Source organism: Triticum urartu, chromosome 1A, assembly GCF_056163025.1.
Source record: "Triticum urartu cultivar PI428250 chromosome 1A, HENAU_Tu73, whole genome shotgun sequence".
NCBI classification, from domain to species: Eukaryota; Viridiplantae; Streptophyta; class Magnoliopsida; order Poales; family Poaceae; genus Triticum; species Triticum urartu.
This window is the reverse complement of record NC_141873.1, coordinates 114376727-114448815: the sequence shown is the minus strand read 5'-3', so window position 1 is coordinate 114448815 and position 72089 is coordinate 114376727. Positions and strand designations below refer to the sequence as shown.

General features: G+C 44.6%; 3 protein-coding genes and 1 pseudogene across 4 annotated transcripts; 2 read left to right on the top strand and 2 right to left on the bottom strand.

The window, feature by feature from the left end:
* Positions 1-30305: 30305 nt before the first annotated feature.
* On the top strand, positions 30306-35861 carry LOC125550989 (GDSL esterase/lipase At1g09390). Its single transcript, XM_048714132.2, has 5 exons — positions 30306-30895; positions 34374-34559; positions 34657-34811; positions 34914-35184; positions 35293-35861. The coding sequence occupies exons 1-5, from the start codon at positions 30442-30444 to the stop codon at positions 35541-35543; spliced, it is 1317 nt and encodes a 438-aa protein (XP_048570089.1). The 5' UTR covers positions 30306-30441; the 3' UTR covers positions 35544-35861.
* Positions 35862-37442: 1581 nt separating this feature from the next.
* Positions 37443-41504, top strand: LOC125550996 (GDSL esterase/lipase LIP-4). Its single transcript, XM_048714136.2, has 5 exons — positions 37443-37976; positions 39970-40155; positions 40247-40401; positions 40495-40759; positions 40847-41504. Exons 1-5 carry the CDS (start codon positions 37538-37540, stop codon positions 41095-41097), a joined length of 1296 nt encoding a protein of 431 aa, XP_048570093.1. The 5' UTR covers positions 37443-37537; the 3' UTR covers positions 41098-41504.
* Positions 41505-42645: 1141 nt separating this feature from the next.
* Positions 42646-45901, bottom strand: LOC125550997 (golgi apparatus membrane protein-like protein ECHIDNA protein). Of its 2 annotated transcripts, XM_048714138.2 has the most exons (6): positions 45689-45901; positions 45191-45247; positions 44890-45093; positions 44755-44814; positions 43540-43666; positions 42646-43043 (listed from the first exon to the last, which is right to left on the bottom strand). In XM_048714138.2, the coding sequence occupies exons 1-6, from the start codon at positions 45701-45703 to the stop codon at positions 42946-42948; spliced, it is 561 nt and encodes a 186-aa protein (XP_048570095.1). In that variant the 5' UTR covers positions 45704-45901; the 3' UTR covers positions 42646-42945. The 2 variants fall into 2 exon arrangements, with proteins under 2 accessions (XP_048570095.1, XP_087371196.1); XM_087515070.1 differs by lacking the exon at positions 42646-43043 and having other exon boundaries at positions 43415-43666.
* Positions 45902-48323: 2422 nt separating this feature from the next.
* LOC125532760 (monooxygenase 2-like) lies at positions 48324-49167 on the bottom strand (annotated as a pseudogene).
* Positions 49168-72089: the final 22922 nt, after the last annotated feature.

Sequence of the window (72089 nt, the reverse complement as noted above, 5' to 3'; positions counted from 1 at the left end):
ATATTAGATTTCAATTTCCATTAAAAAAGGGCATGGAACACTTTCCAAGAAATAAAATAAAATTACCATATGAAACTATCATGAGAGTCACTTATGGATTGCCTACCAAAGATAGCAATACCTAGATCTATCCTCGCTTTTATGCCTAGCTAGGGGCGTTAAACGATAGCGCTTGTTGGGAGGCAACCCAATTTTATTTTTATTCCTTGCTTTTTGCTCCTGCTTAGTAATAAATAAATTATTTAGCCTCTGTTTTGTTTGTGTTTTTTTGTGTTTAATTAGTGTTTGTGCCAAGTAGAACCGTTGGGAAGACTTGGGGAAAGTCTTGTTGAACTTGCTGTAAAAAACAGAAACTTTAGCGCTCACGAGAACTGCTGTCATTTTTATTTGAAGAGTGATATTTAGTTAATTCTTTTTTCAGATGATTAATAGATAAATTACTCGCGACCAGAAATTTATTTTAGAATTTTTGGAGTTCCAGATCTTGCGCTAGCTACAGATTACTATAGACTGTTCTGTTTTTGACAGATTCTGTTTTTCGTGTGTTGTTTGCTTATTTTGATGAATCTATGGTTAGTAAAATAGTTTATAATCCATAGAGAAGTTGGAATACAGTAAGTTTAACACCAATATAAATAAATAATTAGTTCATTACAGTACCTTGAAGTGGTCTTTTGTTTTCTTTCGCTAACGGAGCTCACGAGTTTTCTACTTTAAGTTTTGTGTTGTGAAGTTTTCAAGTTTTGGGTGAATTCTTTTGATGGATTATGGAACAAGGAGTGGCAAGAGCCTAATCTTGGGGGTGCCCATGGAACCCCCAAGATAATACAAGGACACAAAAAAGTCAAAGCTTGGGGATGCGCCGGAAGGCATCCCCTCTTTCGTCCACTTCCATCGGTAATTTACTTGGAGCTATATTTTTATTCACCAACATGATATGTGTTTTGCTTGGAGCGTCTTGTATTCTTTGTGTCTTTGTGTCTTAGTATGCCACAATCATCCTTGCTGTACACACATTTTGAGAGAGCCATGCATTAATTAAAATTTGATAGAATACTCTATGTGCTTCACTTATATCTTTTGAGCTAAGTAGTTTTCCTCTGTGTGCTTCACTTATATCTTTTGAGCGTTATAATTTTGCTCTATGTGCTTCACTTAGATCTTTTACAGCACGGTGGTGGATTTGTTTTAAAGAAACTATTGATCTCTCATGCTTCACTTAAATTATTTTGAGAGTCCCTTAATAGCATGGTAATTTGCTTAATAATAATATGCTTGGTATTCCAGATTTGTGAAACTTTCTTTTGAGTGTGTTGAATACTAAGAAAAGATTGAAACATGATAATTGTTTTGAGATATGGAGGTGATAATATTAAAGTCATGCTAGTTGAGTAGTTGTGAATTTAAAGAATACTTGTGTTAAAGTTTGTGATTCCCGTAGCATGCACGTATGGTGAACCGTTATGTGATGAAGTCGGAGCATGATTTATTTATTGATTGTCTTCCTTATGAATGGCGGTCGGGGACGAGCGATGGTCTTTTCCTACCAATCTATCCCCCTAGGAGCATGCACGTAATACTTTGCTTTGATAACTTCTAGATTTTTTCAATAGTATATGAGTTCTTTATGACTAATGTTGAGGCCATGGATTATACGCACTCTCACCCTTCCACCTTTGCTAGCCTCTCTAATACCGCGCACTTTTCGCCGGTATCATACACCCACCATATACCTTCCTCAAAAAAGCCACCATACCTACCTATTATGGCATTTCCATAGCCATTCCAAGATATATTGTCATGCAACTTTCCACCGTTCCGTTTATCATGACACATTCATCATTGTCATATTGCATATCCCGGTACACCGCCGGAAGCATTCATATAGAGTCATATTTTGTTCTAAGTATTGAGTTGTAAGAAAAATAAAAGTGTGATGATCATCATTATTAGAGCATTGTCCCAAGTGAGGAAAGAATGATGGAGACTATGATTCCCCCATAAGTCAGGATGAGACTCCGGACGAAAAATAAAACAATAAATAAAAGAGGCCAAAGAAGCCCAAATAAAAAAAGAGGCCATAAAAAAGAGAAAAGGCCCAAATAAAAAAATGAGAGAAAAAGAGAGAAGGGACAATGTTACTATCCTTTTACCACACTTATGCTTCAAAGTAGCACCATGATCTTCATAGTAGAGAGTCTCTCATGTTATCACTTTCATATACTAGTGGGAATTTTTCATTATAGAACTTGGCTTGTATATTCCAATGATGGGCTTCCTAAAATTGCCCTAGGTCTTCATGAGCAAGCAAGTTGGATGCACACCCACTTAGTTTCTTTTTGAGCTTTCTTACACTTATAGCTCTAGTGCATCCGTTGCATGGCAATCCCTACTCACTCACATTGATATCTATTGATGGGCATCTCCATAGCCCGTTGATACGCCTAGTTAATGTGAGACTATCTTCTCCTTTTTGTCTTCTCCACAACCACAATTCTATTCCACCTATAGTGCTATATCCATGGCTCACGCTCATGTATTGCGTGAAGATTGAAAAAGTTTTGAAAAAGTTAGAGTATGAAACAATTGCTTGGCTTGTCATCGGGGTTGTGCATGATTTAAATAATTTGTGTGGTGAAGATAGAGCATAGCCAGACTATATGATTTTGTAGGGATAACTTTCTTTGGCCATGTTATTTTGAGAAGACATAATTGCTTTGTTAGTATGCTTGAAGTATTATTATTTTTATGTCAATATAAACTTTTGTCTTGAATATTTCGAATCTGAATATTCATATCACAATTAAGAAGATTTGCATTGAAATTATGCCAAGTAGCACTCCGCATCAAAAATTCTCTTTTTATCATTTACCTACTCGAGGACGAGCAGGAATTAAGCTTGGGCATGCCTGATACGTCTCCAACGTATCTATAATTTTTGATTGCTTCATGCTATATTATCTATTGTTTTGGACTATATTGGGCTTTATTTTCCACTTCTATATTATTTTTGGGACTAACCTATTAACCGGAGGCCCAGCCCAGAATTGATGTTTTTTGCCTATTTCAGTGTTTCGAAGAAACGGAATATCATACGGAGTCCAAATGGAATAAAACCTTCGGGAACGTGATTTTCTCACCGAACGTGATCCAGGAGACTTGGACCCTACGCCAAGGCATCAGAGAGGCGGTCACGAGGGTGGGCCCCCCTAGGGCGCGCCCCCCTACCTCGTGGGCCCCTCGATGCTCCACCGACGTACTTCTTCCTCCTATATATACATACGTACCCCAAACGACCAGATACGGAGCCAAAAACCTAATTCTATCGCCGCAACTTTCTGTATCCACGAGATCCCATCTTGGGGCCTATCCCGGAGCTCCGCCGGAAGAGGGCCGTCATCACGGAGGGCTTCTACATCACCATAGCCTCTCCGATGAAGTGTCAGTAGTTTACCTTAGACCTTCGAGTCCATAGTTAGTAGCTAGATGGCTTCTTCTCTCTTTTTGGATCTCAATACAAAGTTCTCCCCCTCTCTTGTGGAGATCTATTCGATGTAATCTTCTTTTTGCGGTGTGTTTGTTGAGACCGATGAATTGTTGGTTTATGATCAAGTCTATCTATGAATAATATTTGAATCTTCTCTGAATTCTTTTATGTATGATTGGTTATCTTTGCAAGTCTCTTTGAATTATCCGTTTGGTTTGGCCAACTAGATTGGTAGTTCTTGCCATGGGAGAAGTGCTTAGCTTTGGGTTCGATCTTGCGGTGTCCTTTCCCAGTGACAGAAGGGGCAGCAAGGCACGTATTGCATCGTTGCCATCGAGGATAACAAGATAGGGTTTATTTCATATTGCATGAATTTATCTCTCTACATCATGTCATCTTGCTTAAGGCGTTACTCTGTTTCTAACTTAATACTCTAGATGCATGCTGGATAGCGGTCGATGAGTGGAGTAATAGTAGTAGATGCAGAATCGTTTCGGTCTACTTGTCTCGGACGTGATGCCTATATACATGATCATGCCTAGATATTCTCATAATTATGCTCAATTATGTCAATTGCTCAACAGTAATTTGTTCACCCACCGTAGAATACTTATGCTCTTGAGATGGCCCCGGGTCTATTCTCATCATATCAATCTCCATCACTTTAATCTTTCTTTGCTTTTTACTTTGCCTTTACTTTTTACTTTCCATCTTTATACCAAAAATATTATATCTATCAGATCTCACTCTCGTAAGTGACCGTGAAGGTATTGACAACCCCTAATCGCGTTGGTTGCGAGTAGCTATCGTTTTGTGCAGATACGAGGGACTTGAGCGTGGCCCCCTACTGGATTGATACCTTGGTTCTCAAAAACTGAGGGAAATACTTACGCTACTCTGCTGCATCATCCCTTCCTCTTCGGGGAAAACCAACGCAAGCTCAAGACGTAGCACTTCGCCAGGGGCTTGGCCCTGAGCAACCACTCGTCTTCGCCTTCGGCGGCGGTGCTAGAGTAGTCCGGAAGGAGAGTCCTTCCCTTCTTGGACCTTTTGGCCCCCTCCGTTGGGGCGGCCTTCCTTTTCTTGTCTCCCCCGACTAGAGGGGGAGCATCTTCATCTTCCTCGTCTTCGGGGGAGGAGTGCGTCGCGGAGTTATCGGATGATGAGTCCGATACCACCTGGCGTCGGGAACTCTTTCGGGTTCCCTTGGCCTTCTTGGTCTTCTCCGGCACCTTGTAAGGAGCCGGAGTCAGCATCTCCGTCAAGAGAGCGTCCGCAGTGTCTCCAGGCAGAGGGGCCGGATAGTTAATCTGCCCCGACGTCTCCACCCAGTCCTGTCAAAGGCATGGAGCTCAGACCCCGCACATGGTTAAGCTAGGATAAATAAATATCCTAGCGGATGTATAGAACTCACCGAATGCGCTAGGCGCTTCGCGCTTAGCCCGCGGTCCTCGGTGAGAGAGGGAGGGACCTCAGCACCCTTGAACAGCACCCTCCAGACGTCCTTGTGCGTCGTGTCAAAGAGCTCGCTCAGAGTATGGTGTTGGGCCGGGTCGAACTCCCACAAGTTGAAATCCCGTTGTTGACACGGGAGGATCCGGCGGAAGAGCATGACCTGGACTATGTTGACAAGCTTGAGCTTCTTGCTTGCCATATTTCGGATACATTTCTAGAGTCCATTCAGCTCCACCAATGAACACCAGGATAGGCCCTTCTCTTTCCAGGAGGTGAGCCGCGTGGGGATTTCGGATCGAAACTCAGGGGCAGCCACCCAGTTGGTGTCGCGCGGCTCGGTGATGTAGAACCACGCCGATTGCCACCCCTTTATGGTCTCCGTGAAGGAGCCTTCAAGCCATATAATATTGGGCATCTTGCCCACCATGGCTCCGCCGCATTCTGCTTGTTGGCCTCCCACCACCTTCGGCTTGATATTGAAGGTCTTCAGCCACAGGCCGAAGTGGGGCCGGATGCGGAGGAAAGCCTCACACACGACGATGAACGCCGAAATGTTGAGGATGAAGTTTGGGTCTAGATCATGAAAGTCCAGCCCGTAGTAGAACATAAGACCACAAAAGAATGGATGGAGGGGAAACCCTAGTCCGCGGAGTAAGTGGTGGAGGAAGACTACCCTCTCGTGAGGTTTCGGGGTGGGGACGATCTGCCCCGCAGCGGGTAGCCGATGCGCGATATTCGCCGCTAAGTATCAGGCTCCGCGCAGCTTCTTGATGTGTCCCTCCGTAACGGAGGAAGCCATCCATTTGCCTCCCGCTCCGGACATGTTTGGACAAGGTTGAGGGGAAGGATGTAGACTTGGGCGTTGGAGCTTGAGTGCGCAAGAATGGATGAGCAAGGAGGAAGAAGGCATGGGTAGAGAAAGGTTAAACCTTATCCCCTTATAAGGGCGGCCAAAACTATGCGCCCCACTAGCCTGGTAAAACTCTCTTATCCCCCAAGTGCCGTAATTGATGGCGCGGTTGGGTTACCCACGCCCGTATTGATGAGAATCCCGTAATAAGGGGGACACGATCTCTGCTTTAACAAGACGTGTCAAGAAACTGCCTCGCGTTATGTGCGGGCTGGTTAAAGGAAACGGTTCGAATAATCACCGGGGCATGGCATAATGTCATATTGCCAAAACGTCTCAGCAGATTAGATTTGTGGAAATATTATTCTCTCTACGGTGGTATGTGGAACTTATTTTGCAGGGTCGGACACTATCCTTGTATTCAAATTTTTCCGTGGTGTATTCGGAGGAGGAACCCGCCTTGCGATGCCGAAGACAACACTGCGCGCCGGACTCATCGTCATTGAAGCCTGGTTTAGGGGCTACTGAGGGAGTCCTGGATTAGGGGGTATCCGGACAGCCGGACTATATCCTTTGGCCGGACTGTTGGACTATGAAGATACAAGATTGAAGACTTCGTCTCGTGTCCGGATAGGACTCTACTTGGCGTGGAAGGCAAGCTAGGCAATACGGATATGTATATCTCCTCCTTTGTAATCGACCTTGTGTAACCCTAGCCCCCTCCGGTGTCTATATAAACCGGAGGGTTTTAGTCCGTAGGACGACATACAATCATACCATAGGCTAGCTTCTAGGGTTTAGCCTCTCCGATATCGTGGTAGATCAACTCTTGTAATACTCATATCATCAAGAATAAATCAAGCAGGACGTAGGGTTTTACCTCCATCAAGAGGGCCCGAACCTGGGTAAAACATCGTGTCCCCTGCCTCCTGTTACCATCCGCCTTAGACGCACAGTTCAGGACCCCCTACCCGAGATCCGCCGGTTTTGACACTGACAGGATGCCTTCCGGGGCATCCCCAAGCTTAGACGCTTGAGTATCCTTGAATATTTACTTGGGGTGCCTTGGGAATACCCAAGCTTGAGCTCTTGCCTCTCCTTGTTCTCCTCATATCGAGACCTCCTCGATCTTTGATCACCTTATCCACACAAAACTCAACAGGAAACTCGGTAAGATCCGTTAGTATAATAAAGCAAATCACTACTCTAAGTACTGTTGCAAACCAATTCATATTTTGTTTTTGCATTGTAGCTACTGTAATATAACCTTTTCATGGCTTATACCACCGATAAAAATTGATGGTTTCATCAAAACGAGCAAAACAATGCATCAAAAACAGAATCGGTCTTAAACAGGACAGTCTGTAGTAATCTGAACATTAACCATACTTCTGGTACTCCAAAAATTCTGAAAAATAAACATTTTGTATAGAAAGATAGTGCAAAAAGTTTCAGAACCGTTTGACGTTCCAGTAAAAATGTAAAATCGCGCACTACAGCCAAAGTTTCTGTTTTGCACCGCACAAACCAACAAGCAAGGTAAACATCCTAAAGGCAAATCTTGGCACATTATTTTTATAATACAATGGAATTGTACAAGGGGATTATTATTATTTTTTAAATTTTCTATAATTAAGATTCGCAAAGTTTCCTTGAGCATGAACAAAGTTCAAGGACGTCCCCCACTTTCACAATGCTCGTCTATCTCACTTTCACTTTTCTTTTTGTGAAGTTTTAAGTTCCCCTCTATATTTTTTTGTCTTTAAACTATATAAAATCACTCAACAGAAATAAATGACTCTCTAAAACTTCCGGGTTGTCTCCCTGGCAACGCTTTCTTTAAAGCCATAAAGCTAGGCATAAAGTGCTCAAGTAATGGATCCACCCGGATCCCAAGGTATATCAAAGCCAATTTGAATTAACAATGATTTGGCATTTAGTAGTGAGCACAAAGCAACATATATCAAGCAATGACGAAGTCTAACTCTCTTCCTATGCATCGGCATGTCATATAGGAACAATTCATGCACATCAAGTAAAGGCCAATACATAGCATAAGCAGTTTCTTGCAACTTTATCGTGTTGGAAACATAGAGAGGTGGAGATATAGTTCCTCTCTCATAATAATTGCAAGTAGGAGAAGAAAGCACATGCATATTATATTCATTAAAATCATCATGTGTAATGGTAGAATGCAACCCATCAATATAATCCTTAACAAGAGCAAACTTATCTGATATAGTGTAGTTGGGAGAATTCAAAAAGATAATAGGACTATCATGTGTGGGCGCAGTAGCAACAATTTCATGTTTAACATAAGGAACAATAGCAAGTTCATCGCCATAAGCATAATTTAAATTGGCATCATGGCCACAAGCATAACAGGCATCATCAAAAAGGGATATTTCAAACGAATCAACGGGATCATAGAAATTATCATGGCATTAATCGTTTGATAAGAACGAAGGAGCATTAAACAATGTATGAGTTGGAGGGTTACTCTCATTAGAAGGCAAGCACGGGTGATCAATCCGGTCTTCCTTCGCTTGTTCTTCTCTCTCCTCATCATCTTTTTCATCCAATGAGCTCACAGTTTCATCAATTCCTTCTTCCATAGACTCCTGCAAAATATTAGTCTCTTCTTGCACAGCGGAGACTTTCTCAATAAATGCATCAATATCGGAATTGTATTTATAATTATCATAGCAATATTTAAGGATAGCAAGATTTTCAGGTCTATAAACTGAATCATCAAAATCTTCAAAAAATTTAAACAAAGATTCAATTTCACATGCACCCTTGAAAGCAACAAATTCTTCTATTCGTTCCACATCATAGTAATCATATATACCATTAGCATAAGAAGCCAAGGTTTCATTATCATTAAATTCACATGAAAAGGGAAGATGTGGAGCATTCATCCTAGAGCAACAAGTATAATCATATCTCTGGCATAAATCCCAAGCATACCAATGCAACATATGAATTTGATCCCATAACAATTTCCCTTTATGAGTCAAGCGATAATCATTAAAGTATTCACGTTGATCCAACGTTACTCCCATTATCAAGTTGAATGGGGTTTTCTCAGGATTATCAAAGTAGTGCATAATATTTTCACATAACGAGCATCGAGGGTTTTAGGAGGTTCCCCATCTCCATGAGTAGCAAGTACCACTAATTTTTTGGTGTTTTGTGTTCCATATCCATAACTAAAGATAGAGAACAACTTAGAACAAGAAATAAAAACTACTTAGTGATAAAGCAAACAAGCACACACGAGAATATTCACCCCACGCTATGGCTCCCTGGCAACGGCGCCAGAAAAAGGTCTTGATAACCCACAAGTATAGGGGATCATTTGTAGCCTTTTTTTGATAAATAAGAGTGTCAAACCCAACGAGGAGCTAAAGGTAAAACAAATATTCCCCCAAGTTCTATCGGCCACCGATACAACTCTACGCACGCTTGACGTTTGCTTTACCGGAAACAAGTATGAAACTATTTTGTACGAATAAATCTATGAGTACTTTGCGGGAATAAAACTACGAATAAATTGTAAGGTAATAAAAGTGGAAAGCTTTTGTCAATAAGAAAGTCATTTGTCCCTAGGCAATTGATAACAAGTACCGGTAATCATTCTTGCAATTTTATATGAGGGAGAGGCATGAGCTCACATACTTTATCTACTTGGATCATATGCACTTATGATTGGAACTCTAGCAAGCATCCGCAACTACTAAAGATCATTAAAGTCGTGAAACCCAACCATAGCATTAAGTATCAAGTCCTCTTTACTCCCATACGCCATAGCCCACCTATTCGTGTTTAAGTTTTTGTCACTCTCGCAACACTGACAATAAGCAAACCATGAACATATTGCAACACCCTACAGCGAGGGACCCTCACATTTGCGCGAGACGGAGGGCACCTTAGGACAGCACCATAAATAAAATATACAATCATACCAACCGAGATCATGATTAACCCACATGACAAAACGGATCTACTCAAACATCATAGGATAACCATAGATCATTGGGAAATAATATATGGAGTTGAGCACCATGTTTAAGTAGAGATTACAATGGGGAGAAGAGATGTTACACCGCTGCAAAGAGGGGGAGAGAGTTGGTGATGACGGTAGCAAGATTCTTGATGTAGATCGTCGTCCCGATCGTTGCCCCGGTGGCACTCTGGCGCCACCGGAAGCGAGGGAGAGAGAGCCCCCCTACTTCTTCTTCTTCTTCCTTGGCCTCCTCCCTAGGTGGGAGAAGGATTTCCCCTCTGGTCCTTGGCTCCCATGGCACAAGAGGGGCGAGAGCCCCTCTGAGATTGGATCTCCCTCTCTGTTCTCTTCTGTTTTGCGTTCCCAGATCTGGTCGAAAACCATTTCTTATATTCCCGGAGATCCGTAACTCCGATTGCGCTGAGATTTTAACACGATTTTTTTTGGATATAAGCTTCCTTGTGCCCGAAGTATAGGTCCAACCGATGTACGAGGTGGGCACAACCCACCACCACGCGCCAGGGGCCTCTGGCGCGCCCTGGTGTATTGTGCCCTATGTGGGCCTCCGTTTGCGGTGATTCCAACTCCCAAAAATCAGAAATATTCCAAAATAATTCTCCATAAAATTTCATTGCATTTGGACTTCGTTTGATATGGATACTCTGTGATACAAAAAACATGCAGAAAACAGGAACTGGCACTTGGGACTGGATCAATAGGTTAGTCCAATAAATCATATAAAAGTTGCCAAAAGTATGTAAGACTTGTATAATATTGGCATGAAACAATCAAATATTATAGATACGACGGAGATGTATCATGTCTCAACATGATGAACTGTCGCAATAGTGCATACTCAGGGAGAACACTTATACCTTGAAATTTAGTTAAGGGGTCATCTTATAGTGCTACCACCGTACTAAGCAAAATAAGATGCATAAAAGATAAACATCACATGCAATCAAAATATGTGACATGATATGGCCATCATCATCTTGTGCTTTTGATCTCCATCTCCAAAGCATCGTCATGATCTCCATTGTCACCGGCTCGACACCTTGATCTTCATCGTTGCGTCGTGGTCGTCTCACCAACTATTGCTTCTACAACTATCACTAACGCATACTGATAAAGTAAAACAATTACATGGCGTTTGCCTTTCATACAATGAAGAGAAAACCATAAGGCTCCTGCCGGTTGCCGATAACTTTTACGAAACATGATCATCTCATACAATAACGTATATCACATCATGTATTGACCATATCACATCACAACATGCCCTGCAAAAACAAGTTAGATGTCCTCTACTTTGTTGTTGCAAGTTGTACATGGCTGGTACGGGCTTCTAGCAAGAACCGTTCTTACCTACACATCAAAACCACAACGGTGTTTCGTCAAGATTGCTGTTTTAACCTTCTTCAAGGACCGAAGTAGAAGAAACAGACACCCGCCAGCCACATTTATGCAAAACTAGTTGCATGTCTGTCGGTGGAACCGGTCTCATGTGCGTGGACATGTAAGGTTGGTCCGGACCGCTTCAGCCCACAATACCACCTAATCAAAATAAGAGGTTGGTGGTAAGTAGTATGACTATCACCGCCCACAACTCTTTGTGTTCTACTCGTGCATATCATCTACGCATAGACATGGCTCATGATGCCACCATTGGGAAACGTTGCATGGAAAACAAAAAAAATTATACGCACACACAATGATCTATCCATGGATATGCATAGCAACGAGGGGAAGAGTGAGTCTGTGTACCCTCGTAGACCGTAAACGGAAGTGTTTGACAACGCGGTTGATGTCGTCGTACTTCTTCTAGCTACGACCGATCAAGTACCGAACGTACGGCACCTCCGAGTTCTGCACACGTTCAACTCGGTGACGTCCCTCGCCTTCTTGATCCAGCAAGACGTCGAGGTAGTAGATGAGTTCCGTCAGCACAACGATGTGGTGACGGTGATGGTGAAGTGATCCTTGCAGGGCTTCGCCTAAGCACTACGAAGATATGACCGTGGGAGTAAACGATGGATGGGGGCACCGCACACAGCTAACAATTGTCTGTGGTGTGCTAGGGGCGCGCCCCCACACATATGTGTGTGTGTGTGTGTGTGGGAGGGAGAGGGGAGGCAGCCAGGGTGCGCCCCAAGTAGGATCCGAATCCTACTTTGTGTTTCCCCAAGTGGCGCCCCCTGCCTTCTTTCACCGAAGAAGAAAGGGAGGGGGGAGAGAGAAAGGAAAGGGGGGCGAACCCCCTTTTTCCTTCTCCCAATTCGGCCTCCTGCCATAGGGGGGCGTGCCACCCCTTGTGGGCTGGTGTGCTCCCCTCTCATGGCCTATATGGCCCGTATATTCCCCCCGGGGGTTCCGGTAACCCCTCCGGTACTCCGATAAATACCCGATACAATCCGGAACACTTTCGGTGTCCGAATACTATCGTCCTATATATCAATCATTACCTCTTGACCATTTTGAGACTCCTTGTCATGTCTGTGATCTCATCCGGGATTCCGAACAACATGCGGTCACCAAATCATAACTCATATAGTATAATACCGTCATCGAACGTTAAGCGTGCGGACCCTACGGGTTCGAGAACTATGTAGACATGACCGAGACACCTCTCTGGCCAATAACCAATAGTGGAACCTGGATGCTCATATTGACTCCTACATATTCTACGAAGATCTTTATCGGTTGAACCGTTATGACAACATACGCAATTCCCTTTGTCCATGGGTATGTTACTTGCCCGAGATTCGATTGTCGGTATCTTCATACCTAGTTCAATCTCGTTACCGGCAAGTCTCTTTACTCGTTATGTAATACATCACCTCATGACTAACTCCTTAGTCATTTGCTTGCAAGCTTATGATGTGTATTACCGAGAGGGCCCAGAGATACCTATCCGATACTTGGAGTGACAAATCCTAATATCGATCTATACCAACTCAACAAACACCTTCAGAGATACCTGTAGAGCATCTTTATAATCACCCAGTTACATTGTAATGTTTGATAGCACACAAGGCATTCCTTCGGTATCCGGGAGTTGCATAATCTCATAGTAAAAGGAATATGTATTTGACATGAAGAAAGCAATAGCAATAAAACTGAACGATCAGTATGCTAAGTGATACGTCTCCAACGTATCTATAATTTTTTATTGTTCCATGCTATATTATATTCTGTTTTGGACATTATTGGGATTTATTATACACTTTTATATTATTTTTGGGACTAACCTATTAATCGAAGGCCCGACCCAGAATTGTTGTTTTTTGCCTATTTCAGAGTTTCGCAGAAAAAGAATATAAAACAGAGTCCATACGGAATGAAACCTTTGGGAACGTGATTTTTGGAACGAACGTGATCCAGAGGACTTGGACCCTACGTCAAGAAAGCTACCAGGAAGGCACGAGGTAGGGGGCGCGCCTACCCCCCCCCCCCCAGGCGCGCCCTCCACCCTCGTGGGGCCCATGTTGCTCCACCGACGTACTTCTTCCTCCTATATATACCTACGTACCCCCAAACTACCAGATATGGAGCAAAAAACCTAATTCCACCGCCGCAACCTTCTGTACCCGTGAGATCCCATCTTGGGGCCTTTTCTGGAGCTCCGCCGGAGGGGGCATCAATCACGGAGGGCTTCTACATCAACACCATAGCCTCTCTGATGATGTGTGAGTAGTTTACCTTAGACCTTCGGGTCCATAGTTATTAGCTAGATGGCTTCTTCTCTCTCTTTGGATCTCAATACAAAGTTCTCCATGATTCTCATGGAGATCTATTCGATGTAATCTTCTTTTGCGGTGTGTTTGTTGAGACTGATGAATTGTGGGTTTATGATCAAATTGATCTATGAATAATATTTGAATCTTCTCTGAATTCTTTTATGTATGATTGGTTATCTTTGCAAGTCTCTTCGAATTATCAGTTTGGTTTGCCTACTAGATTGATCTTTCTTGCAATGGGAGAAGTGCTTAGCTTTGGGTTCAATCTTGCGGTGTCCTTTCCCAGTGACAGTAGGGGCAGCAAGGCACGTATTGTATTGTTGCCATCGAGGATAACAAGATGGGGTTTATATCATATTGCATGAGTTTATCCCTCTACATCATGTCATTTTACTTAAAGCGTTACTCTGTTCTTTTGAACTTAATACTCTAGATGCATGCTGGATAGCGGTCGATGTGTGGAGTAATAGTAGTAGATGCAGGCAGGAGTCGGTCTACTTGTCTCAGATGTGATGCCTATATACATGATCATACCTAGATATTCTCATAACTATGCTCAATTCTGTCAATTGCTCAACAGTAATTTGTTTACCCACTATAATACATATGCTCTCGAGAGAAGCCACTAGTGAAACCTAGGGCCCCCGGGTCTATTTTCCATCATATTAATCTCCCATTAACAAGCTATTTCTGGTGCCGTTTTTATTTCACTTTATTTACTTTGCATCTTTATCATAAAAATACCAAAAATATTATCTTATCATATCTATCAGATCTCACTTTCGTAAGTGACCGTGAAGGGATTGACAACCCCTTTATTGCGTTGGTTGCGAGGATTTTATTTGTTTGTGTAGGTGCGAGGGACTCGTGCGTGGCCTCCTACTGGATTGATACCTTGGTTCTCAAAAACTGAGGGAAATACTTACGCTACTTTGTTGCATCACCCTTTCCTCTTCAAGGGAAAACCAACGCAGTGCTCAAGAGGTAGCAAGAAGGATTTCTGGCGCCGTTGCCGGGGAGTCTACGCAAAAGTCAACATACCAAGTACCCATCACAAACCCTTAACTCCCGCATTACATTATTTGCCATTTGCCTCTCGTTTTCCTCTCCCCCACTTCACCCTTGCCGTTTTATTCGCCCTCTCTTTCCGTTCTCCTTCCTCCTTCTTTTTGCCCCTTGCACTTTCTGTCGTTATGTCTGAAATTGGGGAAATTATTGTTGATATGGACAATAATAATATCATGGAAAATTTTGATGCTCCTGCTGAAGAACCCCCTATCTTACATACAAAAAAATTCTGAATTGGTAGTGGTAATATTATTGGAAAAGGAGTTATCCAAGATTTCTTTACTTGTACCGGTGCTTTGCCTTCTATGGGTAGTTCTGTTCTTCATAGAACTAGTAGTCTTGCGGACGCTATCGCCATGCTTGTAGTTGAACTTGAAAGACAATTTATGCACATGCATCCTTGCATACAAAGGATTTTACTAGAATTTTCTAATATTGAGCATTCTTCTGTTAAGCGTACCGCTACTATCTTTTTGGCTCATGAGTTTAGATTTATAATAAAAGAGGCCAAAGAAATCTTTACGCATTATAGGGTGGACACTGGCAGTCCTCCCATAGAGGCTATTCTCTTTGATCAAGAAGAAATAATGCGTTTTCAATCTCTAGACTATGTTGCTTTCAATGAAAATCTTAGAAAGAGGGTTCCTACCAATGTTCTAGTTGATAGAATTTCTGAACTTAATAATGATTTGGCTATTCGAAATAATGAGCTAGGATATTCTCTCAAGTATAGGCTCACAAAATTTTGTCAAAAGAATGCTTATAATGATGAATTGGTTGTGCAATATGAAGGGCCGAAGGAGGAACCTATACCTCCTAAAGTTGATCTTGGGAACTTTTGTCCCATTAAATTTAGCACTTTTGATTACTTTTGCTTGCCTCAAAGAAAACTTGCTGCTGAATGTAGAGAATATGAAATGAGTTTTAATGATCTATCCTATTATTATGGCGATACCTAGATCTATCTTTGCTTTTATGCCTAGCTAGGGGCGTTAAACGATAGCGCTTGTTGGGAGGCAACCAAATTTTATTTTTATTCCTTGCTTTTTGCTCCTGGTTAGTAATAAATAATTTATCTATCATCTGTTTTGGTTGTGTTTTTTGTGTTTAATTAGTGTTTGTGCCAAGTAGAACCGTTGGGAAGACTTGGGGAAAGTCTTTTTGATCTTGCTGTAAAAAAACAGAAACTTTAGCGCTCACGAGAATTGCTGCCATTTTTATTTGGAAAGTGATATTTAGTTAATTCTTTTTGAAGATGATTAATAGATAAATTTCTCACGTCCAGCAATTTATTTTAGAACTTTTGGGGTTCCAGAAGTTTGCGTTAGCTACATATTACTACAGACTGTTCTGTTTGTGACAGATTCTGTTTTTCGTGTGTTGTTTGCTTATTTTGATGAATCTATGGCTAGTAAAATAGTTTATAAACCATAGAGAGGTTGGAATACAGTAGGTTTACCACCAATATAAATAATTAATGAGTTCATTACAGTACCTTGAAGTGGTGTTTTGTTTTCTTTCGCTAACGGAGCTCACGAGATTTTCTATTTTGAGTTTTGTGTTGTGAAGTTTTCAAGTTTTGGGTTAAGTTTTGATGGATTATGGAACAAGGAGTGGCAAAAGCCTAATCTTGGGGATTCCCATGGCACCCCAAGGTAAAATTCAAGGACACCCAAAAGCCTAAGCTTGGGGATGCCCCGGAAGGCATCCCCTCTTTCGTCTTCGTCTATCGGTAACTTTACTTGGAGCTATATTTTTATTCACCACATGATATGTGTTTTGCTTGGAGTGTCTTGTATGATTTGAGTCTTTATTTGTTAGTTTGCCACAATCATAATTGTTGTACACACCTTTTGAGAGAGACTCACATGATTTGAAAATTATTAGAATGCTCTATGTGCTTCACTTATATCTTTTGAGTTATATAGTTTTTGCTCTAGTGCTTCACTTATATCTTTTAGAGCACGGTGGTGGATTTGTTTTATAGAAACTATTGTTCTCTCATGCTTCACTTAGATTATTTTGAGAGTCCTGCAAAACAGCGTGGTAATTTGCTTTAATTATGATAGGCATTCAAGATTAGTAAAAAAATCTTATGAGTGTGTTGAATACTATGAGAAGTTTGATACTTGATAATTGTTTTGAGATATGGAGATGGTGATATTAGAGTCATTCTAGTTGAGTAGTTGTGAATTTGAGGAATACTTATGTTGAAGTTTGTGATTCCCTTAGCATGCACGTATGGTGAACCGTTATGTGACGAAATGGGAGCATGATTTATTTATTAATTGTCTTCCTTATGAGTGGCGGTCGGGGACGAGCGATGGTCTTTTCCTACCAATATATCCCCCTAGGAGCATGCGCGTAATACTTTGCTTCGATAACTAATAGATTTTTGCAATAATTATGTGAGTTCTTTATGACTAATGTTGAGTCCATGGATTATATGCACTCTCACCCTTCCAACATTGCTAGCCTCTCTAATACCGCACACTTTTCACCGGTATCATACACCCACCATATACCTTCCTCAAAACAGCCACCATACCTACCAATCATGGCATTTCCATAGCCATTTCGAGATATATAGCCATACCCCCATTTTACGGAGAATTATTTTGGAATATTTGTGATTTTATGGAGAATTTTACGGAGCAACATGGGCCCCACGAGGGTGGAGGGCGCGCCTGGGGGGGTAGGCGCGCCCCCTACCTCGTGCCTTCCTGGTAGCTTTCTTGACGTATGGTCCAAGTCCTCTGGATTACGTTCGTTCCAAAAATCACGTTCCCGAAGGTTTCATTCCGTTTGATATTCTTTTTCTGCGAAACTCTGAAATAGGCAAAAAAACAGCAATTCTGGGCTGGGCCTCCGGTTAATAGGTTAGTCCCAAAAATAATATAAAAGTGTATAATAAAGCCCAATAATGTCAAAAACAGAATATAATATAGCATGGAACAATCAAAAATTATAGATACGTTGGAGACGTATCAAGCATCCCCAAGCTTAATTCATGCTCGTCCTCGAGTAGGTAAATGATAAAAACAGAATTTTTGATGTGGAATGCTACTTGGCATAATTTCAATGTGATTCTCTTAGTTGTGGTATGAATATTCAGATCCGAAAGATTCAAGACAAAAGTTTAATATTGACATAAAAATAATAATATTTCAAGCATACTAACTAAGCAATTATGTCTTCTCAAAATAACATGGCCAAAGAAAGTTATCCCTACAAAATTATATAGTCTGGCTATGCTCTATCTTCACCACACAAAGTATTTAAATCATGCACAACCCCGATGACAAGCCAAGCAATTGTTTCATACTTTCGGTGTTCTCAAACTTTTTCAATCTTCACGCAATACATGAGCGTGAGCCATGAACATAGCACTATATGTGGAATAGAATGGTGGTTGTGGAGAAGACAAAAAAGGAGAAGATAGTCTCGCATCAAATAGGCGTATCAACGGGCTATGGAGATGCCCATTAATAGATATCAATGTGAGTGAGTAGGGATTGCCATGCAACGGATGCACTAGAGCTATAAGTATATGAAAGCTCAACAAAAGGAACTAAGTGGGTGTGCATCCAACTCGCTTGCTCATGAAGACCTAGGGCATTTTGAGGAAACCCATCATTGGAATATAAAAGCCAAGTTCTATAATGAAAAATCCCCACTAGTATATGAAAGTGATATCATAGGAGACTCTCTATCATGAACATCATGGTCCTACTTTGAAGCACAAGTGTGGTAAAAGGATAGTAGCATTGTCCCTTCTCTCTTTTTCTCTCATTTTTTTTATTTAGGCCTTTTCTCTTCTTTTTTTTATGGCCTCTCCATTTTTTTGTCCGAAGTCTCATCCCGACTTGTGGGGGAATCATATTCTCCATCATCCTTTCCTCACTTGGGACAATGCTCTAAAAATGATGATCATCACACTTTTACTTACTTACAACTCAACAATTACAACTCGATACTTAGAACAAAATATGACTCTATGTGAATGCCTCCGGCGGTATACCGGGATATGCAATGAATCAAGAGTGACATGTATGAAAGAATTGTGAACGGTGGCTTTGCCACAAATACAATGTCAACTACATGATCATGCAAAGCAATATGACAATGATGGAGCGTGTCATAGTAAACGGAACGGTGGAAAGTTGCATGGCAATATATCTCGGAATGGCTATGGAAATGCCATGATAGGTAGGTATGGTGGCTGTTTTGAGGAAGGTATATGGTAGGTGTATGATACCGGCGAAAAGTGCGCGGTATTAGAGAGGCTAGCAATGTTGGAAGGGTGAGAGTGCGTATAAGCCATGGACTCAACATTAGTCATAAAGAACTCACATAATTATTGCAAAAATCTATTAGTTATCGAAACAAAGTATTATGCGCATGCTCCTAGGGGGATAGATTGGTAGGAAAATACCATCGCTTGTCCCCGACCGCCACTCATAAGGAAGACAATCAATAAATAAATCATACTCCGATTTTGTCACATAACGGTTCACCATATGTGCATGCTACGGGAATCACAAACTTCAACACAAGTATTCCTAAAATTCACAACTACTCAACTATCATGACTAATATCACCATCTTCATATCTCAAAACAATTGTCAAGTATCAAACTTCTCATAGTATTCAACACACTCATAAGAATTTATTTTTTACTAATCTTGAATGCCTATCATAATTAAAGCAAATTACCACGATGTTTTGTAGGGCTCTAAAAATAATATAAGTGAAGCATGAGAGAACAATAGTTTGTATAAAACAAATCCACCACCGTGCTCTAAAAGATATAAGTGAAGCACTAGAGCAAAAACTGTATAGCTCAAAAGATATAAGTGAAGCACATAGATTATTCTAATAATTTTCAAATCATGTGAGTCTCTCTCAAAAGTTGTGTACAGCAAGGATGATTGTGGAAAATTAACAAATAAAGACTCAAATAATGCAAGATGCTCCAAGCAAAACACATATCATGTGGTGAATAAAAATATAGCTCCAAGTAAAGTTACTGATAGACGAAGACGAAAGAATGGATGCCTTCCGGGGCATCCCCAAGCTTAGGGTTTTGGGTGTCCTTGAATTTTACCTTAGGGTGCCATGGGCATCCCAAAGCTTAGGCTCTTGCCACTCCTTGTTCCATAATCCATCAAAACTTAAGCCAAAACTTGAAAACTTCACAACACAAAACTCAAAATAGAAAATCTCGTGAGCTCCGTTAGCGAAAGAAAACAAAACACCACTTCAAGGTACTGTAATGAACTCATTCTTTATTTATATTGGTGTTAAACCTACTGTATTTCAACTTACCTATGGTTTATAAACTATTTTACTAGCCATAGATTCATCAAAATAAGCAAACAACACACGAAAAACAGAATCTGTCAAAAACAGAACAGTCTGTAGTAATATGTAGCTAACGCAAACTTCTGGAACCCCAAAAATTCTAAAATAAATTTCTAGACGTGAGTAATTTATCTATTAATCATCTGCAAAAATAATGAACTAAATATCACTTTCCAAATAAAAATGGCAGCAATTCTCGTGAGCGCTAAAGTTTCTGTTTTTTACAGCAAGATCAAAAAGACTTTCCCCAAGTCTTCCCAACGGTTCTACTTGGCACAAACACTAATTAAACACAAAAAACACAACCAAAACAGAGGCTAGATAAATTATTTATTACTAACCAGGAGAAAAAAGCAAGGAATAAAAAATAAAATTGGGTTGCCTCCCAACAAGCGCTATCGTTTAACGCCCCTAGCTAGGCATAAAAGCAAATATAGATCTAGGTATTCCCATCTTTGGTAGGCAATCCATAAGTGGCTCTCATAATAGATTCATAAGGTAATTTTATTTTCTTTTTAGGGAAGTGTTACATGCCTTTTCTTAACGGAAATTGGAATCTAATATTCCCTTCCTTCATATCAATAATTGTACCAATCGTTCTAAGGAAAGGTCTACCAAGAATAATAGGACATGAAGGATTGCAATCTATATCAAGAACAATAAAATCTATGGGCACATAATTCCTATTTGCAACAATAAAAACATCATTAATTCTTCCCATAGGTTTCTTAATGGTGGAATCTGCAAGGTGCAAGTTTAAAGAGCAATCATCAAAATCACGGAAACCTAGCAAATCACACAAAGTCTTTGGAATCGTGGAAACACTAGTACCCAAATCACACAAAGCATAGCATTCATAATCTTTAATTTTAATTTTAATAGTAGGTTCCCACTCATCATAAAGTTTTCTAGGCATAGAAACTTCCAACTCAAGTTTTTCTTCATAAGATTGCATCAAAGCATCAGCGATATGTTCGGTAAAGGCTTTATTTTGACTATAAGCATGTGGAGAATTTAGCACGGATTGCAACAAGGAAATACAATCTATCAAAGAGCAATTATAATAATTAAAATACTTTAAATCAAGATAGTGGGTTCCTTAATATCTAGGGTTTTGATCTCTTCAATCCCACTTTTACCAATTTTTGCATCAAGATCTAAAAACTCTGAATTTTTGGAACGCCTTCTAGGTAAAGGTGGATCATATTCAGTCCCATTATTATAAAGATTCATATTGAAAAACAGAGATTTAATAGGGGACACATCAATAACGTTTAGATCTTCATCTTTATTTTCATAGAAACAAGAAGAACACACTTTCACAAAACAATCTTTCTTAGTACGCATCCTAGCGGTTCTTTCTTTGCACTCATCAATGGAAATTCTCATGGCCTTGAGAGACTCATTGATATCATGCTTAGGTGGAATAGATCTAAGTTTCAAAGAATCAACATCAAGAGAAATTCTATCAACATTCCTAGCCAATTCATCAACTTTAAGCATTTTTTCTTCAAGCAAAGCATTGAAATTCTTTTGCGGATTCATAAACTCCTTAACACTAGTCTCAAATTCATAGGTCATCTTATTAAAAATTCCATAATAATTGTTGTAGGAATTACCATAAGTATTAGAGGAATTACTAGGATACGGCCTAGGATTAAAGTTTCCTCTATACGCGTTGTTACCAAAATTATTCCTACCAACAAAATTCACATCCATAGATTCATTATTATTCTCAATCAAAGCAGACAAAGGCATATCATTAGGATCAGAAGAAACACTTTTATTAGCCATCTTTCCACTCAAAACATTAATTTCTTCTATTGCATGCACTTTCTTATTAGTAGATCTTTCAGTGTGCCATTGAGAATAATTAACCATAATATTATCTAGGAGTTTAGTAGCTTCTCCTAAAGTGATTTCCATAAAAGTGTCTCCCGAGGCCGAATCTAAAAGATTTCTAGAAGAAAAATTCAATCCAGCATAAAAATTTTGTATAATCATCCACAAATTCAAACCATGTGTAGGGCAATTACGTATCATTAAGTTCATCCTCTCCCAAGCTTGTGCAGCATGTTCATGATCAAGTTGCTTAAAATTCATGATATCGTTTCTAAGAGAGATGATCTTAGCGGGAGGAAAATATTTAGAGATAAAAGCATCTTTGCACTTATTCCAAGAATCATTACTATTTTTAGGCAAAGACGAAAACCAAGCTTTAGCACGATCTCTAAGCGAAAAAGGAAATAGCTTCAATTTAACAATATCATTGTCCACATCTTTCTTCTTTTGCATATCACACAAGTCAACGAATCTATTAAGATGGGTAGCGGCATCTTCACTAGGAAGGCCGGTGAATTGATCTTTCAGGACAAGATTCAACAAAGCAGCATTAATTTCACAAGATTCAGTATCGGTAAGAGGAGCAATCGGAGTGCTAACGAAATCATTGTTGTTGGTATTAGTAAAGTCACACAATTTGGTATTATCTTGAGCCGTCATTACAAGCAAGCAATCCAACACACGAGAAAACAAGAAGCGAGCGAAAAAGAGGCGAACAGAAAAGAGAGAGGGCGAATAAAATGGCAAGGGTGAAGTGGGGGAGAGGAAAACGAGAGGCAAATGGAAAATAATGTAATGTGGGAGATAAGGGTTTGTGATGGGTACTTGGTATGTTGACTTTTGCGTAGACTCCCCGGCAACGGCGCCAGAAATCCTTCTTGCTACCTCTTGAGCACTGCGTTGGTTTTCCCTTGAAGAGGAAAGGGTGATGCAGCAAAGTAGCGTAAGTATTTCCCTCAGTTTTTGAGAACCAAGGTATCAATCCAGTAGGAGGCCACGCACGAGTCCCTCGCACCTACACAAACAAATAAAATCCTCGCAACCAACGCAATAAAGGGGTTGTCAATCCCTTCATGGTCACTTACGAAAGTGAGATCTGATACATATGATAAGATAATATTTTTTGTATTTTTATGATAAAGATGCAAAGTAAATAAAGTGAAATAAAAATGGCACCAGAAATAGCTTGTTAACGGGAGATTAATATGATGGAAAATAGACCCGGGGGCCATAGGTTTCACTAGTGGCTTCTCTCGAGAGCATAAGTATTACGGTGGGTAAACAAATTACTGTTGAGCAATCGACAGAATTGAGCATAGTTATGAGAATATCTAGGTATGATCATGTATATAGGCATCACGTCCAAGACAAGTAGACTGACTTCTGCCTGCATCTACTACTATTACTCCACACATCGACCGCTATCCAGCATGCATCTAGAGTATTAAGTTCAAAAGAATGGAGTAACGCTTTAAGTAAGATGACATGATCTAGAGGGATAAACTCATGCAATATGATATAAACCCCATCTTGTTATCCTCGATGGCAACAATACAATATGTGCCTTGCTGCCCCTACTGTCACTGGGAAAGGACACCGCAAGATTGAACCCAAAGCTAAGCACTTCTCCCATTGCAAGAAAGATCAATCTAGTAGGCCAAACCAAACTGATAATTCGAAGAGACTTGCAAATATAACCAATCATACATAAAAGAATTCAGAGAAGATTCAAATAGTGTTCATAGATCAACTTGATCATAAACCCACAATTCATCGGTCTCAACAAACACACCGCAAAAGAAGATTACATTGAATAGATCTCCACGAGAATCATGGATAACTTTGTATTGAGATCCAAAGAGAGAGAAGCAGCCATCTAGCTAATAACTATGGACCCGAAGGTCTAAGGTAAACTACTCACACATCATCGGAGAGGCTATGGTGTTGATGTAGAAGCCCTCCGTGATCGATGCCCCCTCCGGCGGAGCTCCGGAAAAGGCCCCAAGATGGGATCTCACGGGTACAGAAGGTTGCGGCGGTGGAATTAGGTTTTTGGCTCCGTATCTGGTAGTTTGGGGGTACGTAGGTATATATAGGAGGAAGAAGTACGTCGGTGGAACAACGTGGGCCCCATGAGGGTGGATGGCGCGCCTGGGGGGGTAGGTGCGCCCCCTACCTCGTGCCTTCCTCGTAGCTTTCTTGACGTATGGTCCAAGTCCTTTGGATGACGTTCATTCCAAGAATCACGTTCTCGAAGGTTTCATTCCGTTTGGACTCTGTTTGATATTCTTTTTCTGCGAAACTCTGAAATAGGCAAAAAAACAGCAATTCTGGGCTGGGCCTCCGGTTAATAGGTTAGTCCCAAAAATAATATAAAAGTGTATAATAAAGCCCAATAATGTCCAAAACAGAATATAATATAGCATGGAACAATCAAAAATTATAGATATGTTGGAGACGTATCAATAGCACCTCGCTGTACTAGTGTAGGTAGAATGGATCAGAATAGGGAGATAGTATGAAGCCAACTATGCAATCAGAGAGAATGTCTTCACACAGTGAAGTCAAACAGAGCAAACAAGCAATGACTTCAGGAAGCTAAACAGTAAGTAAGGGTGAAGTGATAGAACCAGTAGCTTGACGAAGACAGTGATTTGGTAGACCATCTTGAGTTGTTGTGACAACTATACGTCTGGTTAGGGAGGCTAAGATTGAACTCAAAAGACCACGTCTTCACCTTATTCCCCTTGAGCTAAGGACACTTAGTCCTCGGCCAATCACTCTGGTAAGTCTTCAAGGTAGACTTCCAAACCTTCACAGATTTCGTTCACCAGCGATCCACAATGACTCTTGGATCCTCAGAACATGACGCCTGATACGTCTCCAATGTATCTACTTTTTCTCACGCTTTTCCTCTTGTTTTGGACTCTAATTTGCATGATTTGATTGAAACTAACCCCGGACTGACATTGTTTTTAGCAAAACTACCATGGTGTTGTTTTTGTGCAGAAATAAAAGTTCTCGGAATGGAAAAAATCTTTTTGAGGAATTTTTATATCAGTAATAATAATTTCTGGAGCCAAGACCTACCGGAGAGGGGCCCCTGGGTGGGCACAACCCACCAGGGCGCGCCCCCCTCTCCTGGCCCCGCTGACGACCCCCCTGATACTATAAAATCACATATTTCCATAAAAAACCAGGGAGAAAGAATTATCGCGATCCATGAGACGGAGCCGCCGCCAAGCCCTGTTCTTCCTCGGGAGGGAAGATTTGGAGTCTGTTGGGGGCTCCGAAGAGGGGGATCTTCGTTCTTCGTCATCACCAACCCTTCTCCATCGCCAATTCCATGATGCTCCCCACCACGAGTGAGTAATTCCTTTGTAGGCTCGCTGGTCGGTGAGGAGTTGGATGAGATTCATCATGTAATTGAGTTAGTTTTTGTTAGGGCCTGATCCCTAGTATCCACTATGTTCCTAGATTGATGTTGCTATGACTTTGCCATGCTTAATGCTTTCCACTTTGGGCCCGGGTGCCATGATTTCAGATCTGAACCATTTATGAATTCATCATTATATCCATGTTCTAGATCCGATCTTGCAAGTTATAGTCACCTACTACGTGTTATGTGTTGGGGAACGTAGTAATTTCAAAAAAATTCCTACGCACATGCAAGATCATGGTGATGCATAGCAACGGGAGGGGAGAGTGTTGTCCACGTACCCTCGTAGACCGAAAGCGGAAGCTTAGCACAACGCGGTTGATGTAGTCTTACGTCTTCACGATCCGACCGGTCAAGTACCGAACGCACGGCACCTCCGAGTCCAGCACACGTTCAGCCCGATGACGTCCCTCGAACTCCGATCCAGTCGAGTGTTGAGGGAGAGTTTCGTCAGCACGACGGCGTGGTGACGGGTACAAATAGCATAAAGAAATGTAACCAACGTTTATTGGAAAAAGCAACACCAAAGATTTGGGACCAAAAGCGGTTAGCAGTGACCATTGAATAAGTTTCTTCAGCTTGACACATATTACACCTTGCCCTTTTTGATTGAGAATTGTATCTGTGGCTACTGCTGTTTTGCCAGATGATGATGTTCTACTGACGCAGGGCTTCGCCTAAGCACCGCTACAGTATTATCGAGGTGGACTATGGTGGAGGGGGGCACCGCACACGGCTAAAAGATCAAATCAATTGTTGTGTCTATGGGGTGCCCTCCTGCACCTGTATATAAAGGAGCAAGGGGGAGGTGCGTCCGGCCAGGAGGAGGCGCGCCAGGAGGAGTCCTACTGTAACGCCCCGGACACACCCGCCGGTGGTCGTTACTCCTGGTGGGATCTAGACTGTCCCCACAGATCAATACTGGTCTTTTCTGCGCACTTTGTCCTCACTCATGCGCATCCGGGAGCAACTTCCCAGTCGGTCACCCATCCTGACACTACTCCAAGCTGAGCACGCTTAACTTTGGAGTTCTGTCCGAATGGGCTACCGGAAAAGAAGGAATTCCTTATTTATATGAGTAGTCTATCATCCCTAATAAGCCAGGCCATCACACCTACTCCCACCGGGAGTAGGACTCCCTCCCTTCCTTGTTGTCTTAGGAGAAGGGGGGAAAGAGGAGGGAGAGAGGAAGGAAAGGGGGGCGCCGCGCCCCTCTCCTTGTCCTATTCAGACTAGAGGGGGAGGGGCGCGCGGCCCTGCCCTAGCCGCCTCTCCTCTTCTCCACGAAGGCCCACTATGGCCCATTAAGCCCCCGGGGGGTTCCGGTAACCCCTTGGTACTCCGGTAAAATCCCGATTTCACGCGGAACATTTCCGATATCCAAATATAGGCTTCCAATATATCAATCTTCATGTCTCGACCATTTCGAGACTCCTCGTCATATCCGTGATCACATCCGGGACTCCGAACAACCTTCGGTACATCAAAACTCATAACTCATAATATAACCGTCATCGAAACTTTAAGCGTGCGGACCCTACGGGTTCGAGAACTATGTAGACATGACCGAGATACGTCTCCGGTCAATAACCAATAGCGGAACCTGGATGCTCATATTGGCTCCCACATATTCTACGAAGATCTTTATCGGTCAGACCGCATAACAACATACGTTGTTCCCTTTGTCATCGGTATGTTACTTGCCCGAGATTCGATCGTCGGTATCTCAATACCTAGTTCAATCTCATTACTGGCAAGTCTCTTTACTCGTTCCGTAATACATCATCCCGCAACTAACTCATTAGTTGCAATACTTGCAAGGCTTAAGTGATGTGTATTACCGAGTGGGCCCAGAGATACCTCTCCGACAATCGGAGTGACAAATCCTAATCTCGAAATACGCCAACCCAACAAGTACCTTCGGAGACACCTGTAGAGCACCTTTATAATCACCCAGTTACGTTGTGACGTTTGGTAGCACACAAAGTGTTCCTCCAGTAAACGGGAGTTGCATAATATCATAGTCATAGGAACATGTATAAGTCATGAAGAAAGCAATAGCAACATACTAAACGATCGAGTGCTAAGCTAACGGAATGGGTCAAGTCAATCACATCATTCTCCTAATGATGTGATCCCGTTAATCAAATGACAACTCATGTCTATGGGTAGGAAACATAACCATCTTTGATCAACGAGCTAGTCAAGTAGAGGCATACTAGTGACACTCTGTTTGTCTATGTATTCACACAAGTATTATGTTTCCGGTTAATACAATTCTAGCATGAATAATAAACATTTATCATGATATAAGGAAAATTTATTATTGCCTCTAGGGCATATTTCCTTCAGTATGATCCGGCAACCCAGGTGTGACAATAGCTGGGCCCACTCCCGGTGATGACCGTAGTTTGAGGAGTTCATGTATTCACTATGTGTTAATGCTTTGTTCCGGTTCTCTATTAAAAGGAGGCCTTAATATCCCTTAGTTTCCAATATGGACCCTGCTGCTACGGGAGGGTAGGACAAAAGATGTCATGCAAGTTCTTTTAATAAAGCACGTATGACTACTTACGGAATACATTCCTACATTATATCGATGAACTGGAGCTAGTGCCGTATCACCCTAGGTTATAACTGTCTCATGATGAATATCATCCAACAAGTCACCGATCCAATGCCTATGAACTTTTCCATATCGTTTCTTCTAAGTTACTACTGCTATCATCATTGTTACACTTGCTACAAAATTACTGTTACTATTGTTGTTGTCACTACTATCAAAACTATCAAACTACTTTGCTACTGGTCACTTTCCTGCAGATAATTAATCTCCAGGTGTGTTTGAATTGACAACTCAGCTACTAATACCTTCGAATATTCTTTGGCTCCCCTTGTGTCGAATCTATAAATTTGGGTTGAATACTTTACGCTCGAAAACTGTTGCAATCCCCTATACTTGTGGGTTATCAACGCCTAACTGGCTGGAGGATGCACAGTCCTCAAATATAATAAGTCTTCAGATTACTCGGACAGAAAGACTTCAGTGATGCGAAACACTCTTTGTCTCTGGGTGTTTTGGGCATTTTCCTCGCAAGGTTTATCTCTCAAAGGCTTCAGAGGTGGGTTGCTCTCAAACGACAAAATCCGTGCACTAACTCTGAGCAGCCACCAATTTCTGGTGTATGGGGTGGGCTATTTTTAGCCAGGAGGCAAACCGACCTGATATGTCTGAAATGACCCTAGGTCACTAAGGAACCGACACGTGTCCAACGGTCGGATTTCAAACACACACGGTAGCTTGACTTGGGCTACAAGTAAAGCTGACTCATCCAACTATGGATAAGCTTTGATCTCATTGTCTTCGCTCGAAAACATAGGATTTGGGTTGAGCATCATGTCAGTCTTCCAACTTTGTTCACCTGGACCCCACTTAACAGTTCGGTGGTTCCTATGACTCAACAAAAAATAAAATGAAACTACGAAAGAAATTATGTCTCTGCACTCCATAGTCTTCAAGTGAATGTATTCACACGTCATTATCTTCAATGTGAATGTCTTCATGAACCACCATTGTCTTTAATGTCTTCATACATTTTTAGGGGTCGTCACTGATAGGTAAACTGAATCAATGAGAGACTTCTACATGTGTTATCCTGCAATTGTCACAAACACATTAGTCCCTCAACCACGTTTGTCGTCAATACTCCAAAACCAACTAGGGGTGGTACTAGATGCACTTACACAACTCAATATGATCGTTCTTCCAACGTCATGTTCTCAAAGTTGTTTTTGGACTATCATTACACTTAACGATATCCCAAGATCCAGAAAACGTGATCAAAAACAACACTTGAGCTAGTCCTAGAGGTAATACTAGGAATCAGGTTTTACCGTTTATCATTCTACACATGCATATGAGTTTTCTATTGAATCACATATTCCATGATCATAATAGTTATAACATAGAATATAAACTCTTAATTATAACTGTGGAAATAAATAATACAATATTATTGCCTGTAGGGCATATTTCCAACAGACGAGCATGGCAGACGACTAGGACTTGGACATTGTGGCGGACGCGGAACACGTCTCCTTCCCCCACCCTGATAGAAGGCATGCATGAAGACGGTGTCGACGATAGCCATGATGAAGAAGACATTCAGGATGCGCAGTGATCTCTCATGGCGGGGCGTTGCGTAGACTATGGTAGCGGCTACGGGCAGGGGAGCTCCCCTTCCTTGTGTCTGTTGGCTGATGTGGGTGATCACGGTGGCGTGCGCCGTGACGACATTCATGCTGACGGTGGGCCGCTGTGCGAGCGAGATGCGTGGAAAGATGTCGCACCCATCTGCTAGTGCAATTTCGGCCTAGTGTGGAGTATAGGGTCCGTGACTGCCGGAGATCCATCTTCAACATGATGATTGGAACACCACTTCATGTCCAGGGTGAAAGCTCTTATTCTGCCTTTGATTGGTTGGGATGAGTTGCGACAAACTTGCGGTGTTATCTTCTTGAAGGCATTGTCTCCTCATTGAAGTTCTAACCTTCGTTATTTGGTCTCGACAAAGAGGATGACATCCTTGTCTTTGACGTTTTCGTCCGGACGTGGCGACGGGGCACGAATGGCGCTTATTCCTTCTTGAGCGTGTTGTCGTAAAAAAAGTGTCATATGTGTCCATTTCATTTATCTTGTAATTGTTTAGCCGTTGTTGCCTTTGTTCGGTACCCTAATTAATATAATAATTAATAAATATGACTGTGTGCATCATAATGATATAAAGATAGGAGGTTAATTTATTTTTTTGAAAAAAGGACCATATTGCTCTTTTTTTTAAAAAAAGTATGAGGAATGTGTATAGTGTCAAAAATACTCTTATATAGAACAGAGAGAGTAGCTTGTTACCCTTAGGTAGTTGGTGTAGAATGAAAGCCACGAAAATAAAGGGAAAACAGGGCACACACCAACCCTGCACATGTTGTGTGCAACATGGTTTCTTTATTCCGGGCTTTCTCTTCGTTTGAAGCATTGTGCTATGTGCATTTGGGAGCTCCCTAAATAACACTGTATATAAACAACACACACAGACACAGACTGAGAGACAGACAAGAGTCGCACACCAGAGAGCACGGAGGGAGAAGACCGACAGCGGCAGTGGCCAGCTAGTCAGGGAAGGCCAGCCATGGCGAGCGGGCCGAACGGGGGAGGCAATGGCGGCGGCGGCGGCGGGCTGATGAAGAACATGAGCCTGCTGCGGCTGCAGTACTACTGCGTGCTGGGCGCGGTGGCCGGGGCCGTCCTGTTCGCCACGCTCCGCTACATGCCGGCCGCCGGCAGCGGCGCGGCCCTCTCCACCACCTCCGCGCTCGCCACCGCCGCGGCGCCCGCCGGGTCCGGGGCCGGGGCGGGCGAGCACCGGAAGATCAAGGGGACGGCGCCGGCGCCGGCGAAGGCGGCGGCCAAGGTGGTGACGAAGCCCAAGGAGGTGGTGGTGTTCAACTTCGGCGACTCCAACTCGGACACGGGCGGGGTGGCGGCGATAATGGGGATCCGCATCTCGGCGCCGGAGGGGCGCGCCTACTTCCACCACCCCACCGGGCGGCTCTCCGACGGCCGCGTCGTCCTCGACTTCATCTGTGAGTACCCCCCCGCGTTCCCCTCTCCTCTCCTCTCTCACCGTCACTTCATCTTCAGGCAAAGTAGAAATTGATTAGATTAACCAAGTGTTAGTAATTTAAATACTCCTACGAGCAGTACTGTTTTTTTCTCTCGAGGGAATTTACTACCAGCGCTAGTAGATCAATCCACCGAATGTCTTGTCGGATTGCGTAATCTATCTCCAATATGCTTGGCCGCATTGGGAATCGATTGTGGGGAGGAAGAGGGCGCGTTTGAACTGAAAATTGCTAACAAGGTTGGTGGAAGAATTGGAAATCATGGTTAATCGCTGGCATTTGAATTGAAAATAATTTCCCTTTCATTAATATTTGATTGATTTTTCTTGACCGTGGTTGGAGCTCATAACCATGGTGTGTGACCTGCCATCAGCTGAAAAAACACGAACGCGGTCCGACGGGTACACTGTTTTCGCCTTCCCCGCCATGCCGTGTGAAAGTTTTGGCGGCCAAATCGTGACCTGACCTCCATCCATCTACATCTGCCCAGCTAGCATGCCGTCGCATTTCTTCCAGGCCACCGAATCAACGTGGTCTGGCGGATTCCGTTGGTTTTTGACGCGTTCCGCTTGACGCCAAAACCTGGGCGAGACGCGTCTCTCCGCCGCTCTTGTCCCGTTTCCATGAGAAACCAGGCGCATGGGCCACGGCCACCGCGGGGAGGTAGATCCACCCCCGAATTGATGGCCAACCAACGTTTTCGTGTGATGGCGGTTGACGCCAAAGACCAAAGTCCATACGTCTGTCTGTCCGTTCGGTCTGGCAACCACAGCTGATGCGCACTGACCGACCTCTCTGGCCGTGGCCGGAAAGGAAGAAAGAAAAGCGAGCCGCTTGTGTGGGAACACGGAATCTCATGCCAGGTTTTGAAGCATCCTCGTGCATGCGGCCGTTGTCGAATGCCAACCACCCCGCACTAATCTAAATCAACTTACGTAGGTTTAGCTTTCGTTGAAAGAAAGGAAAAGAAATGAGATTGTAGGAGTAGATCAGTTAAGCAGAAGGGTGGCATGCATATCCATCCAGCCAGCCATCCAACCAGTGGTTGGTGAAGGCGCCGCGCTGGCCGCTGGATCCGATCGCACGACGCCGACAGCTCCTCTGCCTGCCCGGCCGGGTTCGTCTCGTCTCGTCACGCACACACGCGCACCTGAGCTTACTCATCTTAAGCATCAGGAGTGAGTGGGTGACCACAGTATGCAGTAGTACTACTGCACGTTTTCGGCGGAGTGTAATGCGACGACGACGAGGGTGAGTCGAATTTCTCGTCGTGGATGACATGACGTAGCTAGCTAGGACCTGGACGACGAGGTGGGTGTGGTGGAGCGAGGGGTGGGTGGCACCGGCACGGAGCGAGTTGGCTGGGAATGCCTAGCGAGCAAGGGAGGAGCGACCTGACGTAGCTAGCTGCAGCAACTCCTCACCCACTCCTGAGTCCTCACTCCTCTTTTTTTTATTTAAAAAACACCCAAAAAATCACATGCTGCGCTAGCGCTAGCATCACATGGCTCGATCGACCGAACCACCGGCGGCTACCTCTGCCCATCTTTTAGCCACCTTTTTGGTCGTTCCCTGCACATGGCCACCGGCCACGTAGTAATAGTAATTTTCTGCTCCGTATTACGCGCTTTGATCCCGTGGTGCTCAGACCGACATCTCTCCCTTTGAGTGGATGCTGGGGCCCAATCCCGCACAAGGAAGGGAAATCGAGTTGAGTTGCACCTTCTTCCGTTCGAGTTTTCGAGAGAGAATCAATGTCCCGGCCGGCCGGTCCCCATATGATCATATCGTACACGTCGGAGCGATAGATCCCCACAAGGCCGCACAACAAGAGATCCGCACCGACGCAACAATTTCCTAGCAGTACTGTAATACGTTTGTCCTTGTGGTTGTTGGTTGGACGAACAAGCGCTCGAGTCTTCCAGGCTTCCCGCATTCATGCCGCGCCATCCTCGCTCACCCACAAGACGGATGACAGGCCAGAGGTTTCGGATCCATCCAGACGGTTCCCCTCTTCTAGTTTCCGACTAGCTAGTTTTTCTTTTTCGCGAATACGCAAAGCGTGCGTGTCTTCTGTTGACAAAAGAAGAGGATAAAATGAGTACCGCGCCGGTACTGTAAGACAAGTGTGGGTGCTATGGACGAGGCGTGCCGTGCTTTTGACTCTCTTCGCTGCTGTGAAGTTGTGCTGTGGAACTTGTTGATCGGAGGGCTTGCGATGAACGGCCATGCTGACCGTGCACTCGAGTTGTTCCAAAGGATGCTCGGAAACGGTTTTCTGCCAAATCAGCCAACGTTCGTTGCTGCTTTATGCGCGTGCACCCACACTGGCCGTGCCGACCAAGGGAGGAGAATTTTCCAGTCGATGCGGCACCACAGGGTCGAGCCACAGACAGAGCACTATGGGTGCCTAGCCGATCTCCTTGGGCGTGCAAGTCGTGTTGAGGAGGCTGATACCGTGTTGTTGGATATGCCAACGGAGCCACATGCATCCCAATGGGGGTGCGCTCATGTCGTCGTGCCGGATGCATAATGATATCACTGTCGGCGAACGTGTAGGGAAGCAGCTCATTGAGCTAGAGCCACAACATGGTGGATGTTATGCTGTTCTGTACTTCTGTTCAACTTGTATGCAGTCAATGGTCGATGGGATGATGCGAGAGCCATTCGGCATATGATGGTCGAGAAGGGAGCCAAGAAAGGGGCGGGTTTGAGCTTCATGGAGTGAAATGGCTGGTTGCATCCCTGGACAAGGCAGATCTATGCACTGTCGGAAGATACTACTATCTCTTGTGAGTGCAAGAGCAAGACGAGGGATCTGCTTCAATGTCTGACAGAAGTAGCTTCTCTGTCAACTGGTGTGGTGAGGCTATCTATGGCAGTTTCATGTTCTCCAGTGGCAAGAACACAAGCTAGCCACGGGAACCCCATCAAATTTTTTCTGCACATGTTAGTGTTTATGCTTCTGCTCCACTTGCTCCCTGCAGCGACTGCTGGTACTGTTCAAGTGCATCTTATTCTTGCCAAAAAGCAAAAAAGAAAAAAAAAACTACGAAAAAAAACACTGCACCTGTAAAATGCCAAAAGCATGAAAGAATTAAGAAGGATTAAACATAAGAGTACCACTCACGGCAAAAATGCCTTGCAGTTTACTGCTCCTGTACTATGCAAGTCAACACTATCGTGTGGACTCGATCAAACGCCTCTCGACTTTGAGCTCAACAGCTCACCTGCATAACATATATGGATGGAGAATCTTTTTCATAGAGCACAAGTGGAAGGATAAACAGCACATGTCCTGCCCCATACGTGTGTTTTTTTACTGTTTTTTCCCATTGGGATGCGGAACATTTGCAGAAATAAATCCGAATTTTTCAGTTTTCGATGCTTCACTTGGCTGACAGTTTAACGGTTTGCTCTGCCATTTCCTCTTCTTCAGGTGAGACCTTGAACACGCACCACCTGAGCCCCTACATGAAGCCGCTGGGTTCCGACTACAGCAACGGCGTTAACTTCGCCATCGCCGGAGCCACCGCGACGCCAGGGGACACGCCGTTCTCACTGGACGTGCAGATCGATCAGTTCATCTTCTACAGGGACAGGTGCAACGACTCCATCACAAGAGGTTTGCTCCCTCTCGATCTGACCAAGGTTTCTGGTTTCTTTGACGCACCGTCTCAACTGACAAACTTGTTGGTTATTTCCTGGTGAATGTCATTCAGATGAGCCCGCCCCGCTCAACATGCTGGATTTCGAACGAGCTTTGTACACCATGGACATTGGGCAGAACGACATCACTTCCATTCTCTACTTGCCCTACGACGAAGTGCTCGCAAAGCTTCCCCACTTCGTTGCCGAAATCAGGAAAGCCATCGAGGTACATACACATGGTTCAGAGACGGATTTCCGTAAATTCTGAAACAGTGGTTAATTACTCTGTGCAACGACCGTTGAGTGTTCGACCCTTGCGAAACTGCAGATTCTGCATAAGAACGGGGCGAGGAAGTTCTGGATACACGGGACAGGCGCGCTGGGATGCCTGCCGGCGAAGCTGGCGATGCCGAGGGCCAGCGACGGCGACCTCGACGAGCACGGGTGCATCGCCAAGTTCAACAATGCCGCCAAGAGGTTCAACACGTTGCTGAGCGAGGCCTGCGACGACCTGCGGTTGCTGCTGAAGAAATCGTCCATCATCTTCGTGGACATGTTCGCGATCAAGTACGATCTCGTCGCCAACCACACCAAACACGGTAAGTTAACGATGCCAATTCCTCTTTGCCAACAAGCTGCAACGAGATCATCGTTCAGTAATCGTTGTTCGTGAATATAAACTTGTGTTGGTTCCTGTCGATTCTCAGGGATCGAGAAGCCGTTGATGACATGCTGCGGCCACGGAGGGCCCCCTTACAACTACGACCCCAAGCAGAGCTGCATGGGCGACAGCATGGACCTGTGCAAGCTTGGCGACAAGTTCATCAGCTGGGACGGGGTCCACTTCACCGACGCGGCCAACAGCATCGTGGCCTCCATGGCGATCAGCGGCGAGTACTCCGTCCCTAGGATGAAGCTCACCAGCTTGGTCAAGCCTGCCAAGTCCAAGGCCTCGTAATGATGCGTCGGTCCGGTGAGCCCAATGCTTTGAGATATAGGAATGATGAAGGTGAAGGTACTAACAAAAACTAACCCCCAATGCGAGTTCATCGGAAGTCCTTAATCGCAGACTCACAGCCGCCGTGAAAGATGGGATCTTCTTTTTCTTCTTTTCTTTTTCTTTTCCTTTATGTATAATCGAAGTGTGCGTATATCATATCCTAGGGGTTAAGTTAATGCATATGCAGGTTGTCTGTGGCTGTGTGCCATATATGAACTTGTCTAAGAAATTCTGAATTTTGATCAATAAATATTAAATAGAGATGAGTATTTAACATGCTTTTGTCGTTTTTTAACTTGCAAAAATGAATAATATCTTATCATTTAGTGGCACAGAAGCTAAGCTAAATATCTTTCAGTTTTACTAAAGCACATCTAGATGTGCCATAAGTATTGCACATCTAATTCCTACATCATTGATCTTATATTGAGATTTGTGTGGATATTTTCTTTTTTCTTTTTCTCTTTGTGCTTGATTCACTCACTTAGATGTGCAATAACTAGAGCACATCTAGATGTGCCCTAAACACACCCAATATCTTTTTACTTCTGAAGATCTAAAGGAGAAGAACTCGCATCATTGAGACCGTGACACATGGAAAGCAAACACTGAGAAAAATCAAATGAGGCACGGAGATCCTTTTACATGGATACAATTAGTCACTAAAATTACGTTTTTTTGACGTTGTGACTGTGACGGAAGAGTATTATATAATACTCCCCTGTCTCGCTATATAAGATGTTATTACATCTAATGTACTCACACATTAGATGTAGTGACATCTTATATTTTGGGAGGGAGTAGTTTGTTTTTGGGAGATGGTAGAGGGGTGTCACCATTCCTGGAGCATATCATGGAGACATGCAAAAATTTCAACCGGTTTGTACAGACTACAGGCTGGAAATACAGGCAGATCAGATGCGTCCAAAGTTTCAGGTCTACATGGAGCTCGGAGTCTCGGCCATGGCTACCTATTTTTCCTTTTTCTGCCCACTTTCTAGGCAAGGAAGAAGGAAGAACCCGTCTGGCTTGGTTTCGCATTGGTCAGAGAAGTCAAAGCGCAAACAAGGTTCGATCAAATTACAACTCTGCCAAGGAATACATCCCAGCTGGTTCCATCATTCCATTTCCATGTAGTGATCTACTCCCTCCGTTTCAAAATAGATGTAATTAATTAATTAATTAATTATGCAGTTTCCCCCTTCTATTAGAAAATAATTAGGGTGCAGAACGGGGACCAACTGAGGTGCTGCTGCTAAGGACTAGAAACCACTAGGCTTTCTTTTTTGGAACAGATCTGAACCGTAAACTTGTACATTTGCAGTCACCATTGGAAAGAAGATTCTTGCGCCAGCCAGACCCCACCCCCTCCCTCACCCGCATTTGCGAGTTTGAAAACGTCCATGCGGCCGTCACTCGGCGGCTTCGTCAACACCCTCTCCCCACCTCTCCTCCAATAATCATGTCGTTGCCATCTACGCGAAGCCAAACCAGCAATCACTTCCTGAAATTTAACGGGTGTTTCTTTGAATTTTACAAAGATATTTAACCAAACGCTTCACTGCCACTCTAAAACACTTGCTCGGTTCACAAATTTAAGACGTTTTGGTTTTTCTGTGACTCGAATTTATATAGACACGTTTTGCTGTGTTTGTTCACTCAATTCAGTTCGTATGCGGTTCATGTTAAAATGTTCAAAACATCATCTATTTATGGAGCATGTGCAATTGGTGGCTCCATTTCAGTTCTCTAAACATAACAACATAAAAAAATTGCAATAAAAAAAAATTAATTTCAGAAGATGCACTGTGAAAAAAAGGGGAAAGAAGATCCCGCCATATATACGCGTACGCGCGTAGACACTTTGCAGTGGAAACTTTCCACCGCTCGCGTCGTGAGAGAGACCGGGGCAAGGGAGCGAGAAGCCGAGAAGGAGCTGCGAGGGGCCATCGATGGCCATGGCGGCGGGCGGGCCCAACGGCGGCGCGAAGGTGGTCAGCCTTCGCCTGCAGTACTACTGCGTGTTCGCGGCGGTGGGCGTGGCGGTCATCGTGCTGTCGCTCACCTTCCTGTCGCCGTCCGCCATGGGCGCCGTCCGCCAGAACCTCGGCACCGTCGTGGCCGTGGCCACGAATTCCACCAGCGGCGACGAAGCGGCACGGGTGGTAGGAGGCGGGGAGGCGGTGGCCGCGGCCAAGGCGGAGCCGGAGAAGGAGAAGCCGAAGAAAGCGGAGCCGCCGGTGGTGCTGTTCAACTTCGGCGACTCCAACTCGGACACCGGCGGCGTGGCGGCGGCCGGGGGCATCCACATCATGCCGCCCGAGGGACGCACCTACTTCCGCCGCCCCACCGGCCGCCTCTCCGACGGCCGCGTCATCATCGACTTCATCTGTGAGTTGCTCAACCACAACCCATATCCTCCGGCCCGTCAATAATTACCACATCTCGCCATTTGTCAACAAACCGAGTGCTCAATTGTGAATTCCAAATTCCAGATTACTTGTTTATCAGCTGCTCGTCATCAATTTGAAATTATAAACCACTATAGCATAGCTGCAAAGAAACATGGCTAAATTGCACATGATCGTCTCAAGTGAATTTCCTCCGATCCTCGCCTCGCCGGAACCGACCCGTTCCCGTGAAATTCCCGCCGATCCACGGCGCACCGAGCAACCGGAACTCTGTACGTAGCCGGCTCGGTTGGTGGGTGGATGGATGGGTCATGGGTGATCTCGAGTAATCTGGGTCAACAAGCTGGTCATGTCGCCTTCAACGTGGAAGAGATACTTAAAAAAATATCGGGTGCTGTCAAAACGGTGGTTGAAGCGGTAGTCGCGAGCATGTGCTACCTAACCTAACAATGGCTGATTTCCCTCTCCTTTTTGTCCTTCTCGTCTCCAATCGGGGGAGAGAAAGAGAACTCAGACCTATGGTTTGTAAGTTTGACCTGCTAGTCGTGGTAGATGCCAACTGCTGGATTAAGAAAGAGCAATCTCCTTGCGTGTTTGCATGATCCAAGTTCCTGAGAAGACCTGTTCTTGTGGCTTATTTTGTTCTTAGTTGTTTTATTATCCCTGTGTGGAGACAGACAAAAGGTTGGCAGGCCAAACAGGTGAAGAACAAAGGGTGAAGCTATGCAACGTAGGCCGGCTTTGTTCGGCACAAAAGGTGTAAAGCTAGCTAGCTCGCTCGGTAAAACAAATTAGGCACGGACCAATACATGGCTTTATGGTTAGTAGTAGTACATTGTATACATCCTGAAAGGGGGTTGGGCTAGATCTTAACCAAAGCATGCACATTATATAGTAATAAGTTTGAAACACCGCCCCAATCACAGCCATTCTGTGGTTTCATGTTTACCCATGTGTTGTCTGTTCTGTCAGTTGCTGGGTCAACACAGTGACATTGCGATTAACGCCGTGATCGCAACATGACATTGCAGTTAGGGTTTGAACCCACCAGCCACATCCCACATGGTTTTCTTGTCCCAGTTTGTCTTCTTTAATGGTTACTCTATATGCCATGACGATGCCAGCGTGCAAGGAATCGTTCAATTGCGATTAATTCATGTTGCGTTATGTTTGCTCGCGCGGTCAAACTTTATCCACCTGTAGTGGAAATGGGGGTGGGATGTTTAAGAATCATTTCCGCCCACTTATAAGTTCCGATTCAGCCGCCTTAATTAGTTTATAATATTTGCTATTACGGGCAATTTGCATGCCATGATCCTCTCAAGAATGTGTCACCATGTGATGGTTCATGGCTCTCACACTGTGTGCACATGGACAGCAGTCCCATCCATGATGCTATTGCTCCCTGAGATGCGTGATATGTGATCTGTGCATGCCCTCCAAGTTTTTGAGCGAATTTATATCACAATGCTATTTATTCCAGTAAATAATAAGTTTGGGTGAAGGTTAGTTTCAAAAAAAAGTTTGGGTGAAGGCATAGCGGTGACATTAAATCAGAATAGAAAGCATATGTACTTTCAATATGTTTGTCATGAAAGCTTCAACATCCAATTGAGGATATCAAGTACGTACAATAATAGGAGTTATCACATAGCCTGGATAAGATGGTTGAGATACACATGGTGGGGGGCACCTGTGAGTGCCTATTGTTCCCTTGTGATAAGAGCTAAGTTTCTGTAGCATATGGTTGTGACAGATACATTCGGTTGTGTGTAGGGACATGGTTTGATTAACGAGCTGTCCAAGATATTGTCCTTGGATAAGGCTTTTTTTTCCGGCACTTACGAAAATTCGGTAGAAGTAGGTCTGGAACTTCCTTTCATATGAACAAGCTGAGGCTTACTACAAAATTACCTGTGTTCGAAAGCTGGAAATTAGTCTTGCATACTCAATCCTTGGTATCATCTTTCCAGGCGCGAGTCTGAAGACGCATGAGCTGAATCCGTACCTGAAGGCAGTGGGCTCCGACTACAGCAACGGTGTCAACTTCGCCATGGCCGGCTCCACGGTGTCCCACGGCGTCTCCCCCTACTCCCTCAATGTCCAGGTCGACCAGTTCGTCTACTTCAAGCGCAGATCCCTGGAGCTCATCGAGCTAGGTTCGCCATCCTTGTTGCCATCACATCTCACAGTTGCAACTTGCAGGAGAATGAAGGAATGTGTCTGACAAGAGTCGTTGCGTTCTTGCAGGACTGAAGGGCCCGGTGAACAAGGAGGGCTTCGAGAACGCGCTCTACATGATGGACATCGGCCACAACGACGTCGCCGGCGTGATGCACACGCCGTCCGATCAGTGGGACAAGAAGTTCAGACAGATAGTCAGCGAGATCGGCGACGCGATCCGGGTAAATTACGATGCGCCGTCTGAAGATGTTCTTATTCTTACAAGCAAGCTGTTACGCTGACAGAAGTTATTGTTGGCGACTGTGGTTTTCCAGATCCTGTACGACAATGGCGCGAGGAAGTTCTGGATCCATGGCACGGGCGCCCTGGGCTGCCTGCCGGCGCTGGTGGTGCAGGAGAAGGGTGGCGAGCACGACGCGCACGGCTGCCTCGCCAGCCACAACCGGGCGGCGCAGGCCTTCAACAAGAAGCTCAGCGACCTCTGCGACGAGGTGCGGCTGCGCCTCAAGGACGCCACCGTCGTCTACACCGACATGTTCGCCATCAAGTACGGCTTCGTCGCCAACCACACCAAATACGGTATGAACAATTCAATCAAAAAATGCCAATGGTAAGAAGTTGAGTCTCTGGGAATTCTTCTCATCGTCTTCTCGTTCTTCTCTTCAGGGATTGAGTGGCCATTGATGGTGTGCTGCGGAAACGGCGGCCCGCCTTACAACTTCATGCCGGGGAAGTTCGGCTGCGGCGATCTCTGTGGGCCGGAGGAGAAGGTGCTGAGCTGGGACGGCGTGCACTTCACCGACTTCGGCAGCGGCCTCGCCGCCAAGCATGCCATGAGTGGCGAGTACTCCAAGCCCAGAGTAAAGCTGGCGAGCTTGCTCAATGGTGGCTCCAAGAAGCCATCATCTGTGTCTTGATGCTCATCAATCAACGATTGAACCACGAACTTACTTTGGCCGGGTCTTACTTTAAAAAGAATGGTTTCTTGACAAAAAGGAAAAAAGAAGAAGCTTCGAATGGATCATGGATGAGTGGATAATGGTGAAGATCAATCCATACGATGACCACGATGGATGATGTGAGTGTTGTAAAGGTCGCAGCTGATTGTTGGCTCCTTGTACACAATAGGCAAATAGCTCCCTCGGCTACAAGTAAAAAGTTGTCGATATTTTCTTTGCACTTTTGGAGTATAATGATTTTGGTTTGTTGGTGTATGTGTATAGACAATGTATGTGGCGGCTGGGATTTCACAGAGCTCATGAAAAACGGTGAATCATAGATTTATTTGATCTGTAAAAGAAGGTAATACAAAAACTTCCAAGCATAGGCACTTTTTTATACAGAATATTGTATTTCCAGCACAAAATTTTCGTTTTGGATTGTTTGATTTGTAAAATAGCAACCCATATGAATTTTTTTGTATCTATTGTTTTCTAACTTTCATAGGATGATCTCGACTCCGAGATTCGTATATTGTCCTGCTGTAATCAGACACACTTTGGTGCAAGCGCAATCTCATAGGGCTCAAGAAGACATAGCAGTGCAATTTTGTATTTATGCTAACACAATAGAATCGCACACACAAACACTATTTCTATGAGCACCTTCAAGATACTGAGCCGGCACACCATCTTAAAATTGACGAAGTCATCACAAACGTGTCGTAGTCGACATCTTCTCTCACTAAACGAACATCGACGGATAGCCTAAAATTAATCCAAGAAAATGCAAGCCCTGATAGGCTGGTTTCATAACAAAAAATCTAACATGTACTTTATACAATTCTTACAATGTTTAGAATCCTGTGAATTGAAGAGGTCCTTTGAATCTTCAATCCACCATCACTCATTGTTTTTTCCTTGCTGTTTTATTGTTTGTTATCACTTTTTTTTGCTTAAGTTAATCACTTTTTTTTGCATATTGTTTGTTGTCACATTCAATCGTGTACACCACTGCTGTTCTGGATTGGGCATACAATCAAGGAGAAAAACATTGCATGGCATTAACAAAGTGCAAACACAAAACAATCATTTAGTATTCCTTCTTTTCCCCTCCCGCAAAGGCGACTCGGGTAAAGTCTTCCATCCTTCAATCTTTGCCGGTGAGCCCGCGAATTCGCCTTCTCTCTGCCTGCCACTTCGACGGTCGATGGCAGGGAGGGTAATCACTATGCCTCAGCTACAGTTTAGTACATAGGTTAGGGTTTTAGTCATCATAGGTGCTACGCTAGGCAGATGGCAACGCTTCGTCTTTAAGTTGGTCTTTAAGGCTGCAATGTACGTCAGAATGTATTAGACAAAGCTCTCATCAAGGCGACAAGGTTAGGGTTTCTCACCATGCGTACAAGATGGTGAAATTTGGTGTGAGATTGATTCAAGGTTCAACAACAGACAACTGCGTCTCCAGGGCACTAGTCCTTAAGGGCACATGCAAGAACTCAGGCAGGTCCAACATGTGAGGAATCATAACAGAACCATGTCCTTTTCACAAACAAAAAAGGCCTTCTGTATTGGAAGACATGCTTCGGACCTCTAGGCCACACCAGGGTACAAGAGAAGAAGAAAGTATGCTCTTTAGTACAGGAGAAAGTGTAAATTTACCTAGGGCTAATTAGTACGCTGTATTCCATCATAGTGTCACTCCAATCAAAATCGACCTACTTGGTATATAAGCCAAAATCACATGAAAACGGGATATCACAAGCTGATCTTCTTTGACAGATGGTACACAGTTGTATGTAATTTTGGGCCTCTGTAATCTGGACTTCAGATACCGAATGCTGACTGCAGGGATGATGTGATGCGGGATGTGATGGCGTTTTGAGCGGCATTTTCAGCAAAAGCTCGGATGTTCTTCTTGGCATCTGTAATATAAATGCCCACGATGAAGTGTGTAAGATTTGATAGGTATATCACAACAAGCTTCAACAAAGAACACATAACTTTTGTTTCTAAAAAGGTAAATGGATAATACCACAAAAGCAGAGCTCATAAAGTAAACAAAAGCAAAGTGGAATGCAACAGGCTAAATGAAGATTGAAAGAACAAAAATAGTAATTTCATGTTATTCTGTTACTGCACATATGCAAAGTAACTATCTGGCTGTAAATCCAAGAAGCTGAACTGACAAGTTCAATGTTCCAAAAAAGAGAAAGACCAACAAATAATATCAAAGGTATGTAATGAAGTTATGCAGAACTGGAATTACAACATTTTATCAGTGAATCTTACTTCGAATAGATAATGTTGCTTATTTGCTTATCAGAATAAATAAGCAGTTTGTGAGGGCAATGCACAATACAGTACAAAACAACTTCCCCCCATCTGATAAATGTTGACAAGAATGTAAGTATGCCATACCTTTGTTGCATTTGGTGAATCCCACGATGTTCGCAAGGCTTAGAGTCAAGCAAACTCCAACAACAAGAAGGTAATCAGCTTCAAGTCTAATGAGTGAAAATATCCCAAGAATGATCCATGCAGCAGCCTGAAACATGGAGGTGCTGTTATATATTCTCTATCGTTCAAACAAAGCTACAGAAGTCTAATATAATTACTTACTACATTAATTAGTAAGACAGTAAAGTGTATCAAAGGGATTAGAGAACACTTTCATAGATTATGGTAGTGTTGGCACACAGGCTCAGTTATCTACATCTCAAGATTTTTATGCATCAGCTGCATTAGGTGAAAATTCTTCTAGAGAAATACAGCAGCCAAACTTAGTGCTGTGTACTATGGTCTAGCAGTAACACTGGGGAAAAGAACATAAAGACAGGTATAGGGAAAAAGAACACAAACACATAATATTTACATTTAATAGATGCTAGTAGTAAAGGGATTGATGAGTTAGTATGAAGATAGAATCTCATTGTGAGCATATTTTTTTAGAAGAATAGGGACTCGCCCAGTTCCATTAACCATGAAACCAAAATGTCAGGATACATCAAGTTACAAGGCCAAGGATAATAGCCATAATGCTACCTCGGCATCTAGAACAAAAGGCTGATTATCTATGTAACCGTGATCGAGGTTTGTTTATGCAATACGTATCATGATCCCACAGTCCACCCAAGATACAACTGAAACCAAATATATATTTTTATGTAAAAGCAAAAGGCACAACGCATCATCTATGCATTTAACCATTACCAAGGATGTCTATGTTGACTTATCCTAATGGATCTTAACCACTGCTCTAGCACTCTTAACTATAAACATTGTGTTTCTCCTGTTTAAAACAAGATTCTGTAGTTTGATGAAAATCAATGTAACATTGACCTTATAAATACATACCAACTGGTACATAGATATAGATATAGCTAAAGCAAAAGGAGAACCAAAACAAGTAAGAAGATGTAGTAGGAAAATGTTACTGGTAAACTATGATGGCCTTCTATCTGAGCCTAGGACTAACTGATTGGTTCATGTTATTAACTGCAAACATTATCTAATGTCAAAATATGCTTGATCTCAATAGAAGTCTTAGCTTGTAGATATGCCAAATCACTAAATATGTTGAAACTCATGCATGCACTGCATTAAACCCTCAATATAAGATAATATATCACTTACGTTCAAGTAAAGAGTCCACCAGAACAGCCACGAGTCCTTTTTGTTCATCCGAGCAAGAGACTGCAAGGAAACACTTCGGTCATCAATTCACCATCAAACAGCAGAAGAGACGTCAAACACAAAACAAGCACGAACCTCCCCGTCAAGGCACTCGAACTTCCACACACTGTTGCCATCATCGTCAATCTCATTCCACCACCGCAGCCCGACGAGTATCCTTCCGCTGACATTCTTCACCACCCAGAAGTCGAGCGCAGCGAGGAGCACAGTGATGACAAAGATGATGACGAAGCTCTTCACGAAGAGCGAGAAGAGGATGTAGAACGCCAGTGCCGACGCCTTTTGCCGAGACACACAAGAATGAATAAGCATCCAATGCAAGCAACAATCCTAAGCAGCGCATGCGGGTTCCGTGGAGGAAGAATCAGGTAGGTACCTTGAAGAGCACATGGAAGAGGCATGTTATAGGATTGGCATAGTTCTCGCTGACCACCTGCAACAACGTTCATGCCATCATTCATTCAGTCAGTCACATTGCAACAGATCTAAAACTGGCCAGAAGATATTAGACTCCCAGCCACAGGATTTAACAGTGGGCCAATTAAGCCCAAGAAACCAGCTCAATTGCATCCACCTATTATTATCCTACTACTAGACGAAACCAAATCTTGATCTAATTTAGCCTAGATCTCATGCGACCGAGTAGGTATGTATCTCTTGCGACCAATCGAGATTCAGACACAGTTCCAAGAAACCCCCTGACTGGATCCGACGCCGGACTCAAGAACCCTAATCCAAGAAAACGCTAGATCTTGGGCAAGTCCTTCCTCCTACTCGAGGTAGAGGCGAAGCGAAGAGCTCGGATCCGAACTTCCGTGCGGAGCCGAAGAAGACGACGAGGAGGTGGGGGGGAATGGGATTAGGGGGTAATCACCTGGGGCCGATCCATGGATCCTCTTGGCTCTGCCTCCGGGACGCCTCGCTCTCTCGCCTCTTTCTTCTTCCCTTGGGTGCTAAGGATGCGCCAGCTTTGGGCTTTCGTTGCTTCCTTCGCGCGGTCGCGCCCTGGCTCTACCGAGGGGAGAAAGAGGATCGGGGAGGGGAGGGGAGGTACAGTCAAGTAAACCGCGGGTTATTTTCCACTTATTTTCCGAACTTTTTATATTGGCACTTGGTATAGAGAAAAGGGGGTACAACTGTAATTCGTTCATCTGGTTTACTATATCGAAGAAAAATGGCAGTAATCTTTCTTTTAATCTTTTATTAGGGAAAGAGCCCATGCGTTGCAACGGGTATACATATTCTATGCTCGTGCTTTTCTGCGGAGCAAACACAAATTTTTATGAACCACAACTGGCCGATTTGCTCTCCTAGCTAGCAATTCAGCAACCAGACCCATCTTCCATCACCGATGCATCCCTCCCCACTCATCGGTTCCCTTCCATTTACTTTGGTGAGTTCCATGCCATCTCTCCTCAATCCCTCCTCCCCTGGATCACTTACACTTTTAGCCGCAACCGTATGATCAATCTTATTGTCGTCTATCTTCGCGTGCCTGTGCTTGAGGGGCACGTGATCAGCACGAAACTCTTGCTACCCACTGATCTACATGCCAATCTTCTCTTTCCTCCTCACAGGGCCGACCACTGCCACCATGGTACGCAACAGGCGGCTACACGGCCGGCCTTCCGATTCACCACCGCGAGCAATATCGGCACATAACTACGTAACAGACGGCTACACGACCGGCTTTCCATTCACCACCGCAAGCAACATCAACACACAAACAACTACCTTCTCATGAAATTCGCCTTCAAACTTCTTCAAAAACCTGACCTACCTTGGGTCAACTGGTTCTTTCAACACTACTCTCTCGACTTCACATCTAGGCCACCAAACCCCCCCTACCTCTGGAAAATCGTTAACCAACAACTATACCACCTTCGTAAAATTTCTTCCGTCCTTACTAACAATGGCACTTCCACTTTCTTCTGGCTCGACACTTGGCTCTTGCCGACTCCGCTTGCAGAAAAATACCCCCACATTTTCTCTCACTCCACTGCTCCCTCTGTCCTGGTATCTCATGTCATGCATAATGGTTTACTCGCTACTCTGCGGAACCGCCTAACCAATGTGGCTTCTGCCGAGCTTGCGTCTGTTTTGTCTTTGTTGCAGGATGTTACCACAAGCAATGCGCCCGACGACAGGTTCCTCATCCACGGCTCCTCGTCCACCTCGAGGTGCGCCTACTCTTTGCTCTCCTCCGACCATGAGCTTGACCTCAACGTTGGGCACATTTGGGGATCCAAGGCACCAATCAAGGTGAGGATCTTCGGCTGGCTCCTCTGCCGTGACAGGCTAAGCACGATGGCGAAATTACATCGCAAGACCATTACCTCGGGATCGTCTTGCCCTCGATGTGACTTGTCTTCTGAGGATGCGGCGCACCTCGCTCTACTCTGCCCATGCACGGGCCAGGTCTGGTCCATACTGGGACTCCAGGCCCCTAACCGCATCGACCTCATCTGGGATACTCCTACTCCGGTAGGCCTCCACATCAACATTTGGCCTACTGTCGCCCTTGCCGTCCTCTGGAAGCTCTGGGATTCCAAAAACGCTCGTGTGTTCCATAACAAGATACACTCCCCCCTAAATACTATTCGGAACATTATCTCCGATTTCACGCTTTGGTCCTTCAGATTTAAGGACCACGTTAGTAGGGAGGCTGCCGTGTCTTGGCGCATGTACCTCTCCTCTCGCTGTAATCTATAATGTATTCTGCAATTTGCCCTCGGGCACCTTTGAGTAATATATTCAGGTGGGGATCCTCTCCCCCTCGGTGATTGTTCAAAAAAACATCAACACACAAACTGCAAACTCTCACAGTGGGGCCTCCCTCTCAATTGTTCTACATATATACACTAAATATGCACTCGGAGAAGAAGCCGTAGAAAGTAAATAAAAATACGATGAAATTGCACCTGATTCTTAAGTATACGTAACTCTGCATATGAGGCGTAACTCTGCATATGAGGCATGATCCCTCTACATCTGCAAGCATAGCAAGAAGAGTAATTAAGTGCTAATTAAAGCTTCATACTGTAGCTTGAGCACAATAGTAATAAAATCCAGTATAAGCTAGCTTTGTTGGCATATATATGTGTACTTGCAGAACTATGTAATCCATATAAAAAATACAACATGCAATGGGAGGGACTTGCATTGTTATCATATGCATTGGCATTGTGCATATACATACATTGCTATATGTACGATGAAATTAAAAAATTGTGAAGAGAAACAAATAGAATACGTGTGTAATATATGTAGAAATATTACTGTTTGGGAGCTGCCTCGAGTGTTAGTCAGCGTGCAGCCGTTCCCGAACAGGTTACACTCGCCGCCGTGCTTTGGCTCCGCAGCAGTGCATGCTCGGGCTGTCAGGCAACTGCTGGAATGCTGGTTTTCGCATCACGGCTCGATGCAGCCGCTCGCTGCGTTGCTGGCTGCCGCTGGTGTGCTGGTGCCGAGCCTCAATGCCATTGCCATCTGATGTGCGTCGCCGGCTCTCACTCGCATGCCTCCGCCTCCCGTGCGCTGTCGCGAGCATCACACGTCTGTCTGCAGGAGTCGCTGTTGCACTGCTCCTGACCGTCACCACCATGCACCAACGGCAACCGCGTTCCCGAACAGCCCACGCGCCTTGGCCTACCTGGCCGCGAGCATCGCGTTCTTGGCACCACTGCGATGGGCCAAGGCCGCGTCACATGCACCATCGTGCCGCCGTGCCACCACGAGCCATTCTGCCGCCCAAGTATCCAGGCCACGCCGGCCAGCAAGAACTTGGGCGGGAAACCATGGCCGTCGGGGGTAACGCGCGAGGCCCCGCGTGGCGGAGCGCCCGGGGTGCGACGGCTTGGTGAGCCCCAGCCATCTGGCCACCATGGAGACGGAGTTGATCCCGTCGCAGCCGACCAGCACCTTTGCCCGGAGAGTCGAGCCGTCGGCGAGGTGGAGCATCTTGGCGCCGTCGTCGATGGACACGATCCTGGAGGAGTAGCGGATGGTGTCCGTCGGCAACTCCGCCGCCAGGACCTACAACAGCACATCACGCCTGACGCAGCGGAACTCGTCCCTGAAGTCCACTTCCTTCGCTATCTCACCCGTGGACGCCGACATGACGTGCAGCCCTTGGATGTGCAGGTAGAGCTTTCTGATCTGGTCGCCGATGCCGAGGGCATCGAGCGCGCGGAAGGCGTTGGGCCAGGTGGCGAAGGCGAACCCCGAGGCCCGGAGCGCCGGGGACGACTCCAGCACCACGCTCCTCACCCCTTTCATGTGCAGCCCGAGCGCGGCGGCGAGCCCGGCTCCCACGATCACGATGTCCTCGCTGGACTCCTCTTGCAGTTGCATGCTTGCCGCCGCTGCTGATAGCAATGAGGTCGAGGCCACGTAATCGGTGGACTTTCGGAAGAGAGCGCCTGTTGACACGAATCAACCAACCAATCTAGCTAAAGCTAATTAGTACCACCTCGTTTATATTATGATTTTGTCTATACGAATCGTAAAAACGTATTATGACTGGGCGAAAGCGTATTGTGACGGTGAACCCACGGAGTCAATCCGTACTTTATTATTAGGGATAGATTTTAAAGAAGAGAAGAAAACAGGGATAGACCCCTAATGCCTTGAAACTTCATTAGTTTAGCGAAAACTCTTAGAGCATCTTTAACAGACCCTGTATAAATGGTCAAACCCGTAAAATAACCGTTTTTTGCAGTTTCAGTTGAAAAAATGGACCTAAATAGATCTTTTAAAATCACCTGACCCTTTTTTTACAGGGCCCTGTGAACACATGCTCGAGACCCGTGTATCTTCAGTTTCGGAGGCAATTTTACCAGGGCCCCAAATACCAGTCAACGCTAGCAGTTGGAGAATTTCAGCTCCCGCCAACACCTTGAAGCTCGCCGCCTGCAGTGACTGCACCGCCGCCGCCGCCCAGCCGCCGCCCATCGATGCGAGAAGCTGGCCAGCTAGCTGCGGCCGCGCTAGCTAAATCGATGCGAGCAAGCTAGCTAGCTGAGTCCGGTCGTGCGCGCTCAGCCACCGCCCGCGCCCCCTGGCCTCTGCCCGCGTGTCGTGGCCGTCCCGCGTCTCGCTCGTCCGTCCGTCTGCCGGCCTCCGCTCTGGCCGTGTCTTCCTCGTCCGCACGTCGATCGGTGGTCGATTTCAAATTGACGTGAGGAAGACGTATATTCAGATAATGTTTTTTTTACAGGTTAATTATACAAGGTCTATGTGATCACCGTCCGTACCAGTCCATAAAAGTGATTTTCCGTGAACTGTAAAAACGATATAAAAGATCTGTTAGAAATGCTCTTAGATTCAACCGGCTGATCCAATGAAAAAAATCAGTCGGCCGCACGACCGTTCAATTAGAGTTAATAGACGCCACATGTTATTGGCCCTATCTTGAGTATCACCAACGGTTCCTATAAAAAAAGAGCGAATTCTGGTTTTTACTCCCTAACAATTTTGATACTAATTACCTCATTTAACGAGATTTCATCCATTTTATCTTATTTAGTAAAAATGTTGCCATAATTTACCTTATTTAAAATATTGTATGCGTTCTGACCGACAGGTTATAATTGTCAGGTCCAGCTGGTATGCGGCATGGACGTTTTTTCCTGCCTATTTCCCCCCTACTGAACTCGTTTCCAGTTTGAAGTATTCTGATAAGATGATAATACTTGATCAACATGACATGTTACCATTGAATTAATTATAGGAGAAATTATTACTAATATAATCTAAAATCATGTAAGTTTTTTAGTATTATCATATACTCCCTCCATCCGGTAAAGAGTATGCGTTTGGGTTTAAAATTTGTCCATAAAATAGTGTACATCTATCTTTCCAATACATTTTAAAGTAGAAAAAAATGTTTTTCTCTCGTCACACAGTAATCAAGACCAATAATATTCTACATATGGTCTCCTTAATTTTTACATGCACTTAACTTATTGGCGGTTGAGTAATTAAAGACAAAAGATATGGTAGCTTGCACATTTCCAATGCATTTTTTACTCTACTCCATAATTTGTCCAAAAAAATTTATATGTACACTTTTCACCGGACGAAGGGAGCATGGCCTTAAGTATGCTTGCTTGTGTGCATCAGATTAAAGTGGTGTAAATATACTACTTTACTAACTCTGATGCACCCACATATCTGAATATCTAGGTAGGAATTATGTTAACTGGTACAGAGTTAATACATGTACAGCCTGCCTTTAGAGCAACTCCAATGGGGCGACCCATTTCATCTGCCTGCGTCCGTTTGGGTCGGCGCGGACAAAAGTGGAGGTCTAACGCGTTGATCCAAACACAAACCGCGTCCATCTGGCGTCCGCGCCAATCCATTTCTGGCCTAAAATTGCGTCTGGAATGCGTTGGCGTGGACGCGAAGTGGATGCGCCGTGCGTCTCCTCGGCGTCCATCGCGTCCCCACCTGTAGGCCACCCAACCGCCGCCCGTTGTCTTATTTATGACGACCACCGACAGCGGGGCCACTAGTCAGCCAGTGGAAGCGTCCTTTTTTAAGCACGCGTGCAGCTGGGGCCGGCCTCATCCACTTCTCCCGTCCACATCTAGCCCCCCACCACTCCCTTTGCTTCCTCGCCGGCGACAACAAACCCTAGCGCGCCATGGGCCTCTTCGGCAGCAGCAAGGGCAAGGGCACCCCCGGCGCCTCGTCCTCCCGTACTCCCCCTTCCCTCCTCCTCCTGCGCCGGCGCGTTTCGGCGGCAACAAGGGCAAGGGCAAGGGCAAGGGCACCCCCAGTGGCACTGGGAGTACAGGCAGCCGCGGCCGTACCCCGATGTCACGCTGCCGCACCATTGGTTGGATCCGCGGCGGATCCCGGTGTCGACGGTTCCGCGGAGCCAGCGGGCGCACGACGAGGACGTGCGCAGGTGCCGCGCGCAGCTCACACCGGAGCAGCGTCGGCTGCATGAGTACGTCGCCGACTCTCCCAACTAGGAGGCTTGGTTCACCCTCGAACACGAGGAGCAATGGCGTTCAGGTGTCGACGTCGTCCCGCCGCCGTTCCCACCGCCGCCCCCACAGGTAGAGCCGGAGGACATGGAGGCGGAGGCGGAGTACCAAGCCGCCCTCGAGGAGGCCCTACAGCACACACTGGAGGCTAGCCGCCTCGAGGAGGACGCGCACTGGGATGGGCTGGAGCAAGCCCTTGCCCTATCGGCGGTGGGGGACTCCATCCACACCCCGCTGTTCGTGCCGCCACCGCCACCGTCGCCGCCCGTCCAGCCCAAGCCAAAGCCGACGCGGAAGCGCTCCCTGACTCCACCCACTTGGCCGGAGGAGGCCTACTCGTGGACGGGCCAGTACCGCGAGTGGGTGAGCGCGCCTCCCGTCCACTTCACCGTGACGTTGGCGCAGGAGGCGGCCCACCTCGAGCGCTGGAAGGCGCACTGGCTCCGCTAGGAGCATGCCAACGGCAAGGAGCAGATGCGCTATGAGGCCATGCTCCAACGCGACGCGGAGGCGCTCCGGCTCAAGGAGGAGGAGGAGGAGCGCGCGCGGCTAGCCGCAATGCCGCCGCCCTAGTAGACGCCGGAGGAGGCTACCCTGGCAGCGTGCCAGGTGGTGTTCGGGTGGGTTGGCCCTGCTCCCGTCTTCATCGACCTCACCGGCGATGGCGACGGCGGCGTTAATGCCAAGGGCAAGGGCAAGGCCGACGACATCTAGGGCAGCATGCGAGGCGGCAGCAGGCGGGCGCAGACTTTTTTATATGTTTTAGTTAATGTTTAATTAGCTTTAAGTGGACTTTGGCCGGCGTTGAAGGAAATATGCCCTAGTGGCAATAATAAAGTTATTATTTATTTCCTTATATCATGATAAATGTTTATTTTTCATGTTATAATTGTATTAATCAGAAACTTAGTACATGTGTGAATACATAGACAAACAGAGTGTCCCTAGTATGCCTCTACTTGACTAGCTCGTTAATCAAAGATGGTTAAGTTTCCTAGCCATGGACATGTGTTGACATTTGATTAACAGGATCACATCATTAGAGAATGATGTGATGGACTAGACCCATCCGTTAGCTTAGCACTATGATCGTTTAGTTTACTGTTGTTGCTTTCTCCATAACCTATACATGTTCCTATGACTATGAGATTATGCAACTCCCAAATACCGGAGGACCACTTAGTGTGCTATCAAACGTCACAACGTAACTGGGTGACTATAAAGATGCTCTACAGGTGTCTCCGATGGTGTTTGTTGAGTTGGCATAAATCGAGATTAGGATTTGTCACTCTGTGTATCGGAGAGGTATCTTTGGGCCCTCTCGGTAATGCACATCACTATAAGCCTTGCAAGCAATGTGACTAATGAGTTAGTTGCGGGATGATGCATTACAGAACGAGTAAAGAGACTTGTCGGTAATGAGATTGAACTAGGTATGAGGATACCGACGATCGAATCTCGGGCAAGTAACATACCAATGACAAAGGGAACAACGTATGTTGTTATGCGGTTTGACTGATAAAGATCTTCGTAGAATATGTAGGAGCCAATATGAGCATCCAAGTTCCGCTATTGGTTATTGACCGAAGATGCGTCTCGGTCATGTCTACATAGTTCTCGAACCCGTAGGGTCCGCACGCTTAACGTTCGATGACGATTTGTATTATGAGTTATGTGATTTGTGTTGGGGAACGTAGTAATTTCAAAAAAATTCCTACACACACGCAAGATCATGGTGATGCATGGCAACGAGAGGGGAGAGTGTTGTCTACGTACCCTCATAGACCGTTCGCGGAAGCGTTATATCAACGCGGTTGATGTAGTCGTACGTCTTCACGTCCGACCGATCCAAGTACCGAAAGCACGGCACCTCCGAGTTTTGCACACGTTCGGCTTGGTGACGTCCTCGCCTTCTCGATCCAGCAAGAGGGGCGAAGTAGTATATGAGTTCCGGCAGCACGACGGCGTGGTGACGGTGTTGGTGAAGAACAATCTCCGCAGGGCTTCGCCTAAGCACTACGAAAACTATGACGGAGGATAAACTAGAGGGGACGGGGTTGCCGGCACACGGCTTGGTGTTTCTTGATGTGTCTTTGGTGCTAGCCCTACCCCTTTATTTATATGTTGAGCCCTGGGGTCGAAACTTGGAGTAAAAGCCTCCTCAAAGTCGGTTTCACCCGAAAGGCAAGAGTCCTTCTCGGACTCCAGGGCTAGACGCCAGGGTTCCCGGCGTCTACCCCCTAGACGCCAGGGTTCCTGGCGTCTAGCCTCTGGTCTCCGCAAAACTTCCTTTTGCACTTTCCAAAAGCCTCGTGGGCTTTTCCTTTTGGCCCAGATAAAGTGTTCTCGTGCCCAAACATTTCGGGAAACATCCGGAACCCCTTCCGGAGATCAAACACTACTATCCCATATATCAAACTTTATCTCCGGACCATTCCGGAGTTCCTCGTCATGTCCGTGATCTCATCCCGGACTCCGAACAACATTCGGTCATCAACATACATAACTCATATAGTACTATATCGTCAACGAACGTTAAGTGTGCGGACCCTACGGGTTCGAGAACTATGTAGACATGACCGAGACACCTCTCTTGTCAATAACCAATAGCGGGACCTGGATGCCCATATTGGCTCCTACATATTCTACGAAGATCTTTATCGGTCAGACCGCATAACAACATACGTTGTTCCCTTTGTCATCTGTATGTTACTTGCCCGAGATTCGATCGTCGGTATCTCAATACCTAGTTCAATCTCGTTACCGGCAAGTCTCTTTACTCGTTCCGTAATACATCATCCTGCAACTAACTCACTAGTTGCAATGCTTGCAAGGCTTATAGTGATGTGCATTACCGAGTGGGCCCAGAGATACCTCTCCGACAATCGGAGTGACAAATCCTAATCTCGAAATACGCCAACCCAACAAGTACCTTTGGAGACACCTGTAGAGCACCTTTATAATCACCCAGTTACGTTGTGACGTTTGGTGGCACACAAAGTGTTCCTCCGGTAAACGGGAGTTGCATTATCTCATAGTAATAGGAACATGTATAAGTCATGAAGAAAGCAATAGCAACAAACTAAACGATCAAGTGCTATGCTAACGGAATGGGTCAAGTCAATCACATCATTCTCCTAATGATGTGATCCCGTTAATCAAATGACAACTCATGTCTATGGTTAGGAAACATAACCATCTTTGATCAACGAGCTAGTCAAATAGAGGCATACTAGTGACACTCTGTTTGTCTATGTATTCACACATGTATTATGTTTTCGGTTAATACAATTCTAGCATGAATAATAAACATTTATCATGATATAAGGAAATAAATAATAACTTTATTATTGCCTCTAGGGCATATTTCCTTCAGTCTCCCACTTGCACTAGAGTCAATAATCTAGTTCACATCGCCATGTGATTTAACATCAATAGTTCACATCACCATGTGATTAACACCCATAGTTCACATCGACATGTGACCAACACCCAAAGGGTTTACTAGAGTCAATAATCTAGTTCACATCGCTTATGTGATTAACACCCAAAGAGTACTGAGGTGTGATCATGTTTTGCTTGTGAGAGAAGTTTAGTCAACGGGTCTGCCACATTCAGATCCGTAAGTATTTTGCAAATTTCTATGTCAAGAATGCTCTGCATGGAGCTACTCAAGCTAATTGCTCCCACTTTCAATATGTATCCAGATTGAGACTTAGAGTCATCTGGATCAGTGTCAAAACTTGCATCGACGTAACCCTTTACGACGAACCTTTTGTCACTTCCATAATCGAGAAACATATCCTTATTCCACTAAGGATAATTTTGACCAATGTCCAGTGATCTACTCCTAGATCACTATTGTACTCCTTTGCCAAACTCAGGGCAGGGTATACAATAGGTCTGGTACACAACATGGCATACTTTATAGAACCTATGGCTGAGGCATAGGGAATGGCTTTCATCCTCTCTCTATCTTCTGCCGTGGTCGGGTTTTGAGTCTTACTCAACTTTACACCTTTGTAACACAGGCAAGAACTCCTTCTTTGACTGTTCCATTTTGAACTACTTCAAAATCTTGTCAAGGTATGTACTCATTGAAAAACTTATCAAGCATCTTGATCTATCTCTATAGATCTTGATGCTCAATATGTAAGCAGCTTCACCGAGGTCTTTATTTGAAAAACTCCTTTCAATTATTCCTTTATGCTTTGCAGAATAATTCTACATTATCTCCGATCAACAATATGTCTTTCACATTACTTATCAGAAATGATGTAGTGCTCCCACTCACTTTCTTGTAAATACAGGCTTCACCGCAAGTCTGTATAAAACTATATGCTTTGATCAACTTATCAAAGCGTATATTCCAACTCCGAGATGCTTGCACCAGTCCATAGATGGATCGCTGGAGCTTGCATATTTTGTTAGTACCTTTAGGATCGACAAAACCTTCTGGTTGCATCATATACAACTCTTCTTTAATAAATCCTATTAAGGTATGCAGTTTTGTTTATCCATTTGCCAGATTTCATAAAATACGACAATAGCTAACATGATTCGGACAGACTTAAGCATAGATACGAGTGAGAAATTCTCATCGTGGTCAACACCTTGAACTTGTCAGAAAACCTTTTTGTGACAATTCTAGCTTTGTAGATAGTAACACTACTATCAGTGTCCGTCTTCCTCTTGAAGATCCATTTAATCTCAATGGCTCGCCGATCTTTGGGCAAGTCAATCAAAGTCCATACTTTGTTCTTATACATGGATCTCATCTCAGATTTCATGGCCTCAAGCCATTTCGCGGAATCTGGGCTCATCATTGCTTCCTCATAGTTCGTAGGTTCGTCATGGTCAAGTAACATGACCTCTAGAACAGGATTACCGTACCACTCTGGTGCGGATCTCACTCTGGTTTACCTACGAGGTTCGGTAGCAACTCGATCTGAAGTTACATGATCATCATCATTAGCTTCCTCACTAATTGGTGTAGTAGTCACAGGAACATATTTCTGTGATGAACTACCTTCCAATAAAGGAGCAGGTACAGTTACCTCATCAAGTTCTACTTTCCTCCCACTCACTTCTTTCGAGAGAAACTCCTTCTCTAGAAAGGATCCATTCTTAGCAACGAATATCTTGCCTTCAGATCTGTGATAGAAGGTGTACCCAACATTTTCTTTTGGGTATCCTATGAAGATGCACTTCTCCGATTTGGGTTTGAGCTTATCAGGTTGAAACTTTTTCACATAAGCATTGCAACCTCAAACTTTAAGAAACGACAGCTTAGGTTTCTTGCCAAACCATAGTTCATACGGTGTCGTTGTTGGGGATCGTAGCAGAAATTTAAAATTTTCTACGCATCACCAAGATCAATCTATGGAGTAATCTAGCAACGATAGGAAGGGGAGTGCATCTACATACCCTTGTAGATCGCGACACGGAAGCGTTACAAGAACGCGGTTGATGGAGTCGTACTCGCGGCGATTCAAATCGCGGAAGATCCGATCAAGCACCGAACGGACGGCGCCTCCGCGTTCAACACACGTACAACCCGGGGACGTCTCCTCCTTCTTGATCCAGCAAGGGGAGAGGAGAAGTTGAGGGAGAAGTCCAACAGCACGACGACGTGGTGGTGGAGGAGCTTGTGGTTCTCCGGCAGGGCTTCGCCAAGCACCATGGAGGAGGAGAAGGTAGGAGGAGGGAGGGCTGCGCCAGGGAAGAGGTCGCGGCTGCCCTCCCACCCCTCCACTATATATAGGGGAAAGGGGGGAGGGGGAGGCGCCCTAGGGTTTCCCCTAGGGGGCGGCGGCTAGGCAGATTGGATCTCCCTAGGGAAAATCCTAGGGAGACTTGCCCCCCAAGCCAAGCAGGTGGAGGCTTGCCTCCCAAGCCAGGTGGAGGCGCCCCACCTCCCCAAGTAATGTGGGAAAGGGTGTGGGGGGCGCACCAACCCTTAGTGGGCTGGTTTGCCCCTTCCCCTTTGGCCCATGAGGCCCTCCAACACTTGCCGGGGCTCCCGAAACACCTTTTGGTCATGCTGGCCATAGCCTGGTACCTCCGGAACACTTCCGGACTCCAATACCCTTCATCCAATATATCGATCTTCACCGTCGGACCATTCCGGAACTCCTCGTGACATCCGAGATCTCATACGGGACTCCGAACTACCTTCGGTAACCACATACTATTCCCCATAACAACTCTAGCGTCACCGAACCTTAAGTGTGTAGACCCTACGGGTTCGGGAACCATGCAGACATGACCGAGACACCTCTCCGGCCAATAACCAACAGCGGGATCTGGATACCCATGCTGGCTCCCACATGTTCCATGATGATCTCATCGGATGAACCACGATGTCGGGGATTCAATCAATCCCGTATTCAATTCCCTTTGTCTATCAGTATGTTACTTGCCCGAGATTCGATCGTCGGTATCCCCATACCTCGTTCAATCTCGTTACCGGCAAGTCTCTTTACTCATTCCGTAACACATCATCCCGTGATCAACTCCTTGGTCACATTGTGCACATTATGATGATGTCCTACCGAGTGGGCCCAGAGATACCTCTTTGTTACACGGAGTGACAAATCCCAGTCTCTATTCGTGCCAACCCAACAGACACTTTCAGAGATACCCGTAGTGCACCTTTATAGCCACCCAGTTACGTTGTGATGTTTGGCACACCCAAAGCACTCCTACGGTATCCGGGAGTTGCACAATCTCATGGTCTAAGGAAATGATACTTGACATTAGAAAAGCTTTAGCATACGAACTACACGATCTTGTGCTAGGCTTAGGATTGGGTCTTGTCCATCACATCATTCTCCTAATGATGTGATCCCATTATCAACGACATCCAATGTCCATGGTCAGGAAACCATAACCATCTATTGATCAATGAGCTAGTCAACTAGAGGCTTACTAGGGACATGGTGTTGTCTATGTCCCACACATGTATCTGAGTTTCCTATCAATACAATTCTAGCATGGATAATAAACGATTATCATGAACAATGAAATATAATATAATAATAACTAATTTATTATTGCCTCTAGGGCATATTTCCAACAGTCTCCCACTTGCACTAGAGTCAATAATCTAGTTCACATCACCATGTGATTAACACTCACAGGTCACATCGCCATGTGACCAACTTCCAAAGAGTTTACTAGAGTCACTAATCTAGTTCACATCACTATGCGATTAACACTCAATGAGTTTTGGGTTTGATCATGTTATGCTTGTGAGAGAGGTTGTAGTCAATGGGTCTTGCCATATTCAGATCCCTATGTATTTCGCAAAACTTTATGTCATATCGTAGATGCTGCTAGCACGTTCCACTTGGAGCTATTCCAAATTGTTGCTCCATTATACGTATCCAATATCTCTACTCAGAGCTATCCGGATAGGTGTTAAGCTTGCATCGACGTAACTCTTTACATCAAACTCTTTATCACCTCCATAACCGAGAAACATTTCCTTATTCCTGTAAGGATAATTTTGACCGCTATCTGGTGATCTACTCCTAGATCACCTTTGTACCCTCTTGCCAGACATGTGGCAAGGCACACATCTGGTGCGGTACTCAGCATGGCATACCGTATAGAGCCTATGACAAAAGCATAGGGGACGACCTTCGTCCTTCCTCTTTCTTCTGCCGTGGTCAAGCTTTGAGTCTTACTCAACTTCACACCTTACAACTCAGGTAAGAACCCCTTCTTTGACTGATCTATTTTGAACTCCTTCAAAAACATGTCAAGGTGTGCGTTCTTTGAAAGTATCATCAGGCGTTTTGATCTATCTCTATAGATCTTGATGCCCAATATGTAAGCAGCTTTATCCAGGTCTTCCTTTGAAAAACACTCTTCAAACAACCATTTATGCTTTCCAGAAATTCTACATTATTTCGGATCAACAATATGTCATCCACATATACTTATCAGAAATGTTGTAGTGCTCCCACTCACTTTCTTGTAAATACAAGTTTCTAGCAAACATTGTATAAACCTAAAAGATTTGATCACTCCATCAAAGCATATATTCTGACTCCGAGATGCTTGCTCTAGTCCATAGAAGGATCGCTGGAGCCAGCATACCTTTTAGCATCCTTAGGATCGACAAAACTTTGATTGTATCACATACAACTCTTTCTTGCGAAAACTGGTAAGAAAACTTGTTTTGACATCCATCTGTCAGATTTCATAATCGAAAAATACAGCTAATGCTAACATGATTCCGACGGACTTAAGCATCGCTACGGGTGAGAAATTCTCATCGTAGTCAACTCCTTGAACTTGTGAAAAGACTCTTTCCCACAAGTCGAGCTTCATAGACGGTAACATTACCGCCCACATCCGTCTTCTTCTTAAAGATCCATTTATCTCAATGGCTCGCCAATCATCGGGCAAGTCACCAAAGTCCATACTTTGTTCTGATACATGGATCCTATCTCGGATTTCATGGCTTCTAACCATTTGTTGGAATACGGGCCCACCATCGCTTCTCCATAGCTTGTAGGTTCATTGTTGTCTAACAACATGATATCTAAGACAGGATTACCGTACCACTCAGGAGTAGTACATATCCTTGTCGACCTACGAGGTTCGATAGCAACTTGATCCGAAGCTTCATGATCACTATCATTAACTTCCTATTCAACAGACGTAGGCGCCACAGAAAACATCTTTCTGTGTTGCATCACTTTCTGGTTGAAATAAAGGTTCGACAACCTCATCAAGTTCTATCTTCCTCCCACTCAATTCTTTCGAGAGAAACTCCTTCTCGAGAAAGGACCCGTTCTTAGCGACAAACAATTTGCCCTCAGATCTGAGATAGAAGGTATACCCAACTATCACCTTTGGGTATCCTATGAAGATGTGTTTGTCCGCTTTTGGGTTCGAGCTTCTCCAGCTAAAGCCTTAAGCATCGCAGCCCCAAACATTAAGAAACGACAACTTTGGTTTCTTGCCAAACCAATGTTCATACGACGTTGTCTCAACGGACTTATATGGTGTCCTATCTAAAGTGAATGCAGCTGTCTCTAATGCATAACCTCAAAATAATAGCGGTAGATCGGTAAGAGACATCATAGATCGCACCATATCTCATAAGGTTCGATTATGACGTCCGGACACACCATTACGCTGTGGTGTTCCAGGTAGCTTCAACTGCGAAACAATTCCACAATGTATTAAGTGATTGCCAAACTCATAACTCAGAAAATCCCCTTTTGATCAGATCGTAGGAACATGATCCTCTTGTTATGATGATTCTTAACTTCACTCTGAAATCGCTTGAACTTTTCAAACATTTCAGACTTGTGCTTCATTAAGTAAATATACCTATATCTACCCAAATCGTCTGTGAAGATGAGAAAATAGCGATATCCACCGCACGCTTCAATTCTCATTAGATCGCACGCGTCAGCATGTATGATTTCCAACAAGTCACTTGCCCGTTTCATTGTACCTGAAAACGGGGTTTTAGTCATCCTGCCCATGAGGCATGGCTCACATGTGTCAAGCGATTCAAAATCAAGTGACTCCAAACATCCATCGATATGGAGTTTCTTCATGCATCTTACGCCAATATGACCTAAGCGGCAGTGCCACAAGAAAGTGGTACTATCATTATTAACTCTACATCTTTTGGCGTGAACATGTGTATTACCACGACCGAGATTCAATGAACCATTCAGATAGGGTACATGACCATGAAAGGTATTATTCATGTAAACAGAATAACCAGTATTCTCTAACTTAAATGAATAACCGTATTGCAATGAACATGATCTAATCATATTCATGCTCAATGTAGACACCTGATAACATTTATCTAGGTTCGATACTAATCCCGAAGGCAGATGGAGCGTGCGATGGTGATCTCATCAACTTTGGAAACACTTCCAACACACATCGTCACCTCACCCTTAGCCAGTCTCCGTTTAGTCCGTAGCTTTTGCTTCAAGTCACCAATAACAGCAACTGAACCGGTATCCAATACCCAGCTGCTACCAGGAGTACTAGTGAGGTACACATTAATAACACGTATATACTTTGTTGAAGTTTCCAGCCTTCTTATCTACCATGCATTTGGGGTAATTCCGCTACTAGTGACCGTTCCCCTTACAATAGAAGCACTTAGTCTCGGGTTTGGGTTCAACCTTGGGTTCCTTCACTGGAGCGGCAACGGGTTTGCCATCCATGAAGTTTCCCTTCTAGCCCTTGCCCTTCTTGAAACCAGTGGTCTTGTTAAACCATCAACACTTGATGCTCCTTCTTGATTTCTACCTTTTGCGGTCTTAAGCACCGCGAACATCTCCGGGATCAACTCCATCCCTTGCATGTCATAGTTCATCACGAAGATCTAGTAGCTTAGTGATAGTGGCTAGAGAACTCTATCAATCACTATCTTATCTGGAAGTTTAACTCCCACTTGATTTAAGTGATTGCAGCACCCAGACATTCTGAGCACATGCTCACTAGCTGAGCTATTCTCCTCCATCTTGTTGGCAAAAGAACTTGTCAGAGGTCTCATACCTATCAACACGGGCATGAGCCTGAAATCCCAATTTCAGCTCTTGGAACATCTCATATGTCTTATGGCGTTCAAAACATCATTGGAATCCCGATTCTAAGCCGTAAAGTATGGTGCACTAAACTATCAAGTAGTCATCAGGATGTGTCTGCCAGGTGTTCACAACATCCACAGACGACGTTGTAGGGGTTTGCACATCGAGCGGTGCATCAAAGACGTAAGCCTTCTGTGTAGCAGTGAGGACACTCCTCGGACTACGGACCCAGTCCACATCATTGCTTACAATATCTTTCAACTTGGTCTTTCTCTAGGAACGTATTGAAACAGGGAGCTACAACGTGAGCTATTTATCTACAACATATTTGCAAAGACAATTTAGACTATGTTCATGATAATTAAGTTCATCTAATAAAATTATTTAATGAACTCCCACTCAGATAGACATCCCTCTAGTCATCTAAGTGATACATGATCCGAGTCAACTAGGCCGTGTCCGATCATCACGTGAGACGGACTAGTCATCATCGGTGAACATCTTCATGTTGATCGTATCTTCTATACGACTCATGTTCGACCTTTCGGTCTTCCGTGTTCCGAGGCCATGTCTGTACATGCTAGGCTCGTCAAGTCAACCTAAGTGTATTGCGTGTGTAAATCTGGCTTACACCCGTTGTATTCGAACGTTAGAATCTATCACACCCGATCATCACGTGGTGCTTCGAAACAACGAACCTTCGCAATGGTGCACAGTTAGGGGGAACACTTTCTTGAAATTATTACGAGGGATCATCTTATTTAAGCTACCGTCGTTCTAAGCAAATAAGATGTAAAACATGATAAACATCACATGCAATCAAATAGTGACATGATATGGCCAATATCATTTGCTCCTTTTGATCTCCATCTTTGGGGCTCCATGATCATCGTTGTCACCGGCATGACACCATGATCTCCATCATCATGATCTCCATCATCGTGTCTTCTTGAAGTTGTCTCGTCATCTATTACTTCTACTACTATGGCTAACGCTTTAGCAATAAAGTAAAGTAATTACATGACGTTTAAGTTGACACGCAGGTCATAAATAAATTAAGACAACTCCTATGGCTCATGCCGGTTGTCATACTCATCGACATGCAAGTCGTGATTCCTATTACAAGAACATGATCAATCTCATACATCACATATATCATTCATCACATCCTTTTGGCCATATCACATCACAAGGCATATGCTACAAAAACAAGTTAGACGTCCTCTAATTGTTGTTGCAAGTTTTTACGTGGCTGCTATAGGTTTCTAGCAAGAACGTTTCTTACCTACGCCAAAACCACAACGTGATATGCCAATTTCTATTTACCCTTCATAAGGACCCTTTTCATCGAATCCGATCCGACTAAAGTGGGAGAGACAGACACCCGCTAGCCACCTTATGCAACTAGTGCATGTCAGTCGGTGGAACCAGTCTCACGTAAGAGTACGTGTAAGGTCGGTCCGGGCCGCTTCATCCCACGATGCCGCCGAATCAAGATAAGACTAGTAACGGCAAGTAAATTGACAAAATCGACACCCACAACAACTTGTGTTCTACTCGTGCATAGAAACTACGCATAGACCTAGCTCATGATGCCACTGTTGGGGATCGTAGCAGAAATTTAAAATTTTCTACGCATCACCAAGATCAATCTATGGAGTAATCTAGCAACGAGAGGAAGGGGAGTGCATCTACATACCCTTGTAGATTGCGACACGGAAGCGTTACAAGAATGCGGTTGATGGAGTCGTACTCGCATCGATTCAAATCGCGGAAGATCTGATCAAGCATCGATCGGACGGCGCCTCCGCGTTCAACACACGTACAGCCCGGGGACGTCTCCTCCTTCTTGATCCAGCAAGGGGAGAGGAGAAGTTGAGGGAGAAGTCCAACAGCACGACGACGTGGTGGTGGAGGAGCTTGTGGTTCTCCGTCAGGGCTTCGCCAAGCACCATGGAGGAGGAGGAGAAGGTAGGAGGAGGGAGGGCTGCGCCAGGGAAGAGGTCGCGGCTGCCCTCCCACCCCTACACGATATATAGGGGCAAGGGGCGAGGGGGAGGCGCCCTAGGGTTTCCCCTAGGGGGCGGCGGCTAGGCATATTGGATCTCCCTAGGGAAAATCCTAGGGAGACTTGCCCCCCAAGCCAAGCAGGTGGAGGCTTGCCTCCCAAGCCAGGTGGAGGCGCCCCACCTCCCCAGGTAACGTGGGAAAGGGTGTGGGGGGCGCACCAACCCTTAGTGGGCTGGTTTTCCCCTTCCCCTTTGGCCCATGAGGCCCTCCCACACTTGCCGGGGCTCCCGAAACACCTTTCGGTCATGCCAGCCATAGCCTGGTACCTCCGGAACACTTCCGGACTCCAATACCCTTCGTCCAATATATCGATCTTCACCGCCGGACCATTCCAGAACTCCTCATGACGTCCGGGATCTCATCCGGGACTCCGAACTACCTTCGGTAACCACATACTATTTCCCATAACAACTCTAGCGTCACCGAACCTTAAGTGTGTAGACCCTACGGGTTCGGGAACCATGCAGACATGACCGAGACACCTCTCCGGCCAATAACCAATAGAAGGATCTGGATACCCATGTTGGCTCCCACATGTTCCACGATGATCTCATCGGATGAACCACGATGTCGGGGATTCAATCAATCCCGTATTCAATTCCCTTTGTCTATCGGTATGTTACTTGCCCGAGATTCGATCGTCGGTATCCCCATACCTCGTTCAATCTCGTTACTGGCAAGTCTCTTTACTCGTTCCGTAACACATCATCCCGTGATCAACTCCTTGGTCACATTGTGCACATTATGATGATGTCCTACCGAGTGGGCCCAGAGATACCTCTCCGTTACACGGAGTGACAAATCCCAGTCTCGATTCGTGCCAACCCAACAGACACTTTCGGAGATACCCGTAGTGCACCTTTATAGCCACCCAGTTACGTTGTGACGTTTGGCACACCCAAAGCACTCCTACGGTATCCGGGAGTTGCACAATCTCATGGTCTAAGGAAATGATACTTGACATTAGAAAAGCTTTAGCATACGAACTACACGATCTTGTGCTAGGCTTAGGATTGGGTCCTGTCCATCACATCATTCTCCTAATGATGTGATCCCGTTATCAACGACATCCAATTTCCATGGTCAGGAAACCATAACCATCTATTGATCAATGAGCTAGTCAACTAGAGGCTTACTAGGGACATGGTGTTGTCTATGTATCCACACATGTATCTGAGTTTCCTATCAATACAATTCTAGCATGGATAATAAACGATTATCATGAACAATGAAATATAATATAATAATAACTAATTTATTATTGCCTCTAGGGCATATTTCCAACAGTCGTCTCAACGGATTTAGATGGTGCCCTCTTTAACGTGAATGTAGCTGTCTCTAATGCATAACCTCAAAACTATAGTGGTTAATCGGTAAGAAACATCATAGATTGCACTATATCCAATAATAGTACGGTTATGACGTTTGGACACACCATTATGCTGTGGTGTTCCAGGTGGCACGATTTTGTGAAACTATTCCACATTGTTTTAATTGAAGACCAAACTCGTAACTCAAATATTTGTCTCTGCGATCAGATCGTAGAAACTTTATTTTCTTGTCACGATGATTCTCCACTTCACTCTGAAATTCTTTGAACTTTTCAAATGTTTCAGACTTGTGTTTCATTAAGTAGATATACCCATATCCGCTCAAATCATCTGTGAAGGTCAGAAAATAACGATACTTGCCGTGAGCCTTAACACTCATCAGACCGCATACATCAGTATGTATTATTTCCAATAAGTCAGTTGCTCGCTCCATTGTTCCAGATAACGGAGTCTTAGTCATCTTGCCCATGAGGCATGGTTCGCAAGCATCAACTGATTCATAATCAAGTGATTCCAAAAGCCCATCAGCATGGATTTTCTTCATGCGCTTTACACCAATATGACCTAAATGGCAGTGCCACAAATAAATTGCACCATCATTATTAACTTTGCATCTTTTGGTTTCAATATTATGAATATGTGTATCACTATGATCGAGATCCAACGAACCATTTTCATTGGGTGTGTAACCATATAAGGTTTTATTCATGTAAACAGAACAACAATTTATTCTCTTACTTAAATGAATAACCGTATTGCAATAAACATGATCAAATCATATTCATGCTCAACGCAAACACCAAATAACACCTATTTAGGTTCAACACTAATCCCAAAAGTATAGGGAGTGTGCGATGATGATCATATCAATCTTGGAACCACTTCCAACACACATCGTCACTTCACCCTTAACTAGTCTCTGTTCATTCTGCAACTCCCATTTCGAGTTACTACTCTTAGCAACTGAACCAGTATCAAATACCGAGGGGTTGCTACGAACACTAGTAAAATACACATCAATAATCTGTATATCAAATATACCTTTGTTCACTTTGCCATCCTTCTTATCCGCCAAATACTTGGGGCAGTTCCGCTTCCAGTGACCAGTCCCTTTGCAGTAGAAGCACTTAGTCTCAGGCTTAGGACCAGACTCGGGCTTCTTCACTTGAGCAGCAACTTGTTTGCCGTTCTTCTTGAAGTTCCCCTTCTTCCCTTTGCCCTTTTCTTGAAACTAGTGGTCTTGTCTACCATCAACACTTGATATTTTTCTTGATTTCTACCTTTGTCGATTTCAGCATTACGAAGAGCTTGGGAATCGTTTCTGTTATCCCTTGCATATCATAGTTCATCACGAAGTTCTACTAACTTGGTGATGGTGACTAGAGAATTCTGTCAATCACTATTTTATCTGGAAGATTAACTCCCACTTGATTCAAGCGATTGTAGTACCCAGACAATCTGAGCACATGCTCACTGCTTGAGCTATTCTCCTCCATCTTTTAGCTATAGAACTTGTTGGAGACTTCATATCTCTCAACTCGGGTATTTGCTTGAAATATTAACTTCAACTCCTGGAACATCTCATATGGTCCATGACGTTCAAAACGTCTTTGAAGTCCCGATTCTAAGCCGTTTAAGCATGGTGCACTAAACTATCAAGTAGTCATCATATTGAGCTAGCCAAATGTTCATAACATCTGCATCTGCTCCTGCAATAGGTTTGTCACCTAGCGGTGCATCAAAGACATATTTCTTCTGTGCAGCAATGAGGATAAACCTCAGATCACGGATCCAATCCGCATCATTGCTACTAACATTTTTCAACTTAGTTTTCTCTAGGAACATATCAAAAATAAAACAGGGGATCTAAATGCGAGCTATTGATCTACAACATAGATATGCTAATACTACCAGGACTAAGTTCATGATAAATTAAAGTTCAATTAATCATATTACTTAAGAACTCCCACTTAGAAAGACATCCCTCTAATCTTCTAAGTGATCACATGATCCAAATCAACTAAACCATAACCGATCATCACGTGAAATGGAGTAGCTTTCAATGGTGAACATCAATATGTTGATCATATCTACTATATGATTCACGCTCGACCTTTCGGTCTCAGTGTTCCGAGGCCATATCTGCATATGCTAGGCTCGTCAAGTTTAACCTGAGTATTCTACGTGTGCAAAACTGGCTTGCACCCGTTGTAGATGGACGTAGAGCTTATCACACCCGATCATCATGTGGTGTCTGGGCACGACGAACTTTGGCAACGGTGCATACTCAGGGAGAACACTTTTATCTTGAAATTTAGTGAGAGATCATCTTATAATGCTACCGTCAATCAAAGCAAGATAAGATGCATAAAAGATAAACATCACATGCAATCAATATAAGTGATATGATGTGGCCATCATCATCTTGTACTTGTGATCTCCATCTCCGAAGTACCATCATGATCACCATCGTCACCGGCACGACACCTTGATCTCCATCGTAGCATCGTTGTCGTCTCGCCAATCTTATGCTTCCACGACTATCGCTACCGCTTAGTGATAAAGTAAAGCATTACAGCGTGATTGCATTGCATACAATAAAGCGACAACCATATGGCTCCTGCCAGTTGCCGATAACTCGGTTACAAAACATGATCATCTCATACAATAAAATTTAGCATCATGTCTTGACCATATCACATCACAACATGCCCTGCAAAAACAAGTTAGACGTCCTCTACTTTGTTGTTGCAAGTTTTTCGTGGCTGCTACGGGCTTAAGCAAGAACCGTTCTTACCTACACATCAAAACCACAACGATAGTTTGTCAAGTTGGTGCTGTTTTAACCTTCGCAAGGACCGGGCGTAGCCACACTTGGTTCAACTAAAGTTGGAGAAACTGACACCCGCCAGCCACCTATGTGCAAAGCACGTCGGTAGAACCAGTCTCGCGTAAGCGTACGCGTAATGTCGGTCCGGGCCGCTTCATCCAACAATACCACCGAACCAAAGTATGACATGCTGGTAAGCAGTATGACTTATATCGCCCACAACTCACTTGTGTTCTACTCGTGCACAACATCAACGCATAAAACCTAGGCTCGGATGCCACTGTTGGGGAACGTAGTAATTTCAAAAAAATTCCTACGCACACGCAAGATCATGGTGATGCATAGCAACGAGAGGGGAGAGTGTTGTCTACGTACCCTTGTAGACCGTCCGCGGAAGCGTTATATAACGCGGTTGATGTAGTCGTACGTCTTCATGTCTGACCGATCCAAGTACCGAAAGCACGGCACCTCCGAGTTCTGCACACGTTCGGCTCGGTGACGTCCTCGCCTTCTCGATCTAGCAAGAGGGGCGAAGTAGTAGATGAGTTCCGGTAGCACGACGGCGTGGTGACGCTGTTGGTGAAGAACAATCTCCGCAGGGCTTCGCCTAAGCACTATGAAAACTATGACGGAGGATAAACTAGAGGGGACGGGGTTGCCGACACACGGCTTGGTGTTTCTTGATGTGTCTTTGGTGCTAGCCCTACCCCTTTATTTATATGTTGAGCCCTGGGGTCGAAACTTGGAGTAAAAGCCTCCTCAAAGTCGGTTTCACCAGAAAGGCAAGAGTCATTCTCGGACTCCAGGGCTAGACTCCAGGGTTCCCGACGTCTACCCCCTAGACGCCAGGGTTCCTGGCGTCTAGCCTCTGGTCTCCGCAAAACTTCCTTTTGCACTTTCCAAAAGCCTCGTGGGCTTTCCCTTTTGGCCCAGATAAAGTGTTCTCGTGCCCAAACATTTCGGGAAACATTCGGAACCCCTTCCGGAGATCAAACACTACTATCCCATATATCAAACTTTATCTCCGGACCATTCCGGAGTTCCTCGTCATGTCCGTGATCTCATCTCGGACTCCGAACAACATTCGGTCATCAACATACATAACTCATATAGTACTATATCGTCAACGAACGTTAAGCGTGCGGACCCTACGGGTTCGAGAACTATGCAGACATGACCGAGACACCTCTCTTGTCAATAACCAATAGCGGGACCTGGATGCCCATATTGGCTCCTACATATTCTACGAAGATCTTTATCGGTCAGACCGCATAACAACATATGTTGTTCCCTTTGTCATCGGTATGTTACTTGCCCGAGATTCGATCGTCGGTATCTCAATACCTAGTTCAATCTCGTTACCGGCAAGTCTCTTTACTCGTTCCGTAATACATCATCCCGCAACTAACTCATTAGTTGCAATGCTTGCAAGGCTTATAGTGATGTGCATTACCGAGTGGGCCCAGAGATACCTCTCCGACAATCGGAGTGACAAATCCTAATCTTGAAATACGCCAACCCAACAATTACCTTTGGAGACACCTATAGAGCACCTTTATAATCACCCAGTTACGTTCTGATGTTTGGTGGCACACAAAGTGTTCCTCCGGTAAACGGGAGTTGCATAATCTCATAGTCATAGGAACATGTATAAGTCATGAAGATAGCAATAGCAACAAACTAAACGATCAAGTGCTATGCTAACGGAATGGGTCAAGTCAATCACATCATTCTCCTAATGATGTGATCCCGTTAATCAAATGACAACTCATGTCTATGGTTAGGAAACATAACCATCTTTGATCAACGAGCTAGTCAAATAGAGGCATACTAGTGACACTTTGTTTGTCTATGTATTCACACATGTATTATGTTTCCAGTTAATACAATTCTAGCATGAATAATAAACATTTATCATGATATAAGGAAATAAATAATGACTTTATTATTGCCTCTAGGGCATATTTCCTTCAATTTGATGTACCGAAGGTTGTTCAGAGTACCGGATGATATCACGGACATGACGAGGAGTCTCAAAATGGTCGAGAGTAAAGATTGATATATTGGAAGGCTATATTTGGACATCGGAAAGGACCCGAGTGATTCTGGTATTTTTCGGAGTACCGGAGAGTTGCGGGAATTCGCCGGAGGAAGTAGTGGGCCTTAATGGGCCATACGGGAAAGGAGAAGAGCCTCAAGGGGTGGCCGCCCCCCCATGGGCTGGTCTGAATTGGACTAGGGAGGGGGCGGCGCCCCCCTCTTTCCTTCTCCCTCTCCTCTCCTTCCTTCTTCTCCTAATTTGACTAGGAAAAGGGGAAACCTACTCCTACTAGGAGCAGGAATCCCCCCTTTGGGCGCGCCCCTTGTTGCTGGCCCTCCTCCTCCTCCCCTCCTTTATATACGGGGGAGGGGGGCACCCCTTAGACACACAAGTTGATTTCTTAGACGTGTGCGGTGGCCCCCTCCCACAGATTTCCACCTCGGTCATATTGTCGTAGTGCTTAGACGAAGACCTGCTTCGGTGACTTCATCATCACTGTCAACACGCCGTCGTGCTGACGAAACTCTCCCTTGGCCTCAGCTGGATCTAGAGTTCAAGGGACGTCACCGAGCTGAACGTGTGCAGATCGCGGAGGTGCCATGCGTTCGGTACTTGATCGGTTGGATCACGAAGACGTTCGACTACATCAACCGTGTTACTCAACGCTTCCACTTTCGGTCTATGAGGGTATGTAGACACACTCTCCCCTCTCGTTGCTATGCATCTCGTAGATAGATCCTGCGTGATCGTAGGAAATTTGTTAGAAATACTGCGTTACCCAATAGTGGCATCCGAGCCAGGTCTATGCGTAGATGTTATATGCACGAGTAGAACACAAAGGAGTTGTGGGCGTGGGTATATACATATTGCTTGACGTCACTAGATGTTTCTTGATTCGGCGGTATTACATGACCATGTTCATGAGACTGGTTCTACCGACGTGCTTTGCACACACGTGTCTGGCGGGTGTCAGTTTCCCCAACTTTAGTTGAATCGGATTCAATGAACAGGGTTCTTTCTGAAGATCAAAAAGTAATTACTATACCGCATTGTGGTTTTTGATGCGAAGGTAAGAATGGTTCTTGCTAATCCCATAGCAGCCACGTAAAACTTGCAATAACAAAGTAGAGGACGTCTAACTTGTTTTTGCTGGGCATGTTTGTGATGTGATATGGTCAAGACGTGATTATATAAATTATTGTATGAGATGATCATGTTTTGTAACACAGTTATCGACAACTGGCAGGAGCCATATGGTTGTCTCTTTATTGTATGAAATGCAATCGCCATGTAATTGCTTTACTTTATCACTAAGCGGTAGCGATAGTCTTAGAAGCAATAGTTGGTGAGACGACAATGATGCTACGATGGAGATCAAGGTGTCAAGCCGGTGACGATGGTGATCATGACAGTGCTTTGGAGATG

Bases quoted from the DNA above. Each gene is read 5' to 3' on its own strand.
- LOC125550989 (XM_048714132.2), top strand. From the start codon at position 30,442: ATGGCGAGCGGGCCGAACGGGGGAGGCAATGGCGGCGGCGGCGGCGGG. The intron at 30,896-34,373 runs GTGAGTACCCCC...CCTCTTCTTCAG, and splicing joins CGTCGTCCTCGACTTCATCT to GTGAGACCTTGAACACGCAC. The intron at 35,185-35,292 runs GTAAGTTAACGA...GTCGATTCTCAG, and splicing joins CGCCAACCACACCAAACACG to GGATCGAGAAGCCGTTGATG.
- LOC125550996 (XM_048714136.2), top strand. From the start codon at position 37,538: ATGGCCATGGCGGCGGGCGGGCCCAACGGCGGCGCGAAGGTGGTCAGC. The intron at 40,402-40,494 runs GTAAATTACGAT...GTGGTTTTCCAG, and splicing joins AGATCGGCGACGCGATCCGG to ATCCTGTACGACAATGGCGC. The intron at 40,760-40,846 runs GTATGAACAATT...TCTTCTCTTCAG, and splicing joins CGCCAACCACACCAAATACG to GGATTGAGTGGCCATTGATG.
- LOC125550997 (XM_087515070.1), bottom strand. The intron at 45,094-45,190 runs GTACCTACCTGA...TCTCGGCAAAAG, and splicing joins TCTTCCATGTGCTCTTCAAG to GCGTCGGCACTGGCGTTCTA. The intron at 44,815-44,889 runs GTTCGTGCTTGT...GTTTCCTTGCAG, and splicing joins TCGAGTGCCTTGACGGGGAG to TCTCTTGCTCGGATGAACAA.